The sequence below is a fragment of the Athene noctua genome, chromosome 2 (genome assembly GCF_965140245.1).
Source record: "Athene noctua chromosome 2, bAthNoc1.hap1.1, whole genome shotgun sequence".
NCBI lineage: Eukaryota > Metazoa > Chordata > Aves > Strigiformes > Strigidae > Athene > Athene noctua.
The window spans coordinates 78,524,820-78,596,908 of NC_134038.1; positions in this window are offsets into that span (position 1 = coordinate 78,524,820).

A 72,089-nucleotide genomic window follows, 5' to 3' on the forward strand; every position below is an offset into this window, starting at 1 on the left:
AGATATGAGAAGTAGCTGAGTGCAAGAAATCTGAACTGGGCAAACAAAGAAAGCAATGCAGTATTTCTCCCTGTGTTCTCTTAGTTCAGCTCATTGATCAATGAAAAAGAAGTCTTCCAGAATAAAGTATTCTAAAAGCACTTTTATCTTAATCAAATTATTTCTACTTTATTTGAGAACAGATTATTTTAAAATTTTTAAGGACACAAAAGGAAACAAGGGTTCTTTCACTGGTAGCCGAGAATGCTTTAAAAACTGCATCTATATTATAAAAGGGGGGGAAAAATATCACACAAGTCTGTGCCTTGGGTTTCCTGTGACAGGTTAATCCAAATATGAATCCATTGCCGGTATAGTATGAATATGATTATTTAATATTAGCACCTGCCCCCGAGTCGTTTCCCTCTTTGCTTTATGCAGATGTTTTAAATTATGAGCACAGAAAAAATGAATCACGACATGAACTTAACTACTATTAATTTAGCTAAGCAAATTAAAAAGGAAAAATCTATAGACATTTTATAGAGATAAGTGGTAGGTAAATTTATTAACACCACATTTGAAAAATTAAAGTCCCATTCTTCAGTATCATCAAAGAAACTACCAGGTGAAATCTGACAAAAAAATCTATTGACGTGTATTTGAGGAATATACCCGGGAACCAAGTTTCATAAAGTCTGGGGTAGAAGGGAGAAAAAACAAGATTCTGATATGCAAATTTAATATAGATTTTTCTAAATTTAGACTTTTTCAGCATATAGCAATTCCTGGTGAAGGATTGAGATAATGTTCTGCTTTATAAGATTTTGCAGCTATTTGAGTTTAAAGCCCCAAAACTGGTCTTCTGTATTGTACTTTGAACAAGGGAGAAGTATAAAAATTGGTGTAAAATGGTTGCTGGTAATACTTCAAGCTCTTACCCAAACAGTGTCAACACTTCTGGGGGCATATGGCCATTCTCAGTTGCAGTCAATGGGGTGAGTCATTCATATATATATATACACACACTTTGTCGGATCCATTTCACACCAAAGATGATGGAAATTGCCCATCAGCAATCAGAGAGAATATGCCTGAGACAAAAAGCTCACATATTGCTAATAACTTTGCTTAATTGCTATTTCATGTATCCATCTATAACCAACACATAGATTAAAAAAAAAAAAAAAAAAAAAGATACAGCAAAGCATTAGACATATTTGCTGGAGTAGCCAAAAATATTTTAATGGCAAAAAATGCATTCACTAAAATTCCTTCTAATTTGGGAGGTTAATGAAGACTTGTTCTAAAATAAAACTGTTTTATTTTGGAAAGCAGCATGAATCTGATTTAATTTATGTTAATTTTTCACAGATAAATGATAAAAATCTACATCCTGGAATAAATGGTTGTTGAATAGCTAGACTAACATTTATTCATATATCAACTTAATTTGCAAGCAATTAACTTGAAAAAAAAGGGCAAAGTAAACCACTGGATAGCTGGAAAACAGATAGTGAGCATTAAGGTAATTCAGAACATCAATACCAAAATATTTGGCAGGACACTTCCTTTTGATGTATACAGTCAGTTAACATATTTATTATTAATACTTGTTCTGGAAAATATCATATACCCAAACCCATTCTGCTTCAGGCTGAACTCATGTGTATAGAAATTTAAAATCAGTGTAACACATACAATATATATAACCATGTATTTCAATATTAGCTTTTAGTCTGTGTTAATTTCCCCTGTTTCTTTAAACATAATAGGAATGGACAGTCAAATATAATTGGGATATTTTATTTAAAATAATACATTAAAATATTGCATGCCAGAGAATGTTGAAACTCAGATTCATGAGTGCACCTGTTGCCTCTGCATTATGATCTTATTAAATTAAAATGCATGGAAGAGTGTTAGGCTCTCTTTTAGTATAATTATTGTCCCTGATTCTCCATTTGTTTACTCCGTGTATAAATCTGATTCGAAAGGATTCACTGTGGTCATAATTTTACCCTAAAATGTCAGTCTAATTAAGAAATTGCCTATGTATCTGAAACACTTTTGACCACAGGACTGAATGGGCAAAATTTGGCATTCATAGACTCAGATAGTCTATAAATACTTATGCATGCACTTTGTCCAGTGCATCACTGGTTATATAGAGCTTCCCTATAACTACTAATTGGATAATACCCACATCTCTTGGTTTTCTTAAAGACTATATTGTGTAAAAATATAAGAAATCCAAAGACCTCTGTTCTCTTTTGCAAAAGTCAGAGTCCCAAACCTCATTGCTGAGCACTAACACAAGCATCTGACATTTTACAATCTTGCCTTTTTCTTTGATGGTTAGCCCTTAACAGTCTGCTTACACTAGAGTGGAAGGTTTTTTTGGGATTGATGTTAGTTAGCATACCAGCTTGCAATTAATTATGTGATAATTGCTGGAGGAAATGTTCCCCATTTACTGGTGCTAAGAAGCTGATGAAACCATGTTTGTGCCAGCCGGTCTGGTTCACAGGAAAACTTTTTCCTGACTTCAGCTGTTTTAGGAGGGCCTTAGGATGCCTAGCTGTGTCAAGTACTAATAGGTGGATGGGGTTACTAGGTTCAAGAAAGTCCTAGCAAAGTAAACTGTCAGTCTGTTCCTGTATGAAAAACTCAAGAGGAGAATTTTCTGGTGATTTATGTTGAGATATGTTAGTTCTTTTTTTTTTTTTTTCCCTAGACCAGCAACTAGGTGAGAGTATTGTTTATGACCTTATTGACAAAATACAGAAAAGAGAATTTCTTGTGATGTTTACAGCGTTCATGTTCTCCCTATCATTATTTACATTGTGAAAGTACATAGCAGCAAAAGTATATTTAGAAGAAAAAAAAATCTCAATCCATATTTTTAAATCTTATTGCTTATTTGAGTTTAGTCTCAAAATCTTAATTCTTGGAGCAGGTTCTAGCTTATTTGGGGGTTGACTTGAAGTTGTCATTATTACCTAGTTATCCAAAGACATTTCACATAGGTAACAGCTTGCTTTATTCTTGTTTTCTTATTACAGCAAAGGATGATTCTTCTTTATAGATCAGTTGAGAAGACTGTTGCCCCTTTCTTCATTCAGGGGTAACACTGTCCTTTACACCTAAGCCACAGCAGCCTTTTGAGTACTGGGAGGACAATGTCATTGCATACTGAGGTTTATTTGATTGTTAAATGACTTTATTAGCTTTACTGAATTAATTGACTCAAAACCAAACAATGCAGGAATGCTGTATCTTTATTAGCTTTTCAGCCGGGCTAGATATGAGAGAATAGCATCCATGTTGTCCTCTGAAATCACCAGTTAAAGGCCTATCAAAAAAATAAAACAAGCCTGCAGCCTGAAGCTAGCAGCTTTGTGATACTGTATTTACAATTCACAGTACACCTCTTGCACATCAATTTCCATGGCGTGTGTCTGAGCTCAGCATTCTGTGCAAAATCCCTGTGGGACAAATTTATGTTGATCTTCCCTCAGCTTTGTATTCAAGACTGAACACTCAAAACTAGTTTTGCTCTGTGATTTTGAGAAAATAACAACTGCTTGCATTCTCTAAGAATTAATTTATCTTGAAACGTGAACATTAATTTTAGTATAATGAAAATAAGAAATAAGAGATTGCATAGTTTAAGAAACATTTTTGTTGAGGATTTCACATTAAATACAAATGAACAGATGCAACTTGAGTATCTATTTCCAGAGTCATATGAACCAAATAACCTATTTTTTAAGAATTTTTCAAACTTGTTGTGAGGCAGGTACTTTTAAAATAGCAGCTTACTTACACAGTGCATTGATTACTATGCTGTACTGGTAAATTCAGCAAAGTATACATATGTCAATCAAAGTTTCTTGAAACCTTAAGTGAGAACAAAAAACTGCAGGCTTGTTTTTGCTCCAGATGAAGTTACTGGCAGAGCTCATTTAAATGGAAAAGGTTCAAAAGTGAGTGCCCTGTGAAGCTCAGCCTTAGTCTATTTATTTTTCAGTTAAGAAGAATATATTTTTATTAGTATTATTTTTTGTTAACATGGGAAATCACTAAATACTTATTTTTATTCTTGGAAATTTTTTGAGATAAAAAGGAATTGTTTTTAATGTAATACATGTAGATCTGATTTATATGGAGAGAGGTACTTAGAGCATAAATACATAAGAAGTTACAAATAATATAGAAGGACAGCTGACAGGTGGAGCTGTTTCTGGTACACAGGCTGTTCTGGATTTTTCCATCACAAAATTAGCTCTAATCACACTACTGCAGAAAGCTGTGTTTGTGTCACAGATGGCCTCTAGCATTCAGTTTCTATAATACCAGAAGTTTCCTCTAAAAAATTTTTTTTTTTTTTTTTCTCAAAACCATTACTCCTTTGTGAAGGCCCTAGAGCCATGCAGATTTCAGTCAGGGTGGCTGTCAAACACTTCTGGAGTAAATAGGGCTTCTGGTAGTAATATTCTGCACCAGACATAGTGAAATGCAAGCGTTTAACTGTCTGATCTACTGTAGTTAAGATTCCCTGCATGAAAACTTTGAAATCCTGAAAGTGAATTTCTTTCTGCTTACTACCTTGCTTAAAACTTGGAAGGTTTTTAAGAATGATGGAAAACAGGCAAAATCCCTCAAGGACTGGAGTGATGACCTCAATTTATGTTCACAGATGCACCTAGACTGGAAAGCAAGCCAGAGACAGGTGGGACATCCTAAGGAATCACAGATTTCAGAGAGGACTAATGGTTAGGCAACTTGATGAAATCCCAAGGTTTAGATTCAGTATATGTAGTAAGAGAATAATGTGTCACTTTGGTAGAATTCAGATGTCTAAATCTATCTAGTGGTTGAGGATAAGAAACAGTCCCCACTCTGCTTCTTCCTGACTCTGCAAATGCTTAAAGTTCACAAGTATCTAAAACTCCGAAGTAGCTTCTAGTTGCCCTTCTAGATAATTACAAGTTAAGATGTCTTTGATGACCTGTAAGCTATTTCTCTTTCATATTATTGTTTATTCTCTTGACACACAAGGACAAAAATAGACATATTTTTATGTAAACATATGCATACACTCATAAGCTGCATTTATTGCTAGGAAATAGATGGATTAATACTTCTGAGGTGTTTATTACCTGAAATTTTCAAAATTATGAACTATAGCACCAGCCAACTCAGTCGAGTTCTATTTTGGTTTTTTTTGTTTTGTTTTGTTTTTTTTTTTTTAATTAAAAAAAGTAGAAATATTTTGGGTAAAGTACAGCCTCTTCATCTGATGTTTCATTTTGTTCCTCTGGCACTCTGTGTACATGTTTACTGGCCTCCTCCAAATGTGCATTGTACATATCTACTGCTAGTAATATCTGTTCCTGGCCAAAAATCAGAGCCCCAAATACAGTGTCATCTTTATTGCTGATTTTCTGCAGTCCTCCTGTTGCTGAGTTTCTGAGAACTGCCCTAAGCTGAACCCAGTAATATGTTAGTTGTTATTGCATTTGGGGGAATTGGCTTTATTACTTTTCTTTGAGAGTTGTTAGCAATGTTGCTGGTGCTTGCAGGCCATTTGCTTTCAGGATAATAGTCCATTCACTTTGTTTTCCTTTACCTGGTCTTTTATCAGCTATTTTGGTGGCATCTCTTTTCTCCTGTTGTCTCTGAGGTACTCCAAAATTCTATCCTTCACTCTCTTTCTCCCACTAAGTACATTATTTCTGGCAGTTCATACATACATATCTGCTCTGTGCTGATTTATGGATTTTCTAATCTCATGCCGATGGTGACATCTCCAGTATCTCACCCAGGATGACTCATCATCTCTTTTAACTCAGTATGACCAAAAATTAATGCCTTAAATTTCTTTCATAGCTTCTCTTCCCTTCCATCTTTGTTCCAGTTGACAGCTTTGAACAACAAAACTTGAAGGTTGTGTTTTGTTCGTTTACATCAGATGTCCCTGTCCTGCTGTTTTTCATCTTCAACGTTCCCACAGTTCACTTTATTTCAAATCTTCTGTTTAGGCTCTCATAATATCCTTCAATGACTATCGTCATCTTTTTACTTCCTGCTTTTCTAAATGTGAACATCACCAAGTCTTTTATAAAATTCAGTCTGTGAGGTTATGTTGATCTGATTCTCCTTTCCTTTCTTTACCTTCTAATGCTTTATTGTATCTGTATCTCCTTAGTTTCAAAGCTCAGTGTGACTACTCTTTGTAGAGGTGTTTGATGAATTCTCTTCTGTTCACTTATGCTTAGTGCAGCATCTTTTAGTTTATCCGAAAAGGTAGAAATCCCACTGGAGTAAACCTAGTGTATATTTCACTCCAGGCTTGGGCAGGCTTGTCTACAAGGCATGCTGCTGAGTGATGGCTCTTTGGTGACTTAAGCGAAATGTAGATGGTAGCTAGTTCTCAACTGACAGATGTCTACATTATGTAGGTAGATGTTATAACTGGCAATGATGTCTATTTGGCAGTTTCAGCAGAGGTCAGGCACTGAAAGAGTTTAGAGACTAAATGATTCTGTCACTCTAAGACTTGGTCATTTCAGAACAGATGGCTTTCTCTGTTTTCTCTATGTATGCATGCTGAGGACTTACCTCTCCATGCCTGCTTATCTAACATGTTTCAGAAATGCTGTGCTAACTTTAAAAGAGATCACATGCCTAGAAAAAGTTAATGCAGAAATACTGAAGGTCATCATTTTCTGACAAAAATGTGATGATCTCATCTGTCAGCATTTGTCCTTCATTTACTTGTGAGAATCACTAACATCTCTGCTTCAGCTATTGATCCTTGTCAGTAACATATCTTAACTTTACTTTTTTTTTTTTTTTTTTTTTTTTAACCTTTACCATTTGTCCACACTGCCTACTTCTTCCCTTTAAAATGTACCAGGTAATAAATATGGTGAAAAATGGTTTTTGGAAGCTCTACTTCAGAGATAGGAAAAAAAAAAAAAAATTGGCCACTTTCTAAATAGTTTCACTCAGTTCAGGTAATTCAGAATTAAATCTTACAGCCAGCTATGCAAATCTATGAATCCAAGGTTCTCCGTGTATTCATTGAGCTCCCTGCAGGACTAGGATCCTTAGAACGTGTTGCAATATGATTTGACTGTTTAATGTATAAGGGATTTAATGACTATTTCTAGTATAGTCTTAACATTCTGACCTATCATTCCTGAATAGTGGCGCAGAGAAAGGTGTAAATTTGTATTTCAATGAATTTACACACCCTATTGACAGACAGTTCCCAAGGTCTCTCCTCAGATTGGAATAATAATGCACTGAACACCTTCACCAAGAGGACAAACAGTTGACAGGTGTCAGGGAGAGAGGGAGGCTGGTGAGGCAGCTGCAAGTTGAGTTATGTACCAGCAACAAAACATGACAAGTTATATCACAGAAGAAAAATGTAAGGTTTGATGAGGTGTAACTCATTTGTGTTTCATAATCCTGGAAAGCAGCAGCAACAAAAAAAGATGCAGTTTCATCTCAGTGAGCAGGAAAATGGTGATACATTTACAAAAGTAAACAAGGCAAAATTAATGACACTAAAAAAAAGATCTATTAATGCTGAAGATGGGAGCAAGCACCACCATGAAGATTTATAATCTGGAAAAGTGATACAAACAATATATTATTTGTATTTCTGTTAACATTTCATCTCTCTTGTCTTAATTTGCAAGGTGATTTCTAGAAAATAACCGAAATGTTAATTTAACATGTTTTCAGTGAAAGATAAGTGTAATTTTAATACTTCTTACTCTAGTCTCATTGTGTATGGTGCATTGTGTCCTTGGCAGATTTTAGCTTTTGAGTATGTCTATTCTAGAGCAGGAACTCTGTCTCTTGGATTTTATAGCACACAACACAGTAAGACCTGGTTCTGACTGAGCCTGTTATTGCACAGGGCAACATGAACAGTACCAAAACACCAGTAACCAAGTGCAAGTAAGGTCCCCATGCACTCTTTTCCTCATCTGGTTAGGGGCAGATATGCAGAATTTGATATTGGATTCTGGCTTCTAACACACTACTGAAAAGAAAATTGGAAAGATTACTGTAAATTAATCTCACTTTTAGTGTCAATAGCTTTTGCCTTTCATATTCTGTTTTAAGACCTAGGAGAAAAATGTGGAGAGAATGGTAGCAGGACATTTTCTGAAGTCTCCTGCTGTCAGAGGTAAGGTGGTGCAGGACTCACAGTGAATGTCTTAAAGTCTGCTTTCCTCACTGATACTTAATTTGTAGAAGATAAATGTCTTGCACTCTCATATCTTCACAGAACTAGTCCAGCTTTCTCCTGTTTATCTTTAAAAAGAAGTCCACGTAGGGATAACAAATAATGATCTATCTTCCTTGAAGAACTAAGTCTGTGAGTCACATCTCTAGGATTCTTCCACACTTGCCCTCGCCTTTTCACTAGAAGGGACAGTTAGACCCAAATTCATTTGCTGAAAATGTAGAGATTTTTAGTGTTTTCATTAAAGAGTAAAGATCTGAATCATGGTTTTAAAAATATTATAAAATGCCAAAGAAGAAAAAAAAAATAGTTACAAAACTGTCCTACAGAGGGCTTGAAGAATGAGCATGATATGAGTTTTGGAAGTAACTTTTCCTTATTGAGAACCAATGATGTCCTGACTTCAGAGTTCATCTGATAAAATCTATTACTTTATGTGAGGTGTGAGCTGGACAGTTTACACTGTTGTTTTTTTTTTTTTTGAACACAATGCATATTGAATTATGTCAGACCAGAACAACCCTTTAGAGACATGGATTTATTTACTTAAGATCTACAAGCTTTTTTGTTAGTATTCACTGTAAATCATCCCAGGAGCCCCTAGCATCTAGCAATTATTTAAATTTTGAGATTCATTCAAATACTGTCACCTTTATTTCTGGTATTTATTAGCTCTCTCTGTCACTTTTACATCTTCTTGCCTTTTTAATAATGTTAGAGGAACCACTCATCTGAACTTTCATTTTATTTTACACCTGTTTTTTTCTCCCCTGGTCCAGGAGCTTTATGTACAGCCAATACTTCAGTTTTAATTTCATTCTTTAAAGTGCTCAATAACCAATAGCCTGTACTATTGATCAAACAGATCCATGTACAGGTGATCAAACAGAGTAGTACACAGCTCCATGACAGACTGCCACACTGTTGTGTTGGGAGCAGAAAGACCCAGCTGCTCTCCAACAGGTGGTGAACCGAATGCGATACCAGGGCAAGGCAGGGACCTTGATGGCTGAGACTCAGCCCCAGAGCTCCATGTTGAGACAAGCAGGGTTGGCCTGAAAAAGGCAGCCAGGGTCAGCCAAGGGTCCATATCACTAGGTAAATCTATGGTGAAAAGGCAAGTCCAAGGTCGAGCTGCAGACAGAAGTCAGAATCAGGCCCTGCGATGATAACCAGTGATCATCAGGTAAGCCCATAGTGATGAGGCAGGTCCAGAGATGATAACCAGTGATCATCAGGTAAGCCCATAGTGATGAGGCAGGCCCATGCTCAACGTGGGAAGTCAGTCCAGGGGTTATGATCTGGATCAACAGGATCCATGGCCAGGTACGAGCAGAGCTGAACTGAAACGGAGCCCCTGGACACAGAGGGGTGGAGGCCCCAGGTGGGGCTAGTCAGGGCCATTGAGAACTGTTAGTGCACACAAGGCACTGACAGAATTTTGAACAATATCTACAACACACCTCATGGCATATGGTCTGCTACAGGATCTCTCTGAGCTCTGGGACACTATCTTTAGACATGCGAAGTGTCACTACAGAGCTGATAGCAAAATATTTTTCCATTTGAGATAGTGGCTCCTGTCTTTTAATGAACTCAAAAAATTACCCTCTTTTTTAATCTCCCTGCTCTCCTAAATGCAATTGTAGTTGAGTTCTTATGTCAATGTGCATTTTAATAGGTGCAAGGGCAAATGGTTAACCACTGCAATGAATAGAAGCAGTATAATTATATCATGAAAGAATAATCAAGCCCATGGGTTCATCCTGACAATAGATTTGTCTAATCTGGTCTATGTGTCACTTATTTAGTCTCTAAGGAACTGATACACTTGGCCTTGGGTGAGGGAACCTTAACACCCTTATGAGATTTATAATAAGGAGTATTCAGTGTTCTGAAATTGTTCAGAATTTTATATTGCTTAGATAAAGTACTTTGAGACATGTGTCATCTGAGAAGATTGAAAGCAGATTGCAAGGATGGCCTGGACAATTATTCTGCAAAAAGAAAAGTGTATTGACCCTTAGCAACACTAAAACTGCAGTTATTTTTAAGGAGTAGACTGTAAGATATGGACAGCAAAAGCCAAATTCGTGCATATGTGGAATTCATGTTTTCCTACATTTCATGTTATTAAAATTGATAGTGTTATAACCACTTAGAAACATGGCAGTGACTTGGAAAGGGGGACACTGCCTTCTGCTATTTCCATCCGGACGACTGCTGTGCTATCCACTAGTGTTAATAAAAGAGCGACTGGAGGACACCAGCCTGTGGGGAAGAAATTGAGTGGTGTGAAGTCTTTGGCAGCCCTGAAAGGAGATGTTCTGAGGATGCAAAGATTTACAGGGAGGTTATGGTCCCTATCAAGAACTGTCCTGAGTTGGTGAGGATTAAAAGAGGAAGCTCCTGGAGAAAAAGCATATACTATAGATTTTTTACTGAGTCCATCTCCCTTTATGCTGTCCTTCTTGGCCAAAATCACCTCCAGCCTGGTGAGTAAGAATACAAATCACTTGTACTAATTCTTTCAGTTCTTTCACAACTACAGCATAGTCACTATACTGTCAGAAAGGGCAAAGCCTTGAGCTGCGTAGGGACCGTTATTCTGTTGTCTGGGTTACACTTTGCTCTGTGTTGAGATTCAGGTTAATGATCATTGCACAGTTGTATCATTGAAGGAATATTCCCAAGAAGGAAGTTAATTAGGAAGTGTGAAATAACGCTCTTTATCTGAGGAAAATAGTTTGAAGCTTCTCACACTCCCCCCCCCAAAAGAAACCAACAAAACAATCTCTGTCTTTCATTTGGAGATGTTCTTCACTTCTCAGACTCTGTTTCTATTTTTCAGTGTTTCTGCTGTTTTTCTCTGCCAAGCTATGGTCCATCTGGATGCAATTCCCTATAAAACTGTGGAACTCAGTCTACACTATTTTAATTGTTTAGTATTTCAGACAGTTCTGGGCAGTGAACTCTAGTCAGACATCTCCTGTTTCCTGTCATAAAAAAGGAGAATCCTCCAATAACTAGCTGAAGATTATATGTTTTTTTAAATTCTGCTCTCAACCCTGTGAATAAAGACCTTGCTCACTTTTAGCATGAGGCTAGAAAGAGGACTCTTATCACTAGAAAATCCAGATGAGGACTGAAATTCACCCTTTTCTCAGTCTTTTAAAAATTACAAACATGGGTGATATTACTGTACACTATGTGCACACTAGGAGGGAAGAGGAAGGAAAACAAGATCACTCAATGAGGATTGTTCTGCAGCAGAACCACCTCTGCAGCCACTTTTACAAACGCTCATGCAGAGATTGCAACTGCTCTGCAGTGGAGCAGAAGGGTGAGAGAGAGAGTTAGATGGTGCAGGTTCTTTCTTGATCTCAATGAAAGAAAATTAGCTGTTTTAATAAGATTTTTAAAAGATGATAGAAGAATAAAAGGAATATAGATAGCAACTAAATCTTACATCACTCCTTATGCTGGGAACTCCACATTTGTGCAGCATCAGATGCACCCTGGATGGATTTTCCCACAGCATGCTGCACACAGATCTTGTCTGTGGTGAGGTTCGTCTGATGCTGCATCAACATGGTGAGTTTGGAATCAGAGAGAATTACACCAGCACTCCACCTCTGAGGATGTTAAGGGATGTTTAGAGAAACAAGTGCTAGGATTGGGCAGAGGGCCAAGAGATCTAAGTAGATCTGTCTAGATCTTGCTTTCACTGTCTGTGGGAAACCTACAACGTGAATGAAAGAAAATGAGGGAATGCAAGCACAGCTGGCAAGTTTGAAGATCCATTTGCACTCAGATAAACTTGAAGCCTGATGTAAATAGAGAAAATGTCTGAAGTTTTTTTCTGCCACAAAAGAAATGATGAAAAAATGTCATTGGCATGTTGATATATTTAAGGCATGTAAATGTTTGACATTTTTATCATTGTAGTAATGATCTATTTTATAATACTACACAGATGTTTATCTTTGAAATATATACCTGGACATTAATGTGGTTTATAGTGTTAATGGACAGAGACTGAAATTTTAGTTCCATATGAATGTAGCTAAGAACAAGTTGATAATAAGAAAAAAAATCACTTTAAAAGAATTCCATTATTTACATCAATTTTTCATTTGTGATTCTTACATTGTGTAAATATTTTCTTCTCAGCCTGTTAGTAAACTGCTTTATAAATCACATACAGGCTTCTGGCCCAAAGAAAGAAAGGTAATGGTACTGCTCATCCATAGTGATGTGGACCCTATGCGCTAGTCACATATATTTTGATTTGTGTCCCCCTTTTTCCACTGACAATACATTATTTTCATTGGTTAAAGAGATAATGTGGTACAAAATATTGACTACCCTAGGAAAGAACAATCTAGAATTCAGTAGAATCTGGGAAATACAGTATACTTCCTCCTGACTTTAGTGCAGTTTCTAATTGATGATTATGTAGAAGTTCAAAGACCACACTGGAAGACTTAGCATGTAATAACTTCTGGCTTCATGGTAAATTGTCCATTAACGCAGCATCTAGAAGGAATGGTTCTTCTGAGAATGAAGCACTGACCCAGGTTTCTTGGTTCAGCTAGCACCTGTAAGCTTTGGATGCTCTAATTATTGTTTAAAACGGGCAATACAATAACTTTGGGGCTCACTTCTCTTTTTTTCCACTTTCTACCTCTTTACTCCTCATATTTCAGTTTGGGCTACAATTTAACATGTGTCACTTCCATCAAAACTCACTACCACCCATCAGATGAGTTTTGCTCTTTTGGTGTACTACTGTGAAATTTGTTCATAATTCTAGTTAAGTGTAAAGTTAACATATATTTACAGTCACATTTATGGAGTCAGTTACAAAACCAAGTAACAGATCATGCCCCAAGAAGATGCATTGCATTTTTCAAACTGTATGACTGAAGCTATAAATATAAGGAAGATACATATATTTTCAGAAACAAAAATGTAAAGAAGTACAATAAAACAAATGGTCTTTTTTGAGTTTCAACCAAGAAAAACAGTCTATCATATTGGATTTTTGTGTCAGCAAACGCTTCCTTGCTATGTCATGGTTTGTCCAATGGTGCTCTTCATTTTGGTTTCAGAAGTGCAGTGTCTTTAGTGGAGGGGACACTAATGCTTTCAAGGGAAAATAAACCCTTGCTATAACTTGCTGTAAGAGACGCTGCTAGGCAAAGTTGGAACTTTTACTGTTTTCATATTTGACATCCATCTTGTAAGTACATTTAAATATTTCTCAATTCCAGAGGCAGTCACACTATGCTATGAAGCAAGAGTTTATTAAGCTTAACCAAATACATAAAAATTAATTGTAACCATTCCATACTGAGCAATTTATCACATGGCTTTAGCTTGCTAGAAAAATGATGAATGTTCAGAATGTGCTTCTATTCATTTATCTTTCATATTATAGCATGTGAAGGTAGTAATTCAGCATATATTATGCTAACTCAGCAAAAAAATCTGACTTCCTGAGCTGACAGACCAAAACTCCTTTAAATTATTAATCTTTTTTTGTTAGTGGAGGGACGTCAGGTATAATGTAGAAAGAGGTGTGGCAAAGGTCAGTAAAAGAATAGAATATGACAGGAAACTTAAATTACTCATCTGAGACAATACAGGTAGTACTTTCACATGCAATAAATTATTTTAATCTACAAAAGCAATAATCCTTATGAAAGAAATGTAAATTTTCACTTGAAGAGAAATGACACATTAATTGTCCTCATATGTCTTATCTAGCTGAGTGTACTAACCAAAATAATTAGAATGTTGTAACTTAATGCCAAGTCATTAAAAAAATTGTTGAGGTCAAGGACCTGAACACTGTGTAAATGACAAAGTTTGCTCTAATATTTCTGTGGCATGATTAAGAGATAATTTTCTCAGGTGTTGTTCATATGGCAACATTTTAGTTTCTGGAACATTTTTTTGTGAGGTTTTACTCTGCTGAAACAGTATTTGTTCCCTAGATATTCTGAATGTGTTTTATTTGCAAAATAATTACACACTGTGGAAAAATGTTATGCAGAACAGACATAAGAATCATTGCAATGTGAGGATCCCAGTCTCTATAGGGAAATAAGTGTTGAAGTCACTGATCTCTGAAGTTTGTTGTTTTTTGTTGTGTATTTTGAAATTCATAAGAATGAATTTTATAAAAATCCTAAAAGTTTGTTAGAAACTTGTTTTATTGAAGATCGAGTTTAAATGAAAAATTTACCCAACCACTTAGTCCCATCTTTGTTCTCAACTTTGAAAAAATACTTGTGATGATAGTTGTAGCTTCTTCGCAAATATGACTCAGATCTTCTGTTGTCTTTTTTTTTATTACTTTTCCGACAATTCAGTGACCAAGACCTTCAAAGCAATGCAGCAGAATTAGAAGCATAGTTTCTGTTAGTTCTACTGGTAATTGTTTCTAAAGTTTCTAGGTAACATTCAAAAATACCTTCTCAAATTCCATTGGGCAGAAGAGCTTGGATTAATGTAATTTTTTGGCTGTAGCCTGAACCTGCATACCAAAGGTCAATAATCAGATTATTTATAGCCTCCTTTTTTTTTTTTTTTCATTTTGTGTTTTCTGCTATTAATCCTGTGAAGTGCTTCATATAAGCATATCCTACATCTCTGTTGAAAGAGAAAGCTTCTCATCTCACAGTAAGGTAGTGGTTAAAGCACTGCCTAGCACACAGCCAAAATAAGGGCAAATTTGCTTGATTCAAAGCAACAGCTTGAATTTCAGTCTTTAGCCTCCCAAATGAGTATCCTGGTGCTTTTGGAATATAAAATTTACCTTCCCTCTTTCTTTCTGAAATATTCTAAAGGTATCTGATACCTGCCAGGGAAGAACAGAAACTATATCTAAGCGTGTTCATTGAAGGAAAAAAAAAATCAAACCACAAAATTCTTAGTTAAATTAATCTCAAATTATTTTGCTTATTAATTTGTCTGAATGTTTTATATATCAAAGCATGCTCAGAAATAAAGAAAAGCATTGCAGTAAAAGAAAGTATTTCCCTAACATAAAAATATTTCCCTACCACTTCATAGTGGATTATCAGAATTAAAAACGTAAAATTCCTTCCATACTGAGAAGCAGCAGGTTTTTACTTTTATTATGAAGTGCCAGGAAATGTAAAAGCATTTTTTCATGCTGATTTTGTTACCATATTTCATTTTTTTTCTATCCTCCACTTATATTCTAATCAAAGAATATCACATAATGGTCCTAGGTATTTCACTTCCTAGTGCACAGCTGTGTACTCTTCACTTTTATCTATCGGACTTCTGTAGTTTAGTAGACACAGTTCTGTCCCAGGCAGAAGTGGCCAGCTGGGCTCTTTTAGAAAGTTTATGTCCTTTTTGAGTTGTGGGTTTGTTGTTTTTTGTTGTTTTTTTTTTTTTTTTAAAAAAAAAAAAACAAACCCACAAATATTTGCACAGCCCAGTGTATTAGAATCAGATTCAGACTGTACAAGGAGGTTAAACATGTAAAATCTTTCCTTAAGATGTTGAAGAAATATTTCCACTAACACCTTTGGGTTTAGAGCAAGGAAGGAGACCCAATCCAATGACTGCCTTCACTGCCAAGAATCCTGCTTGTGCAAATGGCACATAATCTACCACTGTGCATCAAGGCAATGACATGAATGTGTTACCTTCATCTATCCAGTCACCTAAAGTGACATAAGTTGGCACAACATGCAGGTTCTGAGAAGTTCATTAAGCTACGTACAGTGGATTTGTGTGACTCATATCTATTATCAGTTAGAGATACGAGACTGTCAAGGCAGAATTACAAGTGGTAAGTTGAAAATTTATGACAATGAGGTTGGGAAAAAGTGCATTTTTTATATGATGGAAGGGAATATGAGGGAGAAAGACTTCATACAACAGATTTTGGACAATACTAGCCACAGCCTTCCCAAAAACCTGAAGGCACCCAACATTATGGTGTATCACATCCTTTGAACAATGTAGGCCAGACCTGAAATGTAACCACAGCTTTGATCCCTGGCCCAATTTCCTGCAGAAGCTGGTTCTACATAACATGCCAGTTCTGGGACCCTCTGCTCTTTCCTTGGGGGTCCTTGTGGCAATGTAGCTCCATTAGGATGTTCTAAAGTGTACCTGTATAGTCAAATTCTTAAACAGACCTTTAAGGAGGATTATAATGATCTTTCTATGGCCTTCATCATCTCCTACAAATGCAGCAGTTAGCAACATGCCTCAGCTTCCTAAAAAATATTAACTGTAGATATAAATGCTTAATAGCATCACAGTAAGCATGCAGATGGAGAGGAAGATTAAAGCGAGAAGAAAGGCGGCATTTAGGTGCTCAATTACCACAAAATTATATGTGAGTGAAGAGTTTCTTGGTCTTGCTATTGTTCATCTATCCGCTCCCACTCCCTCACCTGTACTACAGCTGCCTGTGGATCCATGCCTAGGATGGAGATAAGATCTACAAAAGGCTGTTGAAATATCCTGGGAATGCATCAAATTTCTTTCCTTAGGCAGCCATTGCTACCTCAAATGTGACTGTCGTGACTAGGTCTACAAAATTAGAGACTCAAATGGCATAATGTCTTCTATGAAATGATGGGGAGAGACACGAATCAATGAAGATACTTGAATAGCTTTAAGTAATATCAGGTTTCCTAGAGAAGAATCATCAAGGCTGACATTGTGGTATAAAATGTAAAAATTCTTGCTATGCTAACATACAGCTTCCACATTGTGAACAAATGCAAATGTAGTCAACAGAAGAAAATGATTCATATACAGGAAGCAGCAAATTCGCCATTACTTGACAGACCCATATAAATTACCATCCGCTATGATCCCAGCACTTTTATTAAGCTTCTCAGCAAGAAATATTTTGGCAGTATCTTATTAAAAATATATATGCATTCAATGCTCTTTATCTTCAACAGTTAGAATTTATCAGGGCAAGGCACTAAGACATTAATATGAGATAGAAAAAACTGAGATCTGATATTAGCAAATATGTTGTCTGATGCTGAACCAAGAAATATAGTAATGTCTTTACCTTATAATTCCTTTACTTGGAATTCTGGGTTATATGCAGAGCCATATCTCCATACTGGTATTCATGTTGCAACACAGCAATGAATTATGTCTTCTAGTAAACAGGCATTTGATTAAGCAATGTCACAGTCTGAGACATAGCTATGCAACCACCTCATATCACAGAATCACAGAATATGATGTTGTCTCCACTGCTGCTAAAAGATGTTGTTTCTCACCCTTTGTTATGGTCTCTCTTTGAGTTGGTTTGCTAAGGATCTTTAGCCCAATGCAAGGAGATTCTGAAAGCAAGACAAAAGTATAAAGCAGTTACTTTCTGGCTACCACATACCCTGATGTGATGAGCTACTAGGTTAAACATAAGCATGCTCACCACCCTGATGAGGTGTCTGAAGAGTCTTTGCTGGCCAGACAGGAGGGGAAGTTTCCTCACTGGAAAGCAGCTGCTGCTGAGTTGTTGTCTTACACCAGCTCCAGCAAAAACTGGTAATCCTGACAGCTCCATTTGATGACCTGATGATTCCCAGTGAGGTCCTAAGTAGGCTGACCATCCTGATTAGGCTTGTTTTGGTTTGTTTTCTTATTTTGGATCTTTCATCTTTCCATGATGGTCATTTCAACCTTGAAAGTTTGAGCTATTGCTGATTGTGTCTCAGCAATGCTATCTCTGCATGTAACATTTACCTTCTTACCTGTCTGTTAGACAGCTCTTTCTGAGTCCGGGTTATACAGCTGTGCCAGATAAGAACAGGGCCTTGGATGCTTGGTGCTCAGACACCTGAGCAGTTGTGTACGTGTGTGTACGTATGTGCTGGCTGACAGCATGAGCTACAGAGATAGGGGGTGATGCCACCTTCCTTCTTATGGCTGCTTGGTTCCTTCCTCTCTGTGCTGTCATTGCTGGGGCTTGTGTACCTGTGCAGTGAGCCAGCTCGGTGCAGGAAACTGGAAATTAATCCAGCTGCTGGTGCAACCAGCTACTTACTGCAGTCCAGTCAGCAGGGCTTCATTTTGTGAACTGGCACACTGAAAAGAGAGTAAACTGCTTATGAAAATGAGTAAAGGTGGCTGAAGAGTGAGAAAAAGATCAGAAGGAGAGGAACACTTTGCTTAAAGACAAAACTCTACTTTTTTCCCCCTGTAAATCTCCCTCACAGGCTTCATATCTAGCTGATATACAACAGTATTTCCAGACTCTATTACTAGAATTACTCCAGTTTCTTAAAAAAATCACCATTTTGAGTTGTTTATATTTCTATATTTAGTGGATGATTTATGACTGAGAAACCTAGTATGCTGATTGCTACAAACACTGTAGTACTTTCTAGTCAGAAAGTCCTGCTTTCCTGGGTTGCAGTTCAGTCCTACAGGAGAACTGAAATTAGTCCACATATCCAGCACTGCTAAACATTGCCGTGCTTTCAAGAATCCACTGCATTCTGTAACAAGAGATTTCTATCAGCTTGTTAAATACACCAAACAGATCACTAACATGCATTATTCTGTGGAGTCTGTTACACAACAGACCAACAATATCCTTTTGAGTCTGATGTAATAATTTTAGCCAAGTTCCTATTCAGCAAATTCGATATTTTGTGAGACACATGTGGGTTTTTTGTAAAATGTTAAAATTCCTATGGCATCTAAAGATGCACATTTAGAAATGGACTATATTGTCATCTGGTTACTTTGTTTTAAGTTAAGTTATGTAAATGCATGTTTGTTTATTGATTTATACAGTTTAGTTTACTATATTTATGAAGTTGTCTAGCTATCTGTCCCAATTCAAGTAGAGAAAAAACCCATAATTGCTAAAACAGAAATAGAATCAACCTTAAGGAATTTACTTTTTTTCTAATTGAACATCTGGTTTATGGATTACATCTATTTTCATAGTCACATATTTAGAAAAAAACACATTTCAGCCATCTTTGGGCTGAGTTTCTGATAATATTTTAGCATGTGATATTCCTGTGCAGACAAGTTTTTATCCATTATGCAGAATTTACTCCCTATTTGATTTTATATTTTATTTGAAAAAATAAAACAAGCAGCTCTTCTGAAAATACAACAAAATGAAGAAAAATCCAAACTTTAAATAAAATCATATGTCTTTGGTGATAACTTTAATATGTTAAGGTAAATTGGAATGTGAATATCTGAAAAAATGTTCTTAATGTATTATGAGTCTGATATACATTGTGAAATTAGAGACACCTGTTTTTGTCATTGCATTCCCGTTCATACATATCACAGTTCCATGTGACATGAATATATTGAATAGAACCATAGGAAGAAAAATATGAGAAACGAGAGATCTGCCAGTGCGTCCTGTCCCCCTTCTGTTGGAGAGGAATTTTTTAATCACTCTTTCAGACTGTTCCTTTGTCAGCAGTTCCATAATCTAAAAACATACATGGGGGGGGGAAGGGGGGGATATTTTTCTAGTTATTCTAGATTTTCCTTCTTCAGCTTTCATTACTTTGTTCATCACTTGCAAACCAGGGCTTCAGTAATCTATCATTTTCTTCCTTGCCTTTTAGTACCAATCTCAGCTATTATGATATTCTTTTCTAGCACCTAGCAAGTTATACACAAGGTTCAGATAACCTGTTCCCAGCCAAAGACAAGTATCCTTTTGCTCCCCTGGATTGTGGTGTGACAGTCTGGCACAAGTTGGTGCAGTTTTCAAGGGCATTAGAGCTCCTCATGGCCTATGGAGTTGTGTGACACTGAGGGGTCCTTGGTGGTCCCTGTCATGCCAAAGCAGCTATTCTGGAGTGCAATATCTATCTTTAGAGCAAGGTGTGTACTGGAAAGCAGCTTTCCACATAGGAACAATTTGGATTACTCTATTTATATATCTTTTCAGGGAAAGATCATGTTAAGTAGGACTGTCTGAGCAAATGGAAGATGGTAGCTTGGAAAGAACCGTCTCTGAAAAGGATTTAAAGCAGCAGAACTGACAGACAAACTCAGTATGAGCTCCTGTGCTGTAATGTGGCCATTTAAGGCTAACACAATCATTGGCTGCATGAAGAAGGAAACACTGAGATGGTGTACCTCTGCACGGCACAAGTAAAGACACACTTTTACTTTGGACTTGAGGCTGCCTTTGTGCTGATTTATATCAGACGCCTACCTTTTCCTTTCTTGATTTAATTAATATTCTTGTCCCACAAAACCAGCATTATGACTTCAGTCTGTCTGTCATCTCCTCAGGTACAAGTTTCACCCTGCACATGCATTCACCTTTTTTTAAGCAATAACTTAGTAAGTTGGTGATGACTAGCTTTTGCAATGTAGATGCAGTTCATGTAGCAGAAAACTATATTAAACAATAAGCAATCCTTATCATCATTTGTCAAGGCCCTGTCTGTGACTGATCAATGAACCACTACAATGGCAGAAGGCTCAGAGGAGATGGGAAAGGTGACTAGCTCACAAAGTTCAGCGAGTGATGTAGGGAACGTTCATCACTGTTGCAAAGAAAGCTGAACTTAACATAAGGGGGATTGGAGGGTTGCCTTTCTTCTGGATAAATGTTTGCAACAGTTGAGTCATTCAACCACCTATGTTGGTGGAGTCAACCAACTGGTTATATTAATTGGGTGAATCAACCAACCTGCTGAATGGATCAACTAATTGTACAACTGCTTGTCCCTCAGTTAATCAAAAGAGTGGAAACAGTTGTACAACTTGTAATAGAGTACCCAACATAGAGTGCAACCAACACAGAGTATAAAAATTGAACCACAAACAAAAAGGATTTTGAAGTGGGTGACAGACTTGATCTGGATTCAGGCCACATAATCCTTCACAGCACCTGAGGATACCTAGTGATGGTGAACGTATTATAGAGAATTATTTTAGTACTGTGATCCAACTATATATTGCAATTCCCATACTCTGATTATTTGTACTTGTGTTGTGATTTAAGTATGTTGCTGTATCCCCCTGCAAAATACAAACCCTATGTAACATCAAAAGAGATTCAATTAAGTAAATTTGGTGTTAAACTTTAAATCCTCCATGTGTGGAATAGCTAAAGCAAATTGGTCAAAATATTGGACTCTGACGCTGATACAAGTCTGTCAGATCTACATTCCAGAATGTGTTTCATTGCCAGTATCTGTGTCCTGTATTTGATCTTTCTTTACACATAGGTTTTTATTTTCCACAGGTGAAAGTATTTCATTTACAGTAATGATTCACAGCAATTCCCTTCATCTTCACAGTGGTTTGTCCAAAAATTATCAATCATTGAACCAGGAAAACAGAAGTATATAGCAAGGATACCTTGATATAACAGTCATTTGCCATATTTTGTAAGTTAATATTATGTAACTTGTCAATATATCTGTCTCTGAAAAATCTATGATTTCAAATCATAAACGTCATCACAAAAGACTGGTACTGAATTTATGCAAATTAATCTGGTATCCGTATTTCAAGAAGATTGTTTAAAAAATAGCAAAAATTAGAACAGATACACAAGCAGTATTTGTGGGCTAAAGGGAATGACTTACAGCAAATGGCTTAGCTCAGCCTTTTTTATCTTTTCAAGAAGATTTGAGTTAACTTGATTGTATTGTATAAATACTTTCTCATGCAGAAAATATCCGTTCCTGAGAAGATTTTTGATCTCACGGACAATAGCATAGTAAAAAACTAAAGCCACAGAAATTCAAATTAGAAATTTTACATAGATGTTTCACTGTACAGATGTTCATCCAAAGGGACAAAGTTCTGTAGGCAGTAGTGGACTTTCAGACATGAATTCTTTCAGCTGAACTCAGATACCTAGCTGACAGATGTATTTTTGACAAAGACAGTTTATTGCACTCAAGAGGGAGTTAGCTGAGGGAAATATAATGGCCTGTGATTACAGGATATCAAACTAGGCAACTTAATGGTCCCTGCAAGCTTTATGCTCTATGAATCTATTTGTTCCTGTTATGCTGTACAGAGATGCATAAACCCAGCCCAGAAAAAAACTGAGACAAGTCTGAAATATTTTCCCTTAAAATTTTTTTCTGGTATTTAAAACATGGAACCTAGAATTGTAATGGACCACTGGGTTCATTGATTCTAGTCTCCTGTTTTGACATGTCACAGTATTTTATAATCATTTTGGAAACAGCCCCAACTGTTCCTACTCAAAGGCTGTTTCAGAGCCTGACTGCTCTGCTGACTAAATTTCCATTCCTGATCTATTCATGGCTACCTTAACATCTATACATTCTCATGACAGCATTGTCCTTCAGCTTATGTTCCTGATGTATGTGAACATATTTATGTAGAAGAGTCATATCTCTACTCAATTTTCAGTTAGATTGGTGGAACTGCTTTTTTTTTCTTTTTTTTTTTTTTTTTTTGTCTTTTCTGATAATGTATGTCTGTGTTCTCTTATTTACCCCATCAGTCCTTCCCTACATTTGTTTCAGTCTGAGTTCATGAGTGTTGAAGGGTATTTGTATTGTTTACTGTATTTTATTCCCTTTTTTCTTCTCCATCACTGCTCTCCTGTTCCTTTTTCATCCTTCACTATTCTCTGTTCCATGATCTGACCTATTCTTCATTCTTCTATTGCTTTCATTCACTTATTTCTTTCCTTTTTATCCATCCACTCTGCTCTGATTCCTCATCCATTCTATCAACCTGAAGTTTTAGAAGTGCCACACCAGATTATATCAAAGTCTTTAATTAGGCTAGCATCCTGTCTCCAACAGTGGCCAGTGGTCATAAATACACAGGTGAAAATATTTTGTGTACTGTGAAAATTCTCCTAGTCTCTGGTAAATTATGATTTCTGGGTTAGAGATATCTGTGTGTTTCATAACGCAATCAACTTTTCTTCAACAATCAGCCAACCATTTACTGAACTACTGTCAACTTTACCACAACATTCAGCAACAAAATGTGTCCAGAGTTTATGTTATATTTCTTTACATTAGTTTTGAATTTGTTTGTGCTTGGTATCACTTAGTCCTTGTATTGGAAGAGACACTGAACAGCTGCTCATAACCCTGCTCTCTTTAGCAAACTGAGAAGCACTAATATTATTTAGTTTTATTTTGTAATGAAGCTATTTCAGTTGTTTGGCTGCTCTTGTCATTCTTTACTATTTTCTAATCTATTCCATCCTTTTTCAGAAGGCAGCACTGGAACTATACAGAATACTCCAAGAGCAGGTACACATTTCCTGTGTACATTGATATTGTCATGTTTTCTGCTCTATTTTATTTTATTCCCAGAGTTGCCTGGTAAGCTGTTTTCTTTTCTCAAGATCTCTGAAGACTGTTTCCTAAGTGGTAATACTCAATTACCACTCAGTACATGCACAGAGTCAATCACTCTGCATATAGTGTTAGTTTTTTTCTCTCTCTGTCTTATTACTCTGTTTTACATAGAATATCATCCTGCTCCTTCTCTCTTCTCTATCAGTCAGTCTCATAAGGCCTTCCTGCATGTTCAGTCATTGCCTTTATCATCCCAAATAATCCGAGGTATCCGTTACCTCAATATCCATAGAGACTTTTCACATCTTTTATGATTATGGTGAGCAAATTGTACTCTACTTTCAACTTCCATATATGCAGATAACTGATCATTAATTCCAACCTTTTAATAATTATTCATTCATGTGAAGGACTTGCTTCTTATCCCATCACAGAATAATTTCTTGAAGAGTATTTGATGACTGATCTTCTTGAATGCCTTTAGAAAGTCCAAACAGACTTCATAAAAATAGGATGTTTATCTTCTCTAACAGTGTCTATGGTTTTTTTAGAGATATATGGTACATATTGTAACTCTACAAATTTTTCTTGACTTTCCCAGTGCCTGACATCTATCTATGACTTCCTTAATTCTGTTTTTTTTAATCATGATTGCCACTGATTTGTCTGTGTAAATGTCAGATGTATTTGTCTGCAGTTATTGGATCCCACTAATATAATTAAAAATTAGCACCGTATTCTGGTTTTCTGACAGTTTTATGAGAGGTTACAAACCTGAGTTACTAGTTCAGATATTTTACCCTACAGTCTCTTAGGAACACCTGGGTAAAAATTGTCTTGTGACAGTGCTTTGATATTATTGCCATTTTCTTTGAATATTCTACTTACATTTCAGTTTTAGATTTATTTTTCCATGGCATCTCCCATGTAATGGAAAATTGCTCTGTAATGCCAACCTTAACATCAACACCTAACCCCTAGCACAAGCCCCAAATCCTATCACAAACTTTAACAACTAACCATATTACAAACCCTATCCTAAGTAAAACTCAAGCCATAATTAAACCCCTAAACCCTTAATCCCAAACCAAAACCAAACCCCTAACCTCTAACGCATGCTGTAACCCCAAAGTCCTAAATCTAAATTTACAGATGATAGCATTAGGGTTAGGTTTCAGTGAAAGAGTTTAGGTTTGGTTTTGAGTTTGTGTTTAATATTAAATTGAGTATTTGATTTAATGTTGGGGTGAGGGTAACAGGAAATGGCTAAGGATTATTGCCAGGTTTAGTATTAGCATTTGCAATTATGATTATGGGTTTGGGCAGAGTAGAACTAGAGTTCATGTTAGAATAGGGTTAGGAGTTATGGCTATGCTTGCAGCCAACAATTTGGGTTATGGTTTGGCTTTATGTTTACAGTTCAGGGACATGATTTGCGTTAGGGGCTTTTATACTTGGAGTTCTGGTTTACCGTTATTGTTCAGATTTAGATATTTGGCTGGAGTTCAGTGATTAGGTTTGGGTTAGGATTGGGGTTTGGTTTAGCATAATGATTGGGTTAGGTTTAGGGATAGCTTTTAAGGTTAGGTTTTAGGATTAGGTTAAGACTGTTACAATTTAGGTTTAGGTTTTGTGTTTTAGGGTGCAGTTGTATTGTTGAATAAAATTAAAATTAGGTTTAAAATTTGAATTAGATTTAGGATTTGGGTAAGAGTTATGTTTAGGGCCTGGTTTAATTTTAGGATTACGGTTAGGACTACGATTAAGGTTAGGACTACAATTAGGGTTATGGTTTGACTTGGTCAAGCATTAGGGTTTATTATTAGTCTTTTATTTTTAGTGGTTGTTATGCTTAGAGAGATTACATTTTTAGCATTTGTTTGCACCCAGTTTTTATCAAGGCTATACTGAGCTGGAATTACTCTATTTCTGGATCAACATATATTTGAAGCCAAATAGGCAGTTAAAAATATTCTTATGGATAAGAAAGTCAGATATATACAATTTGGTTTAGAAGAAAACGATCTCAAGTATACACCCAAGTTCTGTAAACATTTTTGTCTATATTTTTCTTTAGAACCAGTTAATGAAAATTTTCAGCAAAAGAACAATAAAACAATAAAAGCAGCATCAACTCAGGCAGAACACAAACAGAAATGCAAGTGATGGCAAGGACCCAAACAGACTATGTGAAGTGCAATCAAGATATTACCCAGCCTGCAGAAATCTAAATTCCCATGAAATCCCTTCTGTCTTCAGAAGGAATACAAGCAGATGACAGCAAAATTAAAATCATGGCCAACATAAACCATCCACCACTAACATAAGCACCAAGAACATAACTTTTGTGTAGATCCTTGGATTGCTTAAAGTTTTGATGTGGTACATTTAGAAGAAGCCTGGACTGCTTTACAGAACTGATTGTTTTGTAGCAATACAGCTTGGATAGCAGTCACAAAAAATGCAGTCATAAACACAAGCAAGACTCTTAATTAGTCAGGATATATGTTTCCAGAAGTCTAAGTCACCATTGAGACAAAGGGATCCTGGAATGGATTAGGAATTTATCTGGTGTAAAATCAAGGTCCTGTTTCATGTATAACCCGAGCTTTCATATCACCCAAATTATTACCAAGAAATACTGGCTACTGCATTTTCAATAAGCTTTTTTTTTCTGTGTGACTGTAAAAAGCAGATTGCAGAACTGTCATTTAGCAGGCATTGCTGTGACCCTCTAAACCTCTAACAGCTTTACTGAGCTTGAGGCAAAATGCAAGGAATGCTATGACTTGACAGCCATTCACGACTGGACACCATTTCGCCTTCAGGTCTGCAAGGCATGGAAATAACACTCCATGATATACAGAAAAATGCTAACTATAAATCAAGACTCAAAGTGGAGAATAAGCCACATTTTTTGGTAATGTTACATGTTTTGCACAAATATCTTATTAATGCAAAACATCACATAAAAATTGCCTGGCAGATGTGTCAGAATAAGCATGTAAGAGACAGTCACCTCTGTGGTGTTATATGAATATCTGGAATTTATGCTAATATCTTCTGAGAATGTAGATGATTGTACAGCTGTCTTTGGATGTTGGTACCCTGACACACTTGGCCTACTTACACACAGAGGCTGAAACAGTGGTGATGACTTGACCCAGTAGATTATGACCTCTGGTCCACACAGCCCTGTTTGACCTTTCACCATACAGATTAAGTTTAAATGACCAAACTAGACTTCACGTAAAACATTGTTTCACAGGAAAGATTTAAGAATGAAGAATTATTTAATTACTATTAGTTAATTAATAGTTAAAATTAGTTCTGATATCTCACTAGAGTTATCACTCTGGTTGGAAGAGCTCTTTCATACAGTGCAACAGCTTGCCTAGGGTCTGTAATGTGAAAAAATCTGTACAGGCCACAGTTTTTGTCTCATAAAGAGTGTTCTGGTTCAATTTGGTGTTCATGATGATACTCTGTGATCCCTATGAGCTGACACTGCAGATGTAAGAAAGTTCACCCACAGATTTACCCCACATGACTGCAGAGAACTCTCCCTTTTTCTTCTTTTCTTCAGTTCTGAAATTGAGATTATATTTCTGAAACAGTTGATGTAACTCCCAGGTACTAAGTTCTGATCGTCAATACTTGCTTATGTTGTTCAATAAAACACAGAGTAAAGTCTGCAAATGTATCACTGATTCAAAGTATGTATGTGGAAAGCAATATTGCATCTTTGGAGATACTGCTTTGGGCAGCCCTGTAGGTCCTAGGCTTTGCTTGAGCTAATGGCCTTTCCCTTGTGTAGAAGGCACTGTCCACGTGCTGTGCTTCCTGCAGTGTTCCCACATCATTCTTTCCCAAAAATACACCCTTACAGATTGTATGGTGTGCTGAGAATCGAAGATAAAGATATTCTGTTTTCTATTGACACATACAAGCTTTTGAGGTGGAAGAAGCCTGCTTTCACACTGATTTCCATAGACATTCTGCTAATGTTAATTAGCAGGAACTGAAGGAAGTAATGCCTCAAACATTCATTGACACAAAACGTCAAGTACAAGCTGTGGCCTTTGTGATTAGTCTAAGGAATGCCACCCAAGGAAGCACGGAGTATATCAAAGGATGCGCTCCCCACTCCTTTGCAGTTGTATTGACAAATTCCTTAGATAAACCTCAAAGAAGGGAAATGTGGGCTGAGTGAAATCGAATGTTTCTCATCAAGCACAAGGACCACTAATTACTGGCTTCATTGTGTAAGTCTGAAGAGGTGGTAAGGACTGACAAGAAGTGAGCATTTCTGCCCCAGAAGCTGGATGATTGTTCAAGGAATATGAAGTCAGCAAAAATCTGTGGGAACTGAGGAAAAAATAAAGGTGGGGGTGTGAGCACAACCTTTGACTCAACTGGACAAGGGGGTTGGTGCACCCTCAGTGTATGAGCAGAACCCATGCTCCATCTTTTCCTCATCTCTCACGGAAATGAGTTTGTGGAATACCTGCCTCTCTTCCTCTACTATGCTAATCGGCTGATAAAGTGAACTTAAAAAGCAGCAGAAAACTTTGCTCTGTGTGCACCCACAACCCAAGATTACCGCATCTGAGACAACACTGGAACCTGGGATGGTGATTGGATTCCTTTTCCTTTTCCTTTTCCTTTTCCTTTTCCTTTTCCTTTTCCTTTTCCTTTTCCGATTTATGAGACCACATTGCTTATTATCTTTTTAAGTTTAAGCTGTTTCTACCACAATAAAACATCTTAACTGGTCATCTGGTGTTGTTTCACCTTAATTTAACTCAAGGAGATCACAGAACCTTTATGACTCTTTGGGCTCCCAGTCTGGGTCATAACAATGGAATGCAAGCAATTCTAAGACTGCTGAATTCAGAGAAACTTTCTTAAACTGACATTTACCTGATTGCATGTATACTTTGTCAACATTGAAATTTACATTACAATAATGCAGGTGTAGACATTGCACTGTAGATATCTCATGTACTGTTACTTGTCTAGATTCCTTTTATGGTCAGGTAGAGAAAGAGGCAATCACAGAATTAAGTTATTCTTGTTGGAATGCGAGTATCTAGCATAGATCAGATAGTTCTGAAAAACTGTCCGAATTTATAGCAGATGAATCTCAACCCTAATGTTCCCAGGATGTTAGTTTATACTATACATGATTTCATTTTATAAAGAATGGTGTGCTGGAATTTTAAAATCATAATTTAAATTTCCATGGCTTTTTGGCATCTTGTAATTTCCTTGTATTAAACTGTATGAGACACCATAGAAGTGGTTTGTAGTCAAACATGACTTTCTAGTATGTTTCTCTTTTCCTGTTGAACATATTTCTAAAAGAAAAACAAAAGCCTCTTTCATGTGAAGATAGATGTGGTTGCAGTTCATCTTTCTCATCCTTTGGATAATGTGTTGTACATTACAAAGGCCAACACTTGTCGTGTGTTTCTGCCTACATACTATCTTTCACCTATTACTATATCAATGATGTAATGTGTAGGTCACTTTATGATGTTAATGTTTATGATTTGATTCTTTCCCTAATGAAAAAAAATAAAAATCCACTTCATTTTGATTTACAGCTGGTTTTATGTGTCAGTAGACAAAATTTCCACAGTGATTTTCCAAGGAGCATGTCCCTTCCAATTTGTTAGGGATTCACTATGCCAGGAATTTTTTATGCCATTATGTAAGGTATATATCCTATCCTATTTCAGCCATAATCTTGCACAAACTTTATTACCAAAAATATGAGCCCTAATGACATTTTTCCAAATCACTGGTCTAGTAGGATTTTACTTGTAACTTTAGGACAAAGTCCTCAAGGGATGACAGCCAATTACACTGCAATTGTCCAAGATCAGTTACTATATCCATGGTCAATTATGTAAGCATATGTTTTCCTGGACTAGAATCTGTAAGTTTTTCTGCCTGGGTGAAATCTAATTTTCTGTTTCACTTCTATACTGAAGAAAGTGTCTCTTTCCAGTTTAGCTATGTGAATGTCAAATTAATTCTAAAGTAATTATTTTCAGGTACACTTAAATCATCTTCTATTTCTACTGGTTTAGATCAATGCTCTAATCAAAGCTTCAATGGTTTCAAAAGTTTTCTTGTTGTAGCTGGATGATGTGAAAGAGAGTTGACACTTTATAGCTCCTGTGCATTGGCAGTTCGGAAATTAGTACATATTCCCTCTACTCCCACATCAGACATGTGTGAACTTACTACTGGTAAAAGGGAAATTTTTCCTATGTTATTGACCAGAAATGGGATATAAGAGTGGATGGATTCAGCACTCATTAATCTGCACTGTAGCTGTTGGACTGCAAACTTTTTTGAGCAGCATGGCTTGGAGTGGGGGAGAAGGAAAAGAAAAGGGTACTTTTGCTCTACTATTTATGTTTTTCCCTTATATCTGGGGTTCAGACTTACTCCCAGTGATTCCATCAATAATAATAAACATGATGCCAGTGGAAGGATCACACAGTCACGTATAGAGCCTTTTCTTTCCAAAGTGTTTGTATTTCTCTAGGGTAAGAAATTTCATATACAATGTTCATATATATTTAACACTTCCTGGTTTAATCTCCTGTCTGAACTGCTTACAAATAGAAGTTACTGTGAGTATCAGTTAAGATGTTGTCATTATATTTACACTGACATTAGCAAATCAACTCACAGTGACAAAGTTGTTTGGATTTTCTGTCCTTTGCTCTCTCTTATGTGTTGTTTTTTTTCTGCTCTCATTATTAAAGGCAGTCGAGTCACTCATGGAGAATAAACTATTCAAGGATGTTAACCTTTGTTTGCGTATCTGAATGCAGATAAGCTTTGTAAGTGCACAATACAGGACAATATCTTTTCATGGAGTGCTTGTATGTTCTCTTAAACTATTCGGGTTTTTTTGGTGTGTAGGCAGTCAGGATTCCGATGGAACTTTTCTCTCTGCCTGTGCAAGTTAAGTTGTTGAAAACAAGAGCAAGTAGCATGTAATGAAACTTTGCTGTTACAATTGTGTCTTTCAGAGAGAAATGTATGCCAAAGATTTTAAAAAATCAGGAGCTCTTTAGTTCCTTCGATAAGTGGATGAACCATTGCTTCAATGACCAACTGGTTGAAAGCAGTCTCATGCATTTTTTCCATTCAGTCATGGGAAAATTGAGCAAATATGCCGCTGACACAGCTCTAAAGATGTAGGCACTTGAACAAGAAGGGTATAATGCTTTTTAAAGAATGTCACACGTTTGCTTTAGTTTAAACCATTAAAAAAATACCGTATAAGCCAGTCACATGGCCAAAACTGTATACTACCTCCAGATGCCTTTTGTGTTAACCAAGGGCATGCCCTCTCACCCTATCTAGTCTAGATACCTAATTTAGGATAAGAGAAATTGCCTCTGGTGTTAAGTCTGTCTCCACTGACTGTGAAGGCTTCCCAGATGATAGACTGAATGGTGAATGCTTTTTGACAGATAGAATTGGGCAAGACAAATCCCAACTACGTCATGCCCAAGAAATTCACAACAGACAATCGTTTTATAGGGCTCCTGTGGCTTCACAGCCTCTCCAGCAATCCCGTCTGGTGCTCACTGTTAGAAGGTGTATTTTTTTCCTAACAAACAACTTGCTCCTCTCTTGTTGTAATGTTAGACTCTTATTTTGTTCAACTAGTCACATGGGCATGGGACATTTTCTTCTGTTTGGCAACAGGTTTTTTTATGCATTTGCAAACTGTTGTGTTTTTTCCCACTGTTTTTTTTCTTCATCAGGCTAAACAAAGCCAGTTCTAAACTTCATTCTAACTGTTCTCTCTGTTTCTCAACTTTATGAAGACCTTCCAGGAAAAAAACAGTATAACAACAAGAACATAGTTCTGGGTAAAGCCTTACCAAGCAGGACAGGAGGACTGCTTATTGTTCTTGCAGGTTGTACTCTGATTTGTATGTTTGCCTCTTCCACAACAGGAACTGACTGGCCTTTTTGGTACAATAGCCTTTGGATCTTTTCCTTCTAGTCTTTACCATGTACATGTGCAGTCAACTCTATCTTTATGTAATTTAATCACATTTTTTTTCAATCTGTATCTCCATTTCATCAAGATCACCTGTTCCTCCAATGTTCATTCAGTTCTTCCTAGTTTGGTATTGCTTGCAGATTGCCACTGTACTCTGTGCAGCTGAACAGAGTGTAAAGCTACCTGCCTGGGCAGACTGAATGGTAATCACTGTTTAAACAGGAAAAAAATCTGTTCATTTCCCAGTTTCTCTAGCAGAAACAATTTTTAGTTATTCTGTGCCTCTGCCTGATGAATTGGACAATTCACTTTCAAGCTCTTTCACATCTTCCAAATAAAGATTGACATCCATTCCTTCCATGTGATCTTCTGTTATGACTGGTGATTCAAGGCTTCTCTGAAAATTCTGATCTTTTTCCAGGGGAAAACACAAATGATTTCTGGACCACTCTAAAATGTGTTAGAAAGCCTGAAAGGCCAATAAATAAGAAGAGACAAATATTTGCAAATGACAGGATATTATTTGGACTAGGGCAGATGGAGGCATTTTGACACCCAAAAATAACAGATTAAGTGATGAGGAAACATAGTATCATGTAGGATTCTTGTTTACAGATATAAGTTCCAGAGGAATATCGACCACCAAATGTATTCCTGGACTCTAGATTAACTGTAATAGGTGGAAAGAGCTGTGGGTTGCAATAGGTAGCAAATAAAAACTCAGCTCAGTGCAAAACCAAAAAAAACCCAGAACATGAGGAAGACTAAAGAGAGGAATAAACCCAGAAATATTAAACCAGCATAAAACTATTAGGTACATTGACAGAATACATTCAGACTCTTCACTGTGGCAACATGATTTTCAAAAAAAAGGGATCCAAGATGACTAATAAATCCAAGCAGAAACAGGAACATTGAAGAGTGTACAATGTTGACTCTTTTTCACAGATCAGGAGGAGGAGACTAATCCACATCATGTGACAACAACATGTTTAAAAACAATGAACAAAATTCTTTATAACTGCGAATCTTATTATTTTTTACTATAATTTACTCTAAAAGTTTACTAGGGATATTCCTTGATGTTTTTGATCAGAATGTGTGTGGTGGAAAAAGGCTGAAATATATCTAAAATATTGTTTATAAATCTACCTTCTCAAGGCACAAACAGAAAGTACATTAAGAGGGACTTTCCCATCAGTTTTCCCAGTGTAACAAAACATCATTTTAAAAATGTATCAAAAGTGAACCAAGAAGAGTGGGCAAGACTCAGAAAAGTTTTACAAGCAGGAAGAGTTTTCCCCAACATTAATAAGTGCAAGATATTGTAGTCTGGACCAGCAATTTACTCCTCACAATTACCAGAATGTTTGTGTTGCTATAAATCATATTGTTGGAAGGCTCTATAGCACTGTATTTTTGTCTCTCACAAAACCACTGCAGTCAGTCAGTGTTTCTGTAGGAAGCCTTGGGAGGGAAGAGGAAGAGGCTCAGAGGGGTATTTGGAGAAACACTGACAGATCTGAGCCAAGGCTGAACTGAATACTGTGGAGGTAGCAGGGATGATAGTACAATGGTGTCCACTAATGCGGAGGCAAGCAATAGCAGCCTGAAGCCTCTCACTACTTCCAGCTACCACTGCTCTCTAGAAACTACTCACATCAAAACCTACCCACAGTTTGAGACAAGATTAAGAGTCTACAAACATTTCCATCACTGACACTGAGGAGGAAAGGGGGTACAGAAGTCTCTGCAAAGGAGAAGAGAACAAACACTGAAGTACTGCTCACTGATACTACAAAAGTCTTTACCATAATTATATCAGTGTTTATGCACGCATGCTCTTGACAGTACATCTGTCACTCCCCATCTAGATTTCTGTGCTGCCAAGGTTTGCTATAGACATAATCATTGTCTGATTAATGCTCAGGAGAGCCAGCACTGATCTGAATGGAACAAAGAAGAGATGTTCTTCCTCGCTTTATACCAATCTGCATCAGGCTCATGAGGCTGTTAGATTAAGTGCTGAAGTTTATACAAATTTGTGCAGTTCGTTGGAGAACTCTCAGTCACACTGTTCCTGCTGCATTGCCATCCCCAACCCCTAATCTCTTCATCTGAAAAAGCAGGAAAATCTGTGGGACGGGAATGAGCCATTTTACCACCAGAGATCATCCAGAAGCTTCAGCCATAATCAATGTTTATTACAAATGACAAAGAAAAGAGGGGGGGAAAAGATGTTGCTTAAAGACCATGATAATGTCTTTAATAGTTAGGTAGTAGTTTACCTATCTGGCCGAAAAATATATTAAAAGTGTAAGCATAGAGCTGAAGGAGTATGGAGAGAGACAAAAAACAGATTCAATACTGGGATTAGATTATAATCTGTAATACTATAAATTTTGTAAAGTAAGTGTACAGCATTTTAGGAGTGGATGGTGTGTCCTTGCAACAGAAAAAATAAAACATGTATTGATTGGGCTGAATCAAAATATAAACGTTTTAATTTTTTACTAATTCAGGCATTTGTAACAAAGGCAGCAACAAATCTAAGGAAAGCAAAACACAGAGCATTAGTGACAAAACCAAATGGAGCAATAGCTAATGCTCTTCATGTACATTCAGTCTGCTCCCACCTAGTAACCGCTGGTTGAGATCTGAAGATTCATCTTCCAGTTATGGATGTTAAATTGAATTGTATCTATCAACCAAATGAGTCAAAACAGGTCGTATCTTCAGCATCCATTGGGAGTGCCACTGCTACTGGGCTATACATTAGTCTTGATGAGCTGAGAGGGGAGGTGACAGATTATTTTGTTGATTCTATTGCACTCTGTATGACTACAGATATTAATGTTCACTGAAGTATGGAAGTGTTTAGCTGGAGGTTTCAGGAAAAAGGCTGCCCCCAGTGCAAGCAGCAGGGCTGTGATTCCTTGCAACCCCTCCAGCAGTATCAGCAGTATAGCTGCTGCTGGAAGCAAGGACTTGAAATGGAGTCCTGTTTAAGGAATAAATATTTTGTTTGACTCAAGCAAGGGTTTTTGAGCCTTTTCCAAAAAACCTGAGAGCCTGGCAAACTGGAAGCTGTTGGAACACAGAAGTTTGTTTTTGTGCAAGGAAGGCAATGGAACCTGGGCTACCCCCTCTTCTGGATGAGAAATGGTGGCACTAATGACGGCAGCTCAATACCCTGCAGTTATAAATAGTCTGACAGTGATTGATCACTTCGTAACGACTAGAAGAGGCAAATCCACACTCAGCATCCAATATTGTTCAATAAACCACAAGTTTAGTTCCAAAAGTGAAAGAAGACAAGAAAAAAATTCCTTCATGTTTGAAATACAGTGGTACTTGCTGTCTAATCTATTCCTAGTTAGCACAACATATATATTTACAGGGCACATTTTTCAGCTGACAGTGAAAAAATACAAACCCTCTTCTGATACTTCAGATCTGATCTACTAAAGTACATTAAATAATATTACATATTGTCAGAAAATGAAAAATAACCCTTGATCTTTCGATGCTTTGTCGCTCGGTACTACCTAGATGAGGATTACAACCCTGGTAAATGGCAAAGGAGCATGGACTGCTATTTCCTGTCGATGTGCTTTAGAAGTGACTGATCCTTGCTGCATCAAAACCTTGATTGTCACAACACAAGTGACTGAAAAGTGTCTTCATAAACAAGTAAGAATGGCTGTTAAAATCCACTCTGCAAGCATTATTTACAACACTGGGGGAGGGGAGAAAACTATTCATTCTACTTTAGTATTTTGTTGACATTTTAGAACCTTGAAAGATGTTTTATCCTGTGTGAACACTGGAAGTTTTTCTGAGGTGCATTTTTAATTAAAAAAAAAAATAAATATCCAGCATATGGCTTTAGCAAGAGCCAACAAAAATAATGTGCAAATGTGTTTATGTGTGGATGGCTGTATTCCAAAGTTCAACAGTGCTAAATTGGCAACATTTTCTGAAAAGATAAGATTTACTGTTTGGAAACAGGATGAAAGTTGAAGCTTTTGCATTCCAATTACTAGCTAAAAGGAGATCAGCTTGGTTTCCATTTGCTATTTTAGTAGTGCTTTGTTTATCTTAATTCCTTTGCTGCAACTATGTAGGCATATCATAATACTGTCTTCAAGGTTTAAGAGCCAAAGCTTGTTCAAAAATGAAAGCACTGGGGGAGGAAGCCTTCAAATGTATGGGCTATGAAACTGATGGTGCTCCTATTGACAAAAAAAGTGCATGTTCAGACTCCAGAAGCACTGTGCAGTTTAGGCTTGCTGAGGTTTGTTGGTGATTCTAGACTGGAATTGGTACTCAGTATGTACAGCCTTTGATAGAAAACAGCCTTCATTTCTCAAAACCCATGCTGTTATATGGGTTTCTATTACACTTGATAATGCCTGATGCAAACTGCTGCACTATACAAATAATGAGGACATATTATGCTAACAATTAGATTGTCTACAAAATGGCCCAACTTCATTTGCATAATAATGACATGGTCCACAAAAAGCAAACACCCCAGAAAATGAAACTTTATGCAAACTGTCTAATACTATGTGCTGGTTACAGTCCTTAATCAAGTCTGTTTTTTGAAAATGGCTAACAACTTTTACCAATTCAAGGATCATGGATAAGCATTACAATAGAAAACAGAGTGTGAAATTGAACTTAATTATAAATCAAACAGGCAACAAGAAATGAATTTGTTTTTTATAATAAGCCAAGAATGTTAAATCTATAAAATAGATTCTGTAAGAGGAAAAAATGCACTGTTATTTTATGTGTTTATTGAAGGCAGACTACAGCTCTCTCTTTACACAGAGCTGTGTCACTACAGGTGTTGCACCACTCAGTAATATTAGGGAGACCTAAATGACAGAAAAGCTAAATCCCAGAGCTGGCTTTCTTCTCCATGAAGCTTTTATCCTTATGTGTTATTACACTAAAAAAAATACAAAATCTCACCTCTCTAAGTGTCCTAGCATAGGAAAACCTTCATGTTTGCATTAGAGAATAAAGGGCCTTTGTAAAGTGTTTCTCCATTACATCAGTGATTTCTTGGAGGGTACATACCACTCCCAGCTCCAGGGGAAAGAACCTTTTAATGGAGCAAGGGACAGAGGCTTGAAACACCAAAAGTACTGCTGAATAAAAAACATGCCTCTATCCTCCTTACTTTACATCATAATTTTATGGCCGATATTACTATAGAAGCTTTGTGCAAAATGCAGCTGTCTCAAAGAGCTTACCATATATGCATATGACCTTGGATATGAACTTGAAAAAGTAGCTATTCTAAAAGCATATCTGTAAAATCTAACACCAAAAAGCAAGAAAGTGTCTGCCAGATGATTTCTTATGTAGGTTTCACATCAAGCGTGGTTGGGTACGGAGCAGGCTGCCCAGTGGCTTTAAAGATGTCAATTTTAAAAACTGAAGAGGAAAAATTCCTGAGCAACCTGTTCTAATGTTGAAGTTGGCCCTGTTTTGAGCACAAGGTTGGGCTACAGACCTCCAGAGGTCTTCCAACCCAAATTATTCTGTGATTCCTGGATCCTTCCCTCTTGTGTGAGTATATGTTGTAAGTCCTTAGACATGGTTCTCTGCTAATTTTAGAGCAGTTGCCTTCCTCGCCAAGAGCTAGTCCACAGCTGACTGCTGTTAGCTGGAACCTTTTTGTGGCAATCACTGACTTTGGATCAGGGCCTTGCAACACAGAATAGATGGTGCTCAAGGGAGGAACCAGCCGTCCTATATGTCTTTTTATACTCATTCAGCATGTGGCTGCATGCTTTGTTTACCGAATCACATCCAAATCCCTCTCTGACAGTAATAATAATGTCTTCACAGGTTTTTGTGCACTTATTGCTATGATACTCAAATGCTTAATGAATTCATCTTTATAAGCTTTAAGTGACATCTTTATACTGTCACAGGGAATAGCAGCATTGCTTCGCATTTTTACAGATGGGAAGTGCTGAAGACAACTTTATACTTGCATGTACAAAGTATCTGTGCAAAGCCCTTACTGATTGTAGACGAGTCCATCAAGTTAAGATAAGCAGCCTTGGGAATAAATGCCATATCTAATCCCAGGATTTGCACTGTAAGGCACATCTGTCGCTTTTCCAGGGAGGTACAGAAATGTTCTGAAATGACTTCACTTAGAAGGACTATGCCATTTCACTAATTACCTTGTCTTTGAAATTGTTCTAGCCTTTTGTTAACTAGCACAGGAAGATCTGTGAGTGACATTCTGAAAGCTACAGAAAAAACATTTTATTTTAAGTAGCTAAATTGGAATTTTATTTGGATTTTTTGTTAAATTAACATTATTCATATTGACCTGTCAGAGGTTAAAAGAATACAACCCTGCAAAACAAAAAGCATAATTTTTCACTCAATTTGTGAATATAAAAGTCTGAAACAGTGACACAAATCAAAGTGCTCTCTCCAAATGCTGCATTTTATCCAGTCTTCTCCAGTTGTGCTGTTTAAAAAGATGTTAGTTTTTTGATTCCTTCTTTCTTTTTCAGCCAGTATCACTGAGAAACAAAGGTATGGGAGAACCAACTGTTGTCATGATAGTCTGAAAAGTGTTATTTTGATTTTAGGTTTAGCTGAGAGATTTATGCAAGGTAGAGATATGTTCAAACTTAAATTCTGTTTCAAAATGAAGTCACATCTCGATTTTAAGCACTGCAGAACTCAGATATGTTTTGAGATGTTTGTGGCTCAAATCAAATTCTTGTAAAGACCACAGGCAAACAGAAATTCTCTGTCTCTCTTTTCACGCACACATACACCTACAGATGTTTTTGCCTTGCTTATTTAATCAAGAGTAACTCCTGCTGTGGTTCAGAAGTATGATCCTGAAATGTTTGTGTCAGAGAAGTTCAGAGGATGCCTATGGAAATAACTTAAATCAGTGGCAAAAATACTGATTTCCATGGAATCAGATTTCATAAATTAAGGGCAGGCAGCTCCAGTCTAAACCTGGCAAGACAAGGCAAGAAGAGGGGGAGAGGAAGTGGACAGAGGAATGTGCTCCCCAGTAGCTGGAGGGGACTAGAGCCCCCTAAATTCCTTCCTTCTCCAACTCTGAGTAAATCCAGGTCTACTTCCATGGCAGAGGTTGTTGGAGTGGAAGCCTTCTGTTTTAACTTTAAAAAAGCAAGGGGATATTAACCACAGGCATTTGTTTTAGAGCCTTAACTTTCAGATCACGGCCATATCACTGTACAGCTCAAGTGCTAATCCAAGGCTAGTGGAAATGCAAGCACCTCAATACTCTGCACTTAATTTGGAAAGTGTCTGCAGATTGATTTGACTAATCACAGAAATACAACTTCTTTGTATTCATGTCTTAGAACTGAAATAATTGCAGAGAATGTGAACAACTTTCTCAGCTGTTCCCCGTCTTCTCTTTTCCCCCATGTTTTTGATCTGCTCCCTTTCACCAGGAAATGATGGTTTATTTCCTATATAATAAAGTGTGGATGAAGAAGAATAGTTCCTTAGTGTTTCTCCTACTAGCAGCCACTGCTGACTAGCAGAAGTTTCTGTACATCACTCTCACAAACCTTGAAGAGTAACTTCAGCCATGGAGAGAAACAAACATTGTTAACAGGAAAATAAGACAACTGGGAGTGTTATACTGAGCTAAATCATCCTGTTATAACAGTACTGTGGTACTGCAATTCAGCATCAAAAATAATGAGGGTATTATTTCATCTAGTTTTCTTTATTTTCCACCTACATGGGGCATTTTTATTTCTGTACAGTATCTCAATCTGATCAAGAAAAAAAGTATATGATCTGCTTAGTTCTTTTTTAAAAGAAAACCAGAAACAAAATAGGGATATTTCTTTGTTTCTTACCATCTTAAATGTTTTTGTGTCTATGCTGCTGACAGTATTCATCTCTAAGAGTTTTCCCTGCCCCTCAGGACTGGTTGTGTAGATTCATTCATGTCTATATTGCTCAAAGCACTCTAGAGAGAAGTGCTATGTCCATATTGCGTTGCACTTGAAGGGATATCTTTCTCTGTATCACATCACAAAGAGCTTTGTGCCTACTCATTGAGATGCCTCTCTAGCACAATACACAATGTGCTCACTGCTTATTAGCTCCCTATGTGGCTTGTGACTGCTTCTGTAGCCTTCATAAAGGGCTGCAGCCAGGCGGTCTATATCTGCTGCCTACAATAAAACTAGGCTGCCTATTGACTGTTTTGTTGCTCTTCAGGCTGCTAGTAACTCTGACACTTTGGTCACTGGTGCATTTTGCCAGACAGATTTGGCACCTTTGCAGGCCATTGGTAGAACTCTCGCTGTCTGTAATGGTGTCTGGCAAGTTGTTTGCTGTTTGTTAGCATGCTATACAAACAGCTGGGTGGCAGGGTGGCCACCAGAATGACTGCTAGAAATGCAGCAAGCCACTCTTGGTCAGTAGCATCAGTCTGGTGGGCTGCCTGAGTTGCCGTGGCCAACAGTCTTCCCACAGTGGGAAAAGATTTGGGAGCTAGAAAACCAGTCTCCATGGCTCTGAATGTGGGATAGGCTGGGAGTGCTCTGAGGATCTCTCTGAGCTTCTTCTGAGGACCTGTCATCTCCAGCACCCCACACCAGCCACTGCCTTTGTGAGAATTCTGATTCATACCTAAGGAGAGAAGCCATGCTTAATATAAGGGTTTAGCTGGACCTCCCTCTTGCCAGCCAGTCCACAGCGGGTCTGACGATGACAGAAGACTACGAAGCCTTTGCCAAGACCATCTTTTCACAAGTCATCCATGTCACCTTCCTGAGATGGTAAGAGCCTTTACCCACTTCAACCATGGCCATGTTGACCACAATATTCCTGTGACAACATTAACTGCGACACCACTCGGTCATCCTGCAAACCAAGGTAGTCAACTGAGGAGACCTTGTGCGCAGTGTAAGTGGAAATTTCTAGCCATGGAATACAGATTGGGCTCTGAAATCTGGCATGTACATATGTCCAGCTGCCTGCCAGGTGGCAAATGCTGAGGAGAGGCTGGACACCAAGACCTCCAGGACCATACAAAGTGGTGGCTACATTTGGCAGAACCTGTATGTATGTTACTGCCTTTCCTTATAGATCAGTTGCTGCAGGATTGGGACTTCCAGCTTTTGTATGTCCAGGCTGGAACTGCTGCCACAGTTGGATGTGGAGCAGGGAAGACAGACAAACAGAAGCTCTCCATTTGTGGTTATGTGGCTATAGGAGCCTGTTCACTCATTGTTACAGCAGAGTCTGGAGAGGCCATACAGTGTGTCTCTCTAGTCCCCACAAAGCACATAATGCAACAATTTAATGTAGCAGAACTGTATGATTCACACTCTAGAAATCAAATGACACATTAAGAATAATTCCTATTGTCTCACATGATGCGTCCTGGGCTTCACTTGCAGACCATTCAGGATGATTTATCATTTTAAGGGTATAGGGAGTGTGAGAGCATCTGCTTCATTAAGTTACCTGGTTAAGAACTATTCATTATAAATTAAATAACAGATAGCAAGGAAGATGATAAATTAACACACAGATACAGAAATCTGATGGGTAAGTGATAATGGAGGCAGCAATAAAAACCAGAACTGCTCAGATAGTGGGTGATAGGCCACTGAAAAACTACTCAAGCACAGTCTTGAAGAGGGTCAACCTGAACTTCATAACTGATAAGAAGGTGGAAACAAGACTGAGTATTATGGGATGCTCAAGGGGCCCTGTAGACTTTGCGAAACTTATTATGGAAAGCCCAAGTGAAGGGCTGAAGGCAGAGAAATTATGTCCAGGGTGGATCCAAGAGGAATAAGCTTGAGAAAATAGAGTGAAAAAAGGGTCTGGTCATGTGTCAACAGGCTGCCAGTCAGTTAGGTTGTCTGACTGAGTCCTGTGCCTGATCACCTCAGTCTATCCTGACTTCTTATTAAATCATTTTCTTTAACATTTTTTCCCATGTAAACTCACTCTCTATCCTATGTGTGAGTGCTGTAAGGTCTATATGTCAGTATCTGGAGAGACGCACATGCAAGAGAGTTCTGGGTGCCTGCAGCTGGAGAAGAGAGATCACTGATAGAGGTCTGTGAAGGGACACACTGATACCTGAGGGATCCATGAACATGAGTGTGCTTGCAAGTCTAGAGAGTGACAGTGTGTGTGATTTCACAAATACTGATCAGCCGAGAGAGGAAGAACAAGACTGCATTCTCTGTATTTCTCAGCTATGTTTTATGTGAGTTCTGGTGGTGGTACCTGAATGCTGCTAAGGGCAGATAGATTGTGGCAGCTGTGTTAGTGAGCTCTGAGTGTGTGTGTGTGTCTGGGATACACAGTCTCCCTTCTGGTCAAATCTGCAAAAAGGAACAGCAGTGTCCACAGCTATGGGAACAGGACAGAGACAACACGGGGGTCTCAGCATGCACTTGCTGAGTTTGGGTGGCTGGGAAGAAGGAATTCCTGGGTCTGGGAGTCCATCGGAGGGAGCAGCTTTCCTAACATCCTTTAACAACCACCACAGTGTCTGTGAGTTGAACCACTGCTCCAGACCCAGTCTCAGAATCACAGCATCACTGAGGTTGGAAGGTGCACCCATAGACCATCCAGGCCAAGACCCCTGCTCAAAGCAGGTCCAGCTGGGACAGGCAGGGATTGCCTCAGAGGAGCAGCGCCTGGTGGAGCATGTGATGCTACCTCAGGAGCTCCAGGAGGGTCACAAACATGTGGGAAGCTAAACAGCTTCAAGTTGGAAGTGAAGCAATTCGGGTAGCAGAGGTGGCATCCAGGCAGCTGGATGTCTCCTTATGAAATGGAAGCACTGCTGTTTCAGTATTGCTTGATGTTTGACTGTGTAGTCTTGCAAAAGCTCTGGTGTAGCTGCCTTCATCTTTTAACTAGAACAGTTCTGCTTAGTGCAGTGGGAAGCTGCATAAAATGAGACGGCAAACCTGTATGCCAGCAAACCCATACAGGTCTTGGACAACTTGTCTGTGGATAGAAACCTCTGTCATAGTCCCCTCAACACCCCATGCATCTTCCACGTGTGGCTGGAAGTTACCTAATGTCTCAAAGTACTGGGTTTTTTTTATGATGTGATGTTGGAGCGGTGTAGCGGTCCTTGGATCGATAGTGTGAGGGCAAGCAAACATGGAATGCCTGCTGACATAGTTTGAGAGGACTGTGCCAAGTGCAACCAGATAAACTTGGGCAGTCTCAACCTTACCACATTTTTGGGGGGATTTCTGGAGATTCGTTTCTCACGACTCTCCCAGGTTTTGTCCCACAGGGAGCTGGTTAGATCACATCAGAGCATGACTCAGGAGCAATCTATCAGTGTGAATAACTGGGAGTTGCATGTTTGCATTTGCTTCCAGGCAGCAGTCTGCATACAACCTTTGTTTGCAATTGAAGGTTACTAGCAATTTCTTGAAATGCCGTTTAAATTTTTTTCTTTGAACAATAAAAGAGAATAAAGGAAGTGTTTAAATACTAGAAATTGTAAAAAATTCTATTTCTGATGTTGCAAAGGTTATTTACAAAGATAGGTGCAGTAATAAATTAGAATAATGCTACATGACATTGACATATATTTCACCTCATTTGCAATAGCTGCCATGAGCAGGCCTTTTGAGGTAAATGGTGAATGCACCTTGGCATTTCCAGCTTGAAAAGCCATAGTGAAGGATTTATAACCCCTGCAATTTTCTAACATTGCTCTGGAAGCAGAAAAGAAAAAGAATAGTTCAAATAACATCATGATGGAAGTATTCTGTAAAGGGAAATAAAATCATTAACCCATTCAGTCTTTTCAGAGGCTGTGGCAATCTAAGAATGATCCTTTCATACAGTTCACATTAGCATGCTATAACTCAGAGAAACTGTTAAAAACGTAAGCAAGGACATACTATGCACTTCAAAATTCTCCCTGGGAACACTAGCATGCAACATAACAGTTTAAACTAGCTCAGTGACATTTGTTGAGCTAATTTCAGCCATAAATACAGAGCTCTTCATGTAAATGATAATTTCTTAATGTTTATGCCAAAAAATTAAAGCCAAATTCTATAAATAATCACTTGATTAAAAATATTGTATTTTTAGAAATGGCATGCCAGAGCTTAAAAGTACCAAACTGTGTGAAGAGATGTGTTCTATAATAATGATATTGTGACATTGTTTGTCATCCACTCATATTTCTAGAACATGTATTAATATTGTAAGGAAATGAGACTTCTAGCTAGCTGTTACTCCAGGAGATATTCCTTGACCTTTAAAGGCTTGGTAAGATATGTATTTTTAAATGTGTATGGTAGGGATTTGTTGTGTCTTGCAGAACCAGGTTAGAGAGTGGTTAGACCAACAGATAAACAAGCAGAACTGAGAGATAAGCTCCAGAAAGAAGGTCTGAACAGGTAACCTCTTTGCCTACCTCTCCTGCATGCAAAAGATTTCATCCAGCTATACCTTGACACTGCCATTAAAGAGAAGTCTCAGGAATATCTGGAAGCACGCTGTTCTTAACATAACCTTTCACACCAGTACATTAGGAGACTGAATACTGTGCTAGTTTTTTTGAGAATGTCTGGTAATTTGCTGTCACTCAGTTTGCCAGGGTGTCATGAGTAAAACAAACCTCAACTCAGGTAATTTCACTGAATTTATCTTATTGCCATATAGCATCAATTTTAGTTACTGATTCAGGAAATGAGAAGCAAAGACAACTTAAACAGTGATGTTTTTCTGTCATTCCTTGCTTTTCACTCCTTTTTTTCTGCTGCTTCTTCCTTCTTGTTAATTTTCTGTGCTCTACCGTGGGAGTCTGTGGTCTCTTCAGACTGTACCTGCTCCATCAAGGAGTGCCTCCTTTCAAGGCAGGATCTCCAGCTGTGTCCCCTAAAATGTCATCTTCCATGTCCATCCTCCTGTATTTTCTTCTGTGTCTCCTCCTGTGAGTGTCCTCACATCTTCCGTGTCTCTTGCCACTAGTAGGAGTCCTTTCTGTGTCTCCTACCCCTAGCCCTTTCTTAAATATATTTCAGCAGAGCCACCATGTTCTCCTCTGTCTGAATTTTTGGTATGCAGTGGGACGGTGCTGGCTTTTGCCGAGCCAGCTGGAGCTGACTGTGACTGGTCCAGGGTGGCTCATCACCTCCTTCTACACAGGTCACCCCACAGCTCCTGCTACTCAAACCCTGCTGATTATACCCAAAATGCAGGGTCAGACAGTATCAAGGGCAGGCAGCTCTGCCAGGACAGATAATCAAGAACATGCACAATAACAAAGTAGGCAAAGACATAGACCTCACTAACAAAGAAATGGTCCCACAGACCTAGGCAAGGTGAGAAGACTAGGTCCAGCCATGAGTCCAGGTTACCTGACAAGTCTGCAGTCATGAGGCAGGTCTGAGGTCAAACAGGGAAGCCAAATCTGCATGTCACAGCCATGGTCAGGGTCAGGTCCAGAGATAGTAACCAGGGTCAGCCACAGCTAAGTGGTCTGCAGGAAAGTGATGAAGCAGGTCCAAGGTCGAACCAGGAACTCAAGTTTATGCGTCAACATTAGGGTCCAGACCAAGAGCATACATGATCAGTCACACCCAGGGATGAATGTTCTCCAGGATTCCCGCCATCACAGAGGCTGTTTTATCTGTACTTGTAGATTGCTTTTTCTCAGAAGGATAAACAATTTGTATTACAGAGGTCATTACTTTCTGTTTTTCAAAATTACTTTAATTTTGTTGGAAGTCACATATTTGATGATACTTGGAACTAAGTTCTCTCTGCAGAGTAGGGACTGTACTCTTGGCTAGGCAGTAGCTTGATCTTAATGTCCTTGTAGAGCAGTACTGCATGCAAAACACACTTCCTGGGAACGTACCAACACCCTAGGAAACTGCCTGACACCATAAACTCCTTTCACAGTACATGCTGCCTGTCTTTTGTTGATAACTTCTCATTGTTCTGATCCTGGCTCGAATTCAAAGCAGTGATCTAGAAATGAAAGACTGTTTCCTCTTATCAGACCCAGGAGTCATTCAGCCTCCATCTCAGAGATGATGATGTTTAATAGCAATCATTTAATTTTGTAGATTTCTATAAACAACCTTAATGATGTCATTAGAATTCTCAAGGCTAAAAGGTAGTACTCCCGTTTCAAATTGTCACATTAAATACGCATGGCCTATTCCAACTAATTGAATTAATTTGCTGTTTCAGGAGAAAACAAAAAGAAAAGATCTGAGACCTGAGATTACTTATGCCGCTACTGTTTTTAGTTTGGATTTCAGAATCAAATGAACCTGCCAACTATTCTGACGGGACTTTCTCTTCTCCCTTGAAAATAGTAAATTTGATAAAAATATTTTCTCTTGTCATGCCCCAAGATTTTAGTAAGTTTAAGACAATTTTGTGACATTTTTAACGGGAAAATGTTTTTTGAAGAGCAGAGTGAAGAAACTGTTAGAGGTGGATAGTGAGGGTAGTAAATTAAGCTTGTAATGTTTTGGTCTCACAGATGGAGCAAAGGAAAGATGGGTTTAATTTCTCCTTCTGTTTTACTGGTTTGGGGACATTAGGGAGTGAGAGACAGATTTGAATGCCATTGTTAATTTATAAAGAGATCAAGGCAAGCATGCTTCATTCATGTTTTTGACAGTTGCACAAAAAGGACAGTCTAACTCCCTTTAAAATCAATAGGTATGCTTCTCTTATGTGAACTACTCCTGATGCTAGACATGGTCACTGCTAATGTCCTGCACAGACAGAACCTTAGTGACCCAGTAAAAAGGAAATCTGAATGTGTGTCTACATTAGAATGCCGCTCACAAGAAGTAAAGAGGAGTGATCGTGTCCCACCTCTGGTGACTATGTTTAACCTCCATGAATATCACAGATGACTTAGAACTCACAGAGTCCTGTGCTAAAATAAAATGAAACAGATTGGCTCTTGTTTATCACACCAGTGAGCTCTCTGTATCTTCTCTGTGTGTTAACATCTTAATCTTCATTTATTCACTAGTACTACCCTTGAAACTCATTGCACTGTTTGTATGATGAGGTTGAATTAGTCATCAAGATGTGTAGAGTAGAGATATGGTACTGTAAATTCACAAAGTTGCTGAGTGTTCCTAGTTAATTTCTTAAGATGACCTTCAAATACAATGTTGATTACCTTATAGTCAGACTGTGAAAAAATAACTACTTTTTGAGCAAACTTTGAAATAAATTTTCTGTAAAATAGAGGAGTCAAATACATTAAAAAGCAGCAATCCAGCAGTGAATAATTTGAATCTAAAATTAACTTTAATTTTAGTATGTGCCCTGTATTTCAGGAAAGAAAACCGCAAGTATTTTTTTCTTTCCCCAGACCTTTCCTAAAACATAAATGTTATTGTAGACATAGAGTTTTAAAATGGGGACAGCAGATGATTATGGAACTATACTACTAGATCCATGAGCAAAAATAAGTTTTATATGTAAGCTAATCAACAATAAATTTCACTGAACCTCTTGAGCTGAGCTAATTAATTGTCGTACTAAATTAAATCACATTTTCATACCTTTGAAGTTATTAATTTTACAACAGTGAACAACATTCAGATTTGTTGTTAGTCCCACCAGATCAAGATACACACAGCCCTGGTTGTTTGAAAAAAAGAAGCTTTTGTTTCACATTTTAGAATACAGTATTAAAGAACATTAAATGAGTAGTCCAACTGGTTATATGTTTTTAGGGCCAGACATTGTAATTCTGTGTATAGTTAGCTGAGCTTCAATCCACAATTTCAGTACCAACACATGTAATCAGTATAATTACATCTGTTTAAACTGATCCTCAAAGATGGGAACAATAGGTCCTCAGCCACCTGATCTGACTTTGAATTTAGCCCTACTGTAAACTGGTAGTTGGACCAGATGACTCCAGAGGCCTGTTCCAATTTAAATTATGCTATGATTTTGTCATCTGGAGTGTCCTTGTCTCAATTCCATGTTTACTTGCCCATAACTTTACTTATTCCCATAAATTAAATTTAATTGCTGATAATAGCCAAGTTTATTCATATCACAGCACTATGATGGCTGAAAAGTGCTGCTAAATGTGCATTACATCTCCATTAAATATTAACTGTGCTGTTACCTAGGTAGAAACTTAAAGTTGTAGGAAAAGTATCTCTACCATCCAGTAAAAAAAAAAAAAAAAAAAAAAAAAAGGGTTATTCCTCTGGAGATATTAATAAAAATAAAGCCATATCTGAGGTTTAGAGAACTAATCAAGAACTCACTCTTGTCACAGGACATCACAGACAGAGCCTGAATAACTCTTTTCTTCAATATTCTGAATGAAGATACTTTACGTTTTCACTAACAACATATTAACAACAGAGGTTGATGAATATTACTTAATCTGCCAGTTATATTTGCCTGAATTTCTGAATGTATAATTTCTGCTATATTTGTATATCATCTTTCACACATAGTTTCTATAAACACTCATGGTGCTGTACATAATGTATAAGAATCCTTGAAGACACCACAATGAAATCACTGCCAGCAGTACTTAAAGTACTTTATTTTAACCAATATGACTACATCAAAAGAATCACTATCAGAGTCATGTATCACTATGGTTTTTAGATATCTTAAATGAGTCTTAATTTTTAGGTAGTGTCAGTAGGAGATGTTGCATAATTCTCACATAGGTGAAAGAAATGCTGTCGTATGCTTCCATGTGTTCAAAGATAGGCTTTGAACAGTAACTTTTCAAAGATCAACCACCTGTAAATACTTTCCAAATAAACTATTTATTTTGTTTAACATATATTCAAAGATATTAAAGGTATTATGAGAATTCGTGTCTATTTTGAAAAACTGAGGAAAAACTAAGACAAAACATTTGTTACAAGTCCGTCTGTCAGCTTATAATTAAAAACAGAAGCAATCTCTAAACTGATCAGATTTTTCATCATGTATAGAGATGGCTTCTTTCTATTATCTGGCAAAAGTAATTTGAGTCATTTTGTAATTGATTTCATTTTTCCATTTTTCTTTCAGGACAGTGTTTTTCTAGTTGAGATCCCAAACTGCCAAAGAAGCAGAAAGACTATCACACTTGTGTGGAGTTTCTGTGAAAGCCATATGCCCAGTTGTTCTGCAGTAGCACAGCTGGAGAACACTCTTGAGCTGCCAAGTCTGTGCTAAAGCTGCAGTCTCTTAGGTACATCCTCCAGGGAAACTCACTGCCCACATATTGCAGGAAAGAACTATCAGTTTCACAAAGCTAGGAGTATTCTTAACGCAATAAAAAAACACCCTTGTCTTAGTAATTTTTCTAGCAAACGGTACAGAAGATGAACTTGTGTTTCCATTAAGAAAACATAAAACTATATATATTTTATATATATATATATATATATATATATATATATGCTCTTGGAAATTTAGTGATTCCATGCATTTTTTGGGGTGCCATAAAGATATCAAGACATAGCAGCAAAACTCTGAAGGAGACTTGGATTTTTGCCAAGATGCTGGAAAGACTTGTTCCCATTAACTTGTGGAGAGATCACACTATAATGACACATACATTGTGTCCTTGAAACTTCACATATGGACTAGTAGTGTGACTTAAAATGCTTACAACATAAAAGTAGGATTTTAATTTCTCAGATAACTCTTCACGTTTCTTTGGACTGTCTTTGCTTCCTATTCATATAGGTAATTTTAGTTAGACATAAGGAAGAAATGAGCCTGGATTTATAAAAGTGTAGTAAAGTAAAGCTTTGATAGTGGGTATAGAAAAAGTGTGACTTAATTTTGACATAGCATTTGGTTTTTAGTGATTGAGGAGTTGGGTCATCAGTCTTGTGAAGTGCCAGGCGGAAGGGGCTGGAGAATATTTTCATTGCCTTGTGGTACAACAGCTCAGCTACAGAAGAAAGAGAGAAAACAGTTTTTCATAGCAGAGGAGATCTGGTGAAAGACTAACTGGTCTGATATTAGAGAATTTGGACAGGGTTAAATAATATAGTTATTTAAATATAAATAAAATATGTGAATAAATTAAAATGAAGATGAAGCTGTTAATGAATTGCTTCTTGGACATACATCCAATATGCAAGCAGTGCTTGCCTTTCACCCTGTGCTGGAGTTCTTTGTTTCATAAAATGAATTTCATAGTCATTGTTTCATAAAATGAACTATTTTCATTGCTTCGTTTTGTGCAAGCACCTCTCCCCTGCAGTAGTAATTTTAATAGCTTTTTGGGCAAAACCTGATGAACCATTGAATCTAAAAATAGACAACTAAAAAATAAATCACTGTTAAGCCATCCCATCATAAAACTGTAACACAATTCCTATATAAGAAACTGTCTTTATTTTGATGTATTAGAGATGAAAAATTATTGCCCCTAGTTTTAGAATCAATTGTTAACATCACTTTTCTATCAGTGTTGCTTCGTTAAAAAGATGAAGTTGCAGGGATATCGTTTAAATTGTCTTCCATATAGAATATCAATATTTCAGCACCATATTTCAGATAAGGATGTAAATTTAAAATAGCAATCATATTTCAATTTAGCATACTTTTCTCATGGAAATATTTTTGGCAGCAATTTCTCATGTTTATACAGCTATACCCCAGAAATTACCTATTCTGGATTGATTGGTAGACATCAAAATTAATTCCTAACATCAGAAAAAGTCGAGATTTTAATGCTCTGATAATCCATGTTTCAAATGATTTACATAACTAAAGGATTGTTTTTTGCTGCCAATAAGCAGAGCAGCCAGGCATCTAATTCTAAAGAAGGAAAAGCACCTAGGCTTTTGAAGGATAGTTTTTTTAAGAAGTAAGAAATTATAAAGTACCTGTGAGAGGAACATGGAACTTAATGGGATTTATCTTTACCAATAGCTAGGCATAGGGAGTGCTTCATGGTTCAGTAAATAATAAAGGAATTTGCATCCAGATAGGAACATAGAGCACATAGAATAATCACAGTGTTAGTTCTAAACCATGGCATCAGGGAAATCACCAAATCCTGCAGGTAGATCAGTAAATGGTAGCAAGTGTAACTAATGATCCCAAAGATGTAAAGATTTGAAACTGGAAGCTGGAGTTGAGGCTGCCATTCTCCAGTTCAGGGAAGGATGAAGAAACAATGATAACAGCCAGTCACTGACTTGTAATGTGATGGGAGAGGATGCACCAGTGCTTTGATGTCATCAGCTAATAGGCTCTGTCATCTTGCATGTCGTTGTGAAGACTGAGCCAAAACACTGAGAACACTTAGTATGTTTCATTGGGGTAATTATCCTGAAATTTATAAAGACCTGAATGGACAGAAAAGAGGAATGATGAAAAAAAGAAAGAAGTTAGAGATAAGAATCAAGTTAAAGATACCTTCATGACCAAATTAAATAGAAGACTGATGACAAAGGACTCTACAGGGAAGAAAGAATCAACCAAAGACTGTATGCAGAGAGTGATTTCAAAGAAGAGGAATTATATAGCAGCAACAAATGTCCATACAGATATGATATCATGTAAGAGATGAGCAGTACATCAGTACCCAGAAGGTTGAGCAAATCCCTCAGAATTTCTCTGATAATTTTTCTTCATTGTAAGAATTATATGTTTGCTCTTTCCCTTTGTTTTCTTTCTTTTAAACAGTTATTTCTAGAACACAGGGACATTCCATTTTATCCCATGGCTGCTTAGTTTCCTTAAAAGCCTGTAGGTGAGAAGTTTTGTCAGAAGTCTTTCAATCATTTATCCACGTGTTTGTTTGCTGATTCAAAGAACAGCAGTGATTCTGACTAGTCCTGCCTTGCTTTTGAAAAAAAACCCCAAAACTATGCTGACTTTTCTTAACTAGATCATGTTGAAAGATTAACAAGTATTAGAGAGTGCAAAAGGAAAATTTGTTAGTGGAGTAGCATCTTAGCACCCCTGAAGTAAAAGGAGCAAATGGAGGCTCCAAAAGAGGCAGGTGATCTCTCATCCTCTTGCTACCCCACAGAAGGAGGGGACCTGAGATGGGGGAGATTGGAAAGGGAGGTAGAAAAATCCCCTCCCAACCTCCCTCAACTTCCATGGTGCCCCTTCACAACAGGTGTGGGGCCCTGGAATTTATGAATGAAGCAGAGAATGATGAAGAAAATTAATCAAACAAGGAGGACAATGAAGGTCCACCAAGGCTAGGTCACCCTAGACCATGTATTAAAAACAATTCTAAAAAGAACCCCGGAAGGGTCATTGTAGTGGGTGACTCCACTCTGAGGGGTGTTGAAGGCCTAATATGCAAACCAGACCTGCTTCATAGGGAAGTCTGCTGCCTCCCTGGGGCCTGGGTGAAGGATCTTACAGTAAAACTCCCCACTCTAGAGAGATCCAAGGACTATTATCCTCTCTTGGTAATTTTAAGTTTGCCAGTGCTCATCAATTCTCTTCTTTAATTAAAGTTCCTGCTATTTGGTCCTTAGAGACATCAGGTTTACAGATCTGTAGTTCCCAGAGTGACACTGGAGTTCTCTTTAAAAGTTGTTGTCAGACCAAAACAATTTCAAGCAAGAGACACTATGCCAACCTTTATAGTTCTACAGTTGCCTCCATTCACTTTTTATAACACTTGGATAAATGCCATCTGTCTCCAGTGATTTATTATTGTTAATTTTATGAGCTTGTTTCTTACCTTATTCTACACTCCTCAATTTTCAGCAAATTATTTGATCATTCTCTCAGAAAGAAGGGATCAAACATGAGAATTTTCCTAGATTCCTCCATGGTGAACACAGAGAACTGATTTAGTATCTGTTCAAGGTCCTGATCATTTCCGAGCCTTCTTTTCCTATGTTGATCTCCTATCAGACCAAAAAAATTTCTACTAAGTTTCTGCTCCTAATATACTGTGAGAAAAGGTTATTAGCTTTTATTCCTTCTAGTAATTGTTCTTCAAACACTTATTGTGGTTTTGTATAAAGAGATCACACCATCAGTGACTTTTAATTGTAAGATAAATAACTTAGGAAGCCTTTTAAACTGGAAAAAGTAAATCAAGAACATCTAAAACCCAATTGGTCAGAATCATTAGAAAGGAAAAAAATAAAATGTAGTTTCCTGTAAAGGAAGTATTCATAAGTATTTATACTGTTATTTAAATAATATGATATCACACTGTGGACCCACACAATTCACAACACCTTTCCAGTGGAAAGCTTCTCATTAAATCAAAACCTAGATCATGACTGTGTCTTAGACATGGTGCATTAGTAAGGAAGATATAAGAAGGAAGAGGTGGACAAAAGACATTTTCATCAATCACAAGAAAAGCAAAATAGAATTAGTGATTTGCTAAAAATGTAAATATAACCCCCACTCCCCTCTAAATTATGCTAAGAAATGGCTGTGGGAAAATCTGAGGAAAATTTGCTATTTCCCTGACATAAATTTACAATTCTCAGCAAATGGGGAGCAAACTCATTTATCATTGCAAAACAAAGTTCACTAAAAAGTGGATTTTTATCCATTATTGTTATACAGTTCTTCAAAGTATGATTGTGTTTTAGACATCTCATGGAGTTCTAGAAAATATTCAAATCCTATAATTTCAATTCAAGTAAATCAGCCTGGGAATTTGCCTTCTTTAAATGCCCGACCTGCATAAAGACCTTAAAAAGAGGTAAAGGCAAAGGCAGAAAATAAAAAGGGAATAATTAGAAAATAATGAATGTAAATGGAAAAATTAATTATGTACATGAAGAAATGAAGTACTTGACATAATTTTATAAAGCCCATCAATAAAATATTGCTACTGTATTACAGATGTTTGGAAAAAAGAGAATGTTTGCAAAGATACATTGACAATCTGCTCATTAAACCCTTTTGGCTTTATCACCCAACGTGTTTATCACCCAAAACAGCTGCTCACTTAATCACAATATAGTTTCAGTGGCTGTGATATCATGGTAGTGCTAGGGGTGTATTAACAGTAGTTGTAAGTAATAATTCCTTACCCTTACATATTACATCAATGGACTTTCAAGGACTTTCTAGAAGGAGGTCAAGACCATTAGTTCTACCATAAAGAATAGAAAAGGAATATGCAGATTTTGGTGAAAAAGATATAATTCCAAAGTAGTAAAATCACAAAGACAGTAACTGATATTATTAAGCTAATTTTTGTCCTTAAGCTTTCAGATTTCCAGTTTATTTCTAGTGAAATGTAAAAAAAACCCCATAGACACAAATGCATGTGTGTGTGCACCCCCTCACTTCTTTTTTTTTTAATGATATAATAAACCATGATGATCTCTGTCACAGGGATGCAAATCAGCCAGAGCTATGAGGTGGGCCTGCCTAAACCTTCTCTAGTAGTGGGAACAAGGTCTCTCTCTCTATAAGACCGAGAAAGCTTTAAATCCAAGTCAGATTTTATTAGACTATAAAAGAGAATAACTAACTTTTAAAACAGAGAAAACTCAAAATGGTTGAATAACTCAGGACAGAAAAGCAGGTTTGATAAATCAGTCTCCTACTACTGCTGTACCCTTAGAGGATGTGCTGTTGTTCTCATGCATGGTTTCAGTTAACTCAGAGTTGTCCTGGAAAGGAACAGATTCTGTATGGTCTCCTTTGGTCTGCAGGGAGATGCTCCTCTACTCAGGGGTGTGACTGCACCCATTCCTCCTCTTCTCTTCTGCTGGTGCTCCTCAGTCCCTGCTCCTCAAGGAACTCACCCCTTTAGACTGCCTTACTCCGTATTGTCCACCTTCTCTTCTGGAGATCTCTTGGTTGCTCCCATGGGAACAAGTAGTCTTCCTCTTCTTCCTCCAGAGAGTTGCCTGACCCAGTCCTTCTCTTTCTTAGAAGAACATGTCATGTTTCATACTGAAGTTCAAAGAAAGAAATAAAACACACGCCATCCATTCTTATTTTAAATAGCATTTAGATAAAAGGAAAGTTTATCTAATAAGAAAAACCACCCTCAGTCAGAGCAAGAATACATGGAATAGTTATTTCATGTTTGCGAGCAATTTGATACATTTTTATAAGAACTGCTTATTTGTTTTCCCAATGTGATTCTTACGAGTTTTTGTATGAATTAGTGAAGCATTGCCTTCATGGTGTTCTCATTATCTTCTATTTTAACTTCTCAGTTAAATTACTTGCTGGCTTTCAGGTTTCTGCCGCTGAGTTTGATATATATAACTAGATAAATATATAGAGACCTACAGAGATAGATACATAGCTTTTTCAGTTAAGATTTTTACAGTTTAAAGAAAAATGGTGATATGAAATCCTGCAAACCACCAGCACTGCAGATGAAGAGAAGACAGGAATACACACTATTACATATTTGTACCCAGAGGTAGTACAGGCTACTACTTCAGCACAGCATGATCTCAGCCTTGATCCTTGAAGTAGGATGCTTGTCATTAACATGAGAATGCAAGGCTTTGTATCAAGAGAATACCAGAAATTTGTCTGTTGTTTAATTCACTCTGTATAGAATTTATTATTCATCACTATCCTGCAGAGCCAAAGCCATATTATAGTATGATATCAGCATGGTTGCAGTTAGGCCAAACATGATTTTCCTTTAAAGGCAGAGTCCTCTTGGTGCTCTCAAAGGCACACCCACACTGTGGTTTTACTTTAACAGTTTTAGGCAGAGAAGGAACGCTGATAAAATGAAGGGCAGGGAAAAGCTACAATGTAAATCAAGTCTCCTGAAGACTCACTGGGGGTGATTAAAGCAGTGCTCACAGCTAGGCTGTTTGTCAGGAGGCTCCTGACACATAGCCATAACAAGTGTGAATTTATTTGAAGTTATTTAGGCGCTTATATATTTTTGATAAATAGCTAAAGGATATAGCAGGCTGGAGCAGTGGTGGTGGGAGGAAATCCAGTGACACCAGATGTTTGAGCGGTGCAAGCAAGGAATAAAAATGGAGTGCATCATATCAGATTTAAAAGAAGAGAACAGATGTATTAAGTAGACTAGGGGAACAGCTGCTCCTTCTTCCTTCTTTGTATATTCAAGGACAAAGATCTGTTATAAGGCTTTGCACCTTTAGGGATGTGCTGTGTAAGATCTGAACTTTTCCTTCTGCTTTTCCATGTATAAATTTGAATACTAACTCTGTGCATGGTGAGTTGTGTATATCCAAGGAGGGGGGGGCATCTGTATGTCTCACATTCCGACAGTATTCATTGTACTGACTGATTCATCTGAGAATATCTCATTGAGAGGTATGGGCCATATCACACCTCTCTGACGCTCCTGTGCTGCAGATGAATAGGCCCAGATTTATGGTAGGGACTTTGTACCTGCTCTCTCTTACCCTTTCCAGCTGGTACAGGCAACACTGTTCACTGAAAAGAATACAAATACGTGCAGGAAATAAAGACCATGGAGCAAAGTACAGGAATTCCGACCTTCTTAGAACTTCCTTATGTCTACTTCAAGCTCAACCCTTCTCCCACATACTAGACAGTTTCTAGGAATTAGTCATCTGAGTTCAGTGGCAAGACTCATGGGTTTGTTTTACAAGTGGAAAAGAAGAAAACAGTATCAGCAGAGACTGCAGAGTCTGCTCCTCCTGCAGATGGCTGTCACCTTGAGGCATGCAGTCCAGAAAGCTTCACAGGACAGCTCACAGGCTTGCCCATGCACATCAAACATGAGTGGACACATAGGTCCACAGGCAGGTGGGAAGCATCTCTGGACCCTGCAATAGTGACTCCCACTTACTCCTAAGAAACACACTCCCTTAACACTCCCAAAAGGAGGCTTCATAGGTCTTGACTTGTGAGGAAAAAGTTCCCTGCTATTGTCTGCTCATAGCTGAATGGATTAGGCTTGAGCATGCAGGAGATGTGAGATCAGAGATTATAATGCCATTCCATGCCACTTTACAGCATACCTCTAGGTCTCATAATCATAAGTGTTTCAGAGGGAATCAGAGCAATGCTTTCTTATGCCTCAAATACCAGTATAAATACAGTGCAAAAAATCACAATTCCACTCCCTTTTTGATCTCATTGTGGATGCTAACACATCAGATACTCGGATTCAAACCACATGTTTAATTTTTTGTGTCCAGCAATTATCTTTTATCAAAAAAAGGCTATTTCCTCAGTTTTCAGAGGTGTATACACAGTCCTGGTTCCTTTTCTGTCATGTACAAGGACCTGTTGCGTATCCTTCAGTCTGCTATTGATGCATTTGGATGTTTACTTATGAATCCACAGCTCCTGGTAGAACAGTTTTAGAAAACATACACTAAAATTTCCAGGACACCTTTAAAAATTTCAAGTGGTCTTTTGGATTCTTTCTGTGTTCATCTAAATCCAGTTTATAAACGGTCTGGATGTTTTTGTGTTTTGTTTTGTTTTTTTTTTTTTCCCAACTGAGGCAAACATCACTTCCTCAATATCTCAATAGCGCTTATTATTTTTGGCTTCTCATACTACTCAACACTGTCATATTTCTTACTAATGGGAAATATTGTAGCCCTTGTTAGACAAGATTACATTTTATGTTAATAGTTTTAGAGATTGAGAAACAGATACGGGATTGTTTGCATACATTTCCACCTCTAAAGAAAACAAAGTTTGCAGAGATACGCATATCAGAAGGGGCTTGGAGAATAGCTAAACACTCAGATGCTTGTTTTGTTCACTGGCATATTTAAATAGGCTTAGTTTTTCATATGAGAGTACTGAGAAATATATGAGAAATAGATGACAAAGGCAAAGCAAATTTAGAAGAACTAGGGTGACCTGTTCTTATGAGACACTATATGTCTTAAGCCATGTAAGCCTGTGCAACTTATTACCTATGTATTAGGTTACGCCTAATCTTGTGTAAATACACATAGATGGAAATTTCCTTGAAATTCACCTCGATATAGAACATTGCCTAATGATGGAGCAAACTGCAAGACACTAAACATACAAGACTTGCATCAAATATGTTTGAAAATAGGTATCAGAGATGTGGCTCCAAGTCTCAAGATATCAATCAAATTCCGGAGTATACCAGCAAACAGTACCAAGAAAGATATCGGTGGAGCTTGAATGCTTACATGTTAAAAGGCTTAAAGCTGTAGATAAATAGGAGGAAATAAGACATGCTTATTCCACCCACTGTTTTAAGAAACAGTGAAATTCTTGCTCTTTCCTTATTCATCTGACTTTTCAACAGTTTTATGGGTAAAAAGCGGAGTTGTGAATTACTTTACTTTGATTTTTATTTCTGGTGTAAAGATTTTCTTAAATTTTCCATTGATTTGCAGCATCATTATGAGCCTTGCTCTTACACTCACACTTGAAAGCAGAAGATAATAGAAATATAATTATGTTCATTTTGAATGTTATCTCTCTTTTGTCACACAGGAGCAAGCACTCAATACAACTATGTGGGAAGTATTTGGATGTAACCCCAGGCAACATATCTGAAATGTCAGATGAATACATCATGTTTCACAGCAATCTCTTGCTGTGAAGGTTTCTTCATGTTTCATTTAAACAGACAGTTTTGTTGTCGTATAAAACATTAGGAACATTCAGAGCCTGAATTCTGCTTTGAACAGAGAATCTTTCCAAAGATTCAGGAGGAAATCTTACTGAAGAGCATCACAGAGACACACACAAAAACCGAGTGACTTGGTACAGAAGACATATGTATATATATTTACTGTTAACCAGACCATACTTCTGAGCCCAATACGCTGTTTTGATAGAACCCATAGTAGAAGCTTTCACTTACCATATCTTCCAGCCATAATGACAGAGATGCAACTCAGCTGAGTGTGTCCAAGTGCTGCTTTAGAATGATTTTGTATGCAAATAAATCGCAACATATTGCTTATTAACCTACAGCTGAGAGAAAAATGGGAAAATGTCTTAGCAAAGCAGTTAAATTTATGCTTACCTTATAACATGTTAGTAATTCTATTTATTTTAAAAATGTACTGGTTTTGGCTGGGATAGAAAAAAATTTTCTTCATAGTAGCTTGTATGGTGTTATATTTTGGACTTGTGATCGAAACAGTTATGATAACACAGCCATGTTTTATTTATTATTGATGCTGACACAGCACCAAGGCCTTGTCTGTTTCTCACAGTGGCTGGCCAGAGAGTAGGCTGGGGTGGGCAAGAAGCTGGAGGGCGACACAGCTGGGACACCCCACTCTAGCTAACCAAAGGGATATTCTATACCATATAACATCATGCTCAGCAAGTCAAAGCTGAGGGAAGAAGGAGGAAGAGGGGACGCTTGGGGTTATGGCATTTGTCTTCCCAAGTCACTGTTATGCTTGAAGGAGCCCTGCTGTCCTGGAGATGGCTGAGCACTTGCCTGCCCATGGGAAGTGGTGAATGAATTCCTTGGCTTGCTTTGCTTGTGTGCACAACTTTTGCTTTCCCTATTAAACTGCCCTTATCCCAATGCATGCTGTCACTTTTATTCTTCTCATTCTCTCCCCTATGCCACTGGGGGTACGTACATTAAGGGCTGCCATTTGTCCCTTCTGCTATAAAATTTTAAAATCCTGCAGGAAGCCAAAGATTAATTATTGTTATTTAAACAGAAGAAGCATGATTCCTTAGTTTCTAAATTATGTAAAACACACTAATGTTTGGAGTCACGTCCAGCTACAAGGGCCAATCTGTGATTTCATATAGAAAGCTTTTACTGTTGATGCTTTCTTATTAAAATAGAACCCACGAGAGGAGATATGACTGTGTGAACATCTTTTCTGTGAAACAGAACAAAGATTGACACAATTTATGCAGCAAAATGAAATAATCAATCATTGTTGCAATTGTTATATATTCCATAATGTCTTACTCTTTGACTAGTGCCAAATGAACAGTAATGAGGTGTATCTAAAGCAAACTATAAGGAAGAACAAAAGATAGGGGGACTAATGAAAGGGAATTAAAAATGCTGGTTTTAGACTTCAAAAATAAGTTTTCTTAAGTAATGTTCAACCCCAAATAAAAAATAAAACTCATTGCTGATCAGCTGTTCACTGGGAACAAAATGAACATAAGAATTGGTGATGCAAGGTCATCCAGTTCATATGTAGTTGAATTAATGTGTTTCTGGGTATTCCATATTTCTATGAGTGAGACTTTCTGATAAATCTTTCATAAATAATGTACCTTGATAACACAAATCATTGCCATTGTTTTTGTTACCAGAGCTGACTGAAAAAGCGAGGCTTTTGATCCGTAAGAAATTGCCTTTTTGTTTATTATGCAGGAAGTGGAAATTTCTCAATATACAGTGAAACTGTTATCTGCAAGAAAGCCCTGGAGTTTCTACAGCAGGGTAGGATTCAACATTGAAATAAACAAAAAGTGGGGTTTGCCTGCAAGACAAAGTCCTTAGTTTTACATGAGTTTACCTGTCATACCAAGGGCTAGAAGACATGGGAGCACACATTTTCCACCAGTGCATTGGATCATCACAATGGAAACCATAAGTACTCTATCCTGGGTATACAGAAATTTTTTTAAAGCCAGGAAGTTTCAGGCAAAACATATTTTGCAAAAATTTTGGCATAATCTGAAAGATTCTTTCTGCTCCAAATAGTTGCAAAATATGCTTTGATCTCTGTTCTTCAAATGCTTATTCCCACTTCACAACGAGTCTTTTTTCTCTATTAAGTTTTTTACTTGGACTGCTTGTTACATGATTCTAAGAAGCCACCCTCTCTCTTTCTACAGAGTCAACAGAACTGAGAAGAGATAAGAAAGGCAGCCAATATCCTAAACAATGACATCAATTCATTGTTTGTGAGATCCAAACTGTTTGGATCATGCTTGCCTTTAGTAGAGATCTTCTGCCACTTGTTTTCTGAACACTTTCAGTAGAAGGCAATCTAGGACTTTTACAATTAATAGATTTTATGTAAGAGTAATGAATGGATGTGGTGCTGCTTTAGTTATAGTCAGGTATAAGGAAGATATCTCCTGAAAGGTGATGGGAAATTATTTCAAAAGCCTAAAAGTCAAGCAAATTACTTATTAGGCAATATGGACTGAACAAGGAAGGGAGAAATTGCAAAGGAAAGGCAGCAGAAAGCTAAGGTAGATTGAAAAGCCCACAAGTCAGGGAACAACAGTTTTAACTGCTTTTGAAATGCAAGGGAAAGCCATTGATGTGGAAAGATGTGAAAAAAAACTGCCCATGATGACTTCAAGTAGATTTTTTTTTTTTTTTCAGTAACGTTAGTCAAATGGGCACTATTTAATGGTATAGCTTTTTGCTGAGGAGGCAATTTGCTGCTTGCTGCACTAGATGGTGTAGTTTGTTTTACTAGGTGTGGTTATTCTGCTGCAATTGTCCATTTGATTTGTCATGGCTGATCTGCACTTCTCAGGGGTTGATGAGCCCTTCTCAAGGTGGGGTCCTTGCACCTTCCCTGAGTTTTGAGTAATGCTCATGTAGCGAAGGATGGGATGAACAACGGATGTGAAGGGACAAGGAACTCAACAGAGACACCACCTGTGAAGCACAGGGAGCAGTTAGGCAGCTAGAATTTGGAAGGAAGGGCCTGAAAAACAATTCATAGGGTCCTGTTAGAACTGTCCAGCTAGCTAGAACTCAGGAAGCTTCAGCAAATTACCGGATTTAGGGCAGGACTGAAGGACCATGCATTGATAGTTTAGACAGGCAGGAGTCTTGTTTACAAACCCTCTTATTTATCTCTCTGACAAGGAGTTGTGTGTTCTCTGTTTAAGAATGTTGTTCTGGTCTGGGTTGTTATAAAACCTCATTTTAACATCTCAAACTAGATTTTATCAGTGAGCACTGGCAAAATTCCCTCAGATCTCTGGTTGGTTTGAGGTCTTTTGACAGGGAAGAGGAAAAGGAAATCAGCAATACAGAGCCAAGAACAAGTGATACTAAATAGCAAGTGATTCATTATTTTGTTGTGTTAAATACTTAGATAAATGCCAAAGATGTTGAGAGTTGCACACAGCAAGAAGGTATTAGCCTTTTACTGTTCATAGCTGTTGTGAATGGTATCTGCAACAGTTCTAGGCTCTACTTCAGCAAAATCTGAAAATAAATACAGAGAAAAATGATCACTATGTCAAGATGCTGAAGAAACAGCCCGTGGGAATGATTAAGTAAGTGAAAAGATACAGTTCTTCCAAGGGGGGTGGGGGGTGGTGTGTGGATATTCTAAATCAGCCACAAAACTTATGTGGAAGATTAGTATTATGGAGTCAGAAAGTTAAGTGAAGATATTCCATGAGAATGTAATACAGGTGTGATGATATGATGGCTTAAATTCCCACCAGACATTATGGACTGGCAAGATGCAGACTGGCTTGGCTATGAAGTCTCTATAATTCTCACTGACAGTAGATATAAACATCAGGAAAATTGTTTTCCACAGAAGAGTCCTGTGTTTGTAGACAGTTGAGCAAGACTTTTAAAACGCTTTTCTACCCTCCTCTTTGGATTAGAGACCAAGCATACTCTACCTCTAGAGTTATGAATAACTCTAGAATACAAGGCCTTTCTCAATTCAGTCACTCTTACATCTCAGTTGCAAGAGCTGTATAACAGAAGCAGGCAACAATCAAATTGCACACCTCTCTGCTATACTTTGAAAGGAAGCAGTTGTGCTTCTAAACAGAACTCTGTTGAGCAACAGAAAGTTTTCTGGTAAATATAGTTGTAAATATATAATTTAATTGCTTTCAGTGGTTGCTGCAAAAACAACCTATGCCTCCAGCTCATGGAATAAAATGTTATTGCAAAATAGTTTAAAAAAGTATGTTGCTTCACTGTGATACTTCTAATGTGTGTTCTACTGGGATTATGTCTAAAGAGTAAAACTTCTTTACATTTATTAGCTTTCCAGAAATACAGCAATGGTAATTACAAAATCCCTCTTAAACTTGCATGTTACTCTGATTATATGCGGTAAACCTGTTGAGAATACCTTTGTTTCTTCAGGTTTTCTTTCTGCTTTTGTATCCTAATAAAGACCTAGGGTAAAATATCCACAGCTGCCATCGTTAAATATTTCATATTGAGTTATGAAGAACTTTCCAAAATGTGCATTTTCTGAGAATTGTTTGTGAAATGCTTTTGTTCTGTATACAAACATTAGTATTCAACTTGTTGTATGTCTGTTTTGGAAATAAGGTTAAATCTAAATTACTTTTCTCTAGATAGATAAAAAGAGCTAAAATAATGCCTGAGGTGCTAAAATGTAAAGAGGAAAGATTACTAGATTATGAAGGAATCTAAGTATTTGGCCTTTTCATATATTTTTTATTGACTAAACCATAGGTAATCCTATAATACTCTATATGAAAACATTTTTATGTACCCTATGTTCCTGCTAGAAACGTAAACCATTCACCATGTATGATGTTTAATAACATTTTATTCTATTTTACTCAAGAGATCAGTAACAACATTTGATATCTGGCTAAGACAACACAGTTTCTGAGTAGTTTCAAATAATTTTTGTTATAAATCTTGGTATATATGAAATTTGATACACCATGAGGATACTCCAGGGCAGTCTTCTATTGTGTGCCAGAAAGTATTAACTGGTTACAGAAAGTTCTGAAATTATTTAAGCCTTTATCAGAGATGTTATGCCCTGTTTCGGAAATTGTATTAATTTGAAATAGTGATTGCATTGATATGTTGCATTTACATTATCCTTTTCACTGTCATGAAGTTTTTCCACAGAGCAACTGCTCTTGTATATGTTAATTTCCTAGAATTAGTAATTTCTGATTAACTTCATTAACTTAATGTAAACCAACAGCTGTCAGTGCTTATAATGCACTGCTAAAAATTACCTTCAGCTCTAACTTCTTGGTACCATCAATCTACAATCCAAACTTCATGGCATATGAAGTTGTTGAGGCAGTCTGAAGGCCAATACATAGGAGGATTGGAATGAGTCACATAATAAAATCAATAATTTTGAGGGTTAGATTTAAAGAATCCATCTGATATTCAGTAACACAATGACTCATTAGTTTATTTAGCACAGCACAGTGAAGAATGGGTAAACACTTCTGTATGGAATAGACTCCACAATTATTAAAAGTATTGAACAATGGATATAAAGTAACTAGGAACAAATGTAGTTTGAAAATTAATAAAGTTATTTTGAGATAATCTTATTACTTTTATGAAGAGGCATTTTAATGTAGCTGCCAGTGACAAGAAAAGAAGCAACCCAGGAGGCCGTTTCCTGGCTATATTTATTTCTGAAAGAAACAAATACTACACACTTTAGAGATAAAAAAGCCACAATTCTTCTTCTGTAAATACTGCTATGAAGTATTCTATAATGTGCTGTTTAAAATCTTCCAAATATTCCTTTTGTGTCTATCAAGTAAAACTCCTGTCTGTCAGCCTACCTCCTTCCTTATCTCTGAACTCCATTATCTCTATATAACATATTTTTGATCTTCAGAGAATAATCATGAGCAGACTGACCACTGGTAAAGAAAAAGGTAAAAAAGTTATTTTGAGGCCTCTTTTCCATCAATATACAGTCACATGTGAAAAGTTCCACTCAACTGTGCCACAAATCCAAGTTTTGCAACAAATGAAGTATGGTAAATAATATATAACTGCAGGGAGAAAGACAAATGTTTCAATCTGAAATACTTGCTCTTCCTCAGAGAAAATGTAATTTTCTTTGGCTCAGGCCATGGCCTCTACAGACTTGCAAATGCGTGGAGTAAATGACTACTAAAAAGGAAAATTTTTTTGTATCTCTTTATGGTTTGTATGTGAGACAGAGGGAGAAAAAAGAGACTGTATGCTTATGCAGGGTTGCTGTCATGTTATTCAAAGGGAATTGCAATTATTTTGATTTAGCTGGGCTTTATCAAGAAGATTAGTCCTGATATCAATGAATGAAAATCATCATTTATAAATACTAAGACAAGTATAACAAAGACTATAATTAATAGTTTAATTCAGTTTTTATTAGGCCCCCTATAACCTATTAGAAGGAAAAAAAAGATAAATTGATTGAAAAAATTTCAGAAAGCTATTTAATTCCTGAGATTTCTGCTCTAATGGTAGTCATGATAGTCTTTGAATATTGATCTGAACAATCTAGTGCAGAAAAACCTTTATTACTTTGACTCAGAACAGTGGACTTGAGGTCATGAAGTCTAACAGCTAACCAGTGTTTATGTGTTTGATAATTACATCATCCTTCAAGCCAAATGTAACTTCTCTCAAACTGGAAACCAAGGGACTCTTAAGTCTGGATGAGACCTGACAGAGAAGACATGCTGGTGGCATTTTTAAAAGGTTCTTGGCATCAACTCTTAGAGCAGAGAAGTTAGTCCTCCAAAACCAGCCTGGATCAAATGTAGTGGCATCAAGATCCACTCTTACAATCATAGAAGTTTGTATCGGAAGGGACCTTTAAAGGTCATCTAGTCCAACACTGCCCTGCAATGAGCTGGGACATCTTCAACTAGATCAGGTTGCTCAGAGCCCTGTACAACCTGGCCTTGAATGTTTCCAGGTCATCTAGCACCTCTCTGGGCAACCTGTTCCAGTGTTTCACCACCTTCATCATAAAAAAATACTTCCTTATATCTAGCCTAAATCTACCTTTTTTTTCAGTTTAAAACCCTACCCCTTGTCCTATCAACAGGCCCTACTAAAAAGTTTGTCCCCGTCTTCCTTATAAGCCCTCTTTAAGTACTGAGAGGCTGATATAAGGTCTCCCCAGAGCTTTCACTTCTCCAAGGAGGACAACCCCAACTCAAGCCTATTCTCATAGGAGAGATGTTGCATCCCTCTGATCATTTTTGTCTCCCTCCTCTGGACTCACTTCAACAGGTCCATGTCTTTGCTGTGCTGAGAGCTCCAGAGCAGTATACAGGTACTGTAGGTGGGGTCTCAGCAGAGTGGAGTAGAGGGGGAGAATCATCTCCCTTGACCTGCTGGCCACATTTATTTTGATGCAGTCCAGGATACAGTTTGCCTTCTGGGCTGTGAGCACACATTGCTGGCTCATAGTTTCCCATACACGACTACTCCCAAGTCCTTGTCTGCAGGGCTGCTCTCACTGTCTTCATCTTCCAGCCTTTATTGATACCAAGGGTTGCCCTGACCCGTGTGCAGTACCCTGGACTTTGCCTGTTGAACTTCCTGAGGATCATACCGGTCCACTTCTTGAGCTTGTCCAGGTCCCTCTGGATGACATCCCATCCCTCAGGTGTGTCAACCACACCACTCAGCTTGGTGTTGTCTGAAAACTGAGGGTGCACTCTATCCCACTGTCTATGTCATTGATGAAGATATGAAATGGTACTGGTCCCAGTACAGACCCCTGAGGAGAGGTCACCAATCTCCATCTGGACATTGAGCTATTGACCACTACCCTCTGGATGTAACCATATAACCAATTCCTCATCCACAGAACAGTCCACCCATCAAATCCATACCTCTCCAACTTAGAGAGAAGGATGTTGATGTCAAAGGCCTTACAAAATCCAGATAGACAACATCTGTAGCTCTTCCTTTGTCCACTGATGTAGTCACTCCATCATAGAAGGCCACTAGGTTGGTCAGGTAGGACTTGCCCTTGGTGAAGCCATGCTGGCTGTCTTGTATTACCTCCCTGTCCTCCATGTCCCTTAGCATAGCTTCTAGGAGGATCTGTTCCATGATCTTCTCAGGCGCACAGGTAGGCAGTTCACAGGGTCCTCTTCTTGGGATGTGATGGGAATTACAGTCAATTAAATTAATTGTTCAAAAATGAGAAGTTCACACAAGATAAAAGAACTTTTTTTTTTTTTCTCATCAAAGGAAAATAAGCAAAGTTATTGAACAAAAATTTCTAATGTGGTTGTATCATGTAAAGTTGTGGGAGTACCTAACACAAGAGCTAACTTGAATAAAGATTATTTCAGAAAAAGTTAGGTCAGTTCATTGTTATTTGAGATTGTAAAGGACAATTAATAGGTTCAAGTCTAGTGCAAACTATTTCTGAAATTAACATGTAGCAAGGATGGGAAAAAATATAACCCATGAGATCTAAGCAAAACTCATGCAAGTGTGGATTCGGTACATCATTTTCATATTGTAAATTGGTAACTCTCTTAATGTCCCATATTCTTGTACTATTCAGTGATTTTCATCTCTGTACTCAATTCTACTTAGAACACTTGCTATGGCTCTTAGAATGATGACGTGTGACAGTACCAGTTTTGATAGTTTCAGTAATATAACTGACAGCTCATTTGCAGTTTACGGATTACAGTGCTCTGGGTCAGTCCTTCAAAAAGAGAAATATGTGCAGATATTAATAACTACCACTTCTCACAGAGAGTGAGAACTTTGTGGCAATACCTACTCCACTCAGTGCAGGGTAAAAACCTTGGTATCTCATATTCATTAGACAATGAGCAATAAGGCTGTTTACTAGAGGTTAGGGAAAAGAGTTAAAACTTGTATCCTGGCCCAGATAATGCAGGAAGGGTGACATAACCAATGCAACTTTGACTGTGAGGAAAGTAGGCATCCCTGTTACTGTGGGAGCTTCTCTGTGAGAGGGTTTAGGATGTGACTGTTCAGAGTAAGTGTGCCCATGATTGATGCCACCAGTCTTGTTTTCATGACCTGGCTTCTTTGACAACATCGCTTCTTATCAGAGAAGTGTGGAGAGTCATGTGCTATGTATCTAGGTACTGGACTGGTTTATGTTGTGTTATGTTATGTTTTATGTTTATGTTATGCTATGTTATGTTATGTGTTATGTTTTGATATGTTATGTTATGTTTGTTATGTTTGTTATGTTAGCTTGAGGACTGAGTGCACCTTTGACCCCAAGTACCTTAATTCTGCACACTATATGTGGGCTGGCAATTATCAGGAATTACAAGGCATCAGAATCCTGTTGGGATGGGGCCCTTGCACACTGTCATAATGCTAGTGAAGTCACCGATATTATGATAGTTTGCACCATCGGTGGAATTGCCCCTGTATGTGGAAGTCACAGCCCACGAACCTCTATGGATGAAGTACCTCTAATAGCAACATGCTGTACAAATAATTCTAATATACTTGCTTACCTAAAAACATTGAGTTCAACATTCATTCTTCTCTACTGGTGTTTTAATTGAAAGTGCTTACAAAATCAATTCAAACCTCCTTATGAGGAGCTGTATTTCAAAAAGCAATTAACAGTTTCTGAAGCAATGGTGCAATGATTTTCAGGGCTGTTTATATCTTTTACGATAACATCTTTATGTATTAGTTTTACAGAAATAATGGGTTTATTGCACTGGTGTTGTAATTATATTTTATGCAACTCAGGTATGCTACACCTGTTGACCTTTTTAGTGCACCAAAGCAGATAAGCCTGATGCACCCCAAGAAGAATAGTTTGAGCTAAACATTTTAAAGTGGATAAATCATATTAACATCTCATTAATCTTCACTCTTCTATGCACACTCATTAAATAAAAAAGCATGTTACCAAGATTACTCAAGGTTAAGTAATAACTGCCAGAGCATAAATGAATGTATGAATACATAAATGAATTTGAAGTGAGTTAAACAAAAGTTTTCATTGGTTTTTATTGAGAACTATCGTTATTACCACTGGGGTTTACTTGTTACCTTCCATTGGTGGTTGTCTATCCTACTGCAGCCTGCTGTAACAGCAATTGCACATGATAAAAGTTTAATAGCATATCCATCTCTTGGGCAGATAAATGCTATTACAATGATTTTAATCTCTTATTGGAAATTATAATTTATATAATCATATCCTGTAGGTGAATGAAAATTAAATATGCTGTATATTAAGGGGGTTTTATTCCACATGTCGTTTTTATCCTGTATTTGCTGCAGTTGTCAACTGAAAAAGCTGTGATGTTCAGCATGTTTATTGAGATGTGTGGATATTCAGCTACAGTTCCATTGATTTTTTCCAGTTTTGCAGGGATCACTTCCTACAGCTTCATTAATAGAAGTGACAGAAATAGAGATCTGGAAGTGGCCTTGTCCAAGAGATCATCTAGTCTTAACCCCATGCACTGAGGAAGGAGACAGACCATCCTTGACAGCCACTAGTCTATACCAAACACTGAAGAACACTTTTCCTGTTTTTTCCTAGGCTTTCTGGTTCACTCCTCTACCATCCTACAGTTTCATTGTTTTTCCCATCACCCTGCTATCAAGCCTTTTTGTAGATTAAGCTCATTTTTCCCATCACACCTCTTCAGTGGTCACAAAGGATAATTTATCTCTCTTTTCTGATATCTTATGTTTTTTTAAAGAAAACCTAAATCCTTCAATCTTCAGTTTGAGTAGCCAGAGAAAACTCACTAGAGACTTTTGCAACCTGTATCCCAAAATGGGACATAGAGTTACCCAAAGCTGGACACAGTTTCAGCTGAGGCCTTAGTGGGGAAGAACATAGTGAAGTCACTTCCATCCCAGTGCCTTCCTGCAGGTGCTGTGTGACTGAAAGCTTGGGCTTTGCCTCCTAGCTGGAAGGGCTTCATTCTTGTTCTTGGCTCTTGTGAGCACTCTCTGGGCCTTAGTGCCCAAGGCAACAGCTGCCCTAGAAAAGAGGCAGGAAGGTTGAATGGCCCTTTGCCTGAAATTATTCTAAGACGTAGCTTATCTTTTAAGTTATGGTGGTCAACATCATAAAAGTTGGTAGAACTCAGGTTTGCTTGCTTTTAGGCTCTTAATTTCCTTCATCCTGGCTATTACACTTGGTTCACACAGACCTCTGGGGAAAGAAAGGAGTCTAGACCTCTCCTGAGGGCTACTGGACCCATGCAAATGGAAGAAGCTCCAGGGTAGAACAGTCAGGAGGATGATGCAGACAGCTGGAAGTCAGTTGAATCTGCAAGCTGGAAGATTCTGAGAGGGACAGAGAAGCCACACACAGCCTAGAACAGAGGTGACAGGCAAAAGATTTTTCTTGGGAATGAATGGACATGAGCAGAGTTTTCTCAACCCACTTGTGAGAGATGAGAAACCAGGCCTGTGAGAAACTAAGACAAACAACCTGGGAAAGCAAAAGTTGAGGCTGATGGAAGAAGTGCCTCAAACACTCGCAAGACAAAACTGTGAGTCACAGGGTGCATTCTGTGGAGGTCGAAGCTGGTAACGCTGCCCCATGCAGCTGGGGGAGAGAGCCCTGTGGAGACAGGACGGCTCTCCTCTGGGGCACCTGGGCAAATTTCAAGGGCCACGTGTCCGGTGAATGAACTTTGCTTCATTATCCACGAAATGCATATTAAAGTTAACACCCCTCAATATGCTAACGAGGGCTGTCATGATCATGCTAATTACATCATCCCATGAAACACCTTACCCCTCCCCGTACATGGGATACGTAGGTCTGTGGGTCGACCTAGGGGATGGACCCAAGGAAAGTGGGTATAAATCAAAGGGGAGAAGAAAGGACTCAGTCTCTCTCTGCCCCTCTCCCTGCACCACCCCCCCGCCCCCCGGCCGTCTGGAGAGAGCAGTGAAACGAAGAAGATAGATGCCAGCGAAAAAGACGGCCGCCTCCTGGAACCCTCGCCGGCGGGATCAGCGCGGGAACCCAGACCGGTGATCTGTATTCCCCCATTCCCTCTATCTCCCTCTGTTCCTTTTCTATTAAGAAATGCAAAGCATATTATATTGCTCACCACAACTTGCTCTGTACTTAGCCAATTATCATGTGTTCAATTAGTACATTGTAGGTAGTTAATAAATGCTTGAACCTGGAGACTTGTCCGCTCCAATTCGGGATTTGTGAATCTGAGTTACTTGTCCCCCTCGTCTGAGCGGGATGTGACACCACTGAAGTAAGCTGAACTGGAGAAAAGGCCTTGTATTAAAAAAATTTATCGGGGGGGGGGGGGGGGGGAGGACTAGTTTCCAATGAATTTTATTTAGTACCTCAATGAGAAAGTGGAGTTTTGCTGCTTTCTCCACACACTTATAAATGTGTTCTCTCATGTGTTGCTGAAGTAATTAATGAAAATATTAAGTGGGACCTGGCTTACCTTGGATCCTGAGGGATATGACAGACTGTCACAGTCTGGAAGAAAACCACAAGGAACCAAAACATCTTGGTGTCTTACAGTTAAAAATATGGTTCATTAGAATGACTTCATTCTGTTTACTGTTCTGGGGAATGTTAAAATGCTTCCCTAGATGACTGACATGAGACTAGGCGATTGAACAGATAAGTACTTTCACAATTAAGTATTTGGCAGACTGTTGCAGGAGCTCTTGGGACAATTCTGGACAGTTCAAGAGATTTTCCCAGGAAGTCTCTACTGACACTACACCATTTTTTATACTTAACTACAGATTAACATCCTGTGTAGAAAATCTAGCTGACCCAGAGATTCCCATTCCGGTTGCAGAAGTGATCACACTGTACATGGAGAGAATAGTTGTCAGTAGACAGTAAAAACTGTTTCTGCAGAGGTGGACAAGGGAGATTGAAAAAAAAATCAAAACAAAGCAGAAGGCAGTCCACCCCAAGTATACAAGTAAGGAAGCTCTGACAGGGCAATATTGTGGGGAAAACTCTCACACTTTTTCCAGGAAATCAGCATGATCGGGTGCTTATCTGAACCTACAATGGAGAACAAATTAGAAAATACAGAGACCTAAATACTTCACAAAAAATGCATTTGTACAAATAGATGAGGAAATGCCATAATCTCCACTCTGTGTAGTAGGAAAAGAAAGAATATGACCTCTAGTATTATATAAGATTGACTCCCAGCATGGATGCGTATGTCCCAGATTTTAAGAATATTTTAGCTTAGCAGGCAAAAAAGGATAACCTTGGTACGATATAAGAATATTATAGCACTTTTCTAGATAACATTAATTGACTTTAACCACTTTTTATGTTTCTACCGTTCCTCTCTCATTTGTTTTCGAATCTTTAGCTTCTGCAACAAAAGAGGCAAGGATTCTACTGATACTGTTTCCTTACTTCTTTTTAATAAAAACACAAAGAATGAGTACATCAATGCTACTTTGTGTACTGAGTAAGACAGGATCCTATGGAAAAAATTCTATGAGATCATGTAATTAGAGATTATATTGTAAATCATATGCAGAAGAACAGATGGGAAAATGTTAAGTAAACAGTGTTCTGTCATTTCTTAGCTTTAGCTTCACATTTTAAAAATTTTGTTGGTAGTTTCTTATATTTAAAGAAAAAAATGGAAACAGTCATATCATTGGAGGTGCTGGGAAACTTCAGTTGTAGGTAGTGCTGTCAGATGCCTCTACATGAGCAATAAGAACGGAATCCTGGTATTGCATAAATTAGGTCATGTATCTTTTGATCTACACTTCTGAATGTTCACAGCTAACTGCACTAAGCAGTAAACTCCTCAAAGCAAAGTT